General features: G+C 44.3%; 3 protein-coding genes and 1 long non-coding RNA gene across 6 annotated transcripts; 1 reads left to right on the top strand and 3 right to left on the bottom strand.

Annotated features, from left to right (window-relative positions):
• Positions 1-3,970: 3,970 nt before the first annotated feature.
• On the bottom strand, positions 3,971-7,705 carry LOC147982118 (disease resistance protein RGA5-like). Its single transcript, XM_087514238.1, has 3 exons — positions 6,868-7,705; positions 4,756-6,667; positions 3,971-4,369 (listed from the first exon to the last, which is right to left on the bottom strand). The coding sequence occupies exons 1-2, from the start codon at positions 7,653-7,655 to the stop codon at positions 4,789-4,791; spliced, it is 2,667 nt and encodes an 888-aa protein (XP_087370364.1). The 5' UTR covers positions 7,656-7,705; the 3' UTR covers positions 3,971-4,369; positions 4,756-4,788.
• A 10,948-nt stretch (positions 7,706-18,653) lies between these two features.
• Positions 18,654-21,996, top strand: LOC147982117 (uncharacterized). Of its 2 annotated transcripts, none has more exons than XR_015599115.1 (4): positions 18,654-19,365; positions 19,548-20,093; positions 20,752-20,882; positions 21,689-21,996. It is a non-coding gene; the product is annotated as an uncharacterized LOC147982117 (long non-coding RNA). The 2 variants fall into 2 exon arrangements; XR_015599114.1 differs by having other exon boundaries at positions 18,663-19,365; positions 19,678-20,093.
• A 34,413-nt stretch (positions 21,997-56,409) lies between these two features.
• Positions 56,410-60,971, bottom strand: LOC147982116 (uncharacterized). 2 transcript variants are annotated; one of them, XM_087514237.1, is made up of 2 exons: positions 60,510-60,971; positions 56,410-58,992 (listed from the first exon to the last, which is right to left on the bottom strand). In XM_087514237.1, the coding sequence occupies exon 1, from the start codon at positions 60,765-60,767 to the stop codon at positions 60,516-60,518; it is 252 nt and encodes an 83-aa protein (XP_087370363.1). In that variant the 5' UTR covers positions 60,768-60,971; the 3' UTR covers positions 56,410-58,992; positions 60,510-60,515. The 2 variants fall into 2 exon arrangements, with proteins under 2 accessions (XP_087370363.1, XP_087370362.1); XM_087514236.1 differs by lacking the exon at positions 56,410-58,992 and adding an exon at positions 59,014-60,297.
• Positions 60,972-66,177: 5,206 nt separating this feature from the next.
• On the bottom strand, positions 66,178-69,912 carry LOC147982115 (disease resistance protein RGA5-like). The gene is made up of 3 exons (XM_087514235.1): positions 69,075-69,912; positions 66,963-68,874; positions 66,178-66,576 (listed from the first exon to the last, which is right to left on the bottom strand). Exons 1-2 carry the CDS (start codon positions 69,860-69,862, stop codon positions 66,996-66,998), a joined length of 2,667 nt encoding a protein of 888 aa, XP_087370361.1. The 5' UTR covers positions 69,863-69,912; the 3' UTR covers positions 66,178-66,576; positions 66,963-66,995.
• Between the last annotated feature and the right edge of the window lie 2,177 nt (positions 69,913-72,089).

Genomic DNA, 72,089 nt, shown 5'->3' with positions numbered 1-72,089 from the left:
GAGTAGTGTGACATAATTAGTGGCAAAATGATAAAAAACGTGAAATTAAAAGTTCAATTATCGAATTCCAAGTGTTTTAGTCCTCCAAAATTCGCACAAATATCCTTTGAATTAAATATAATATAGCATCAAAAATGGAAAATCTTATATCTATTTTATCAAGGAATCCAATTTTTTTTATTAATTTCATTACTACCTCCCAGGTTCTTAACATCTTGTCCTCAAAATTAATTTAAAAATTTATAAAAATATTAATTAAAAAGTCTTAATGAGGACGGCAAGGTCAGTCACTCACATGGGGCATAGCTTTTATCACCTTTGCCAACCTGCCGAGGTGACTGTAACACGATGTGCTCATTCCCATGTGCTTTGCACCGTCTTTGACACTTGATGTTCTCAATCAATCATGTTCAATGACCATGCATGACAAAAGTTTATGGCTTTCTTATTCAAATGACTTTTATAGAATTTAGAGCGTATGAATTCTTAGTAATTCTCCATGTGTAGGTCATTTTAATCGCTTATAATTTTTTCTAAGGATTTATTTGACACTATTTCAGAAAATTTCCATTCACTCAAACATTTTGCAAATATAGTATCTTTGTTTCCTTGTGGTGTGTCAAATACTCTGTATACTAATTCCTGTAACTTGCAGATCATATTTTTTATGTAACCTGCAGAAATTAGCATAAAAGAGTATTTGTCATACCATAGTCCTGGACTTTTTCTTGCCATTGTGTTTAACAAATCATGTGAATCAAAAGAGGATCTTAATAGGCTGGTGAATAATTTTTTCGCTTCGACACAGCCATACTAATTCTAGAGTAACACAAAATGCTTGTACATGTTTAAGGTGAAATTAAGCATAAGGGTTGGATGGGGTATTGCAAGCCTATATATGTCGTTGAAAATAAATACATTTTTAATAATTAAATAAATAAATAAATGTGTGTGAATATTTCTATAGTTGGACCACCCTGATCCATCGAGCTGGATACGCCATTGTATAGCCATGCTAGTATACAATATTGTGGGAATGGGTTTATATATACAAGAAAAGAGAGAAGCGGTCTATACGTGGGTGAAGTCAAAGAAACGGTAAGAAGCCCATTGTTGGACAGCGAACTCATCGTGTTCTCTGAACGTTTTAGTTGTGTAAAATTAAGTACAGTACCAGTCTGTTTAGAAATTGTTTGACCAGCCCCTTATGTAATACTTCTATTACTAGGAGTACATGGTACTGAACGGACGGTTGGCTGTGTGTGTGTGGAGGGCCCGGATGAGGACATGATGTGGTCATCGGCCGGTGGCACACATACCAAGGGTGGGTGTCGACATCTTGTCTTGGGTTAATTTGGCGTTTGCTTGATGGCCGTTGTCCCTGAGTCATCTCCATGCTGATTGATGCAAGGATACAATGCTTGTTTAATTTTGTTCTCCGTGAGTTGGTATGTGTGGGTGCATCCCACCTGGCATACATACATACTGTTCAAGCATAGGACCCAGCATAGTTTCGCGTCGGCCGGCAACGTGCGAGCAAGATTTTGGTCCCCTGAAAAAATGTCTTATGGGGCATCGAGATTTTAGTTATCATGGTAGCGAAAAATACCGAACAATTTTTCTTTTGAATGAATTTTGAATCTGATTAAAATTCATCTAAAATTCAGTCTGAATTCTTTCAAATTCAAAACTTTTGGAATTTTTTTCTATGTAAGGTGATTTCTTGTGGGGTACTGGGATTTGTGGTTGCCGCCCGTTAACTAATTTTTTTTTCCACCAGAACCCAAAACCTTGTGTGCGGGTACGGAGGTACACGCTGCAACTACTACCTCTGTTCGGGTTTGTTAGTCCCTCTCGTATTTTAGGTTTGTGCACTGGTTTCTTTATCCGGTGGACCCAAAGAATGAGGTTGTCGATGATTCGCTTAAGGGTGAAGATGTTGTGATGGTTCTGTTGCTTGAAAGTCGTAGCGTTTCTGGAGTCCTATATCTTCCACAAGATGATGAGGAGGATGGAGTGCCAGATTAGCGCATCCACCCGGCTAGGGAGACGACAGTCCCAAAGGTCATCGATGGAGCTGGGGGGTGAGAGTCCGATCCGTTGCCCTATCCGCTGTGCATGCGGGCAGTCAATGAAGATGTGCGAACTGGTTTTGCCGTCAAACCCACATCGTGGGCTGAGTGAGTCCGAGATGATGCGCTTGCGGAATTGCTTTTGGAGTTGAGACGTCCATGAAACACGAGCCATGCAAAGATCTTCACGTGGTTTGGAACGCATGCAAACTAGATGGCAATAACATGCACGTCATATCGTTGTCGCCAGGACCGGACGAGCGCTACCTCTATAGTGGACTAGCAAAATGTTAATACTCCCTCCGGTCCTTATTACTCCATGTATTATATATTTTTCTCTAGTCAAACATTGTATAGTATGACCAAATTTATATTAAAAAATATCAACATCTACAATACCAAATATGTATACTATGAAACTACAGTTCATAACGAATCTAACAATATTGATTTGGCATTGTGATTTTTTATTATTTTTTCTATATGTTTGTTCAAAGTAGAGATAATTTGATTTTGGACAAAAAAAGGACCGGACGGAGTACATGTTATCCAAAATTATATTGTTGGGTTCCTATTTGAATGTAGTTTGCAGTGATATTATTTTTGCTACATATAATTTATAATTTATTAGTTAATGTTATGGTCAAAATATGATGCAAAATACAAGGAGGATTAGTAAACCTGGGCTGGGAGGTGGTATGTTCCGACTTCCGAGGTGAAAACTTTCTCCTTTCGTAGTGTTACCATTTTATACTTGGCTTTTCCTTTTGCAAGTGAAAAGAAAAATCTCACCCACATCTCCAATGAAAATCTCTCACCCAACCTCCATTTGTCAGGGTGGGATTAAATTACAAGTAAATTGGTTTTGTACCTCTAAAGTTGTCGGTGGAGAATAATACTGATATTTCATCTTAGCTTGTCTACTTGGCATGATCCAAATGAAGGCCATGCGTTTGGCAGCTCTGATCCCGGCGTTTACAGTATCAGTAGGGACTTGGGTTTCTGTAATGTAATATATGGATGTCACCCTTTTTAGGGTCTGTATGAACTTTTCTTTCTATCATCACATTGAAATGCAAGGCTTTTTACCTGTTGTTTTAAAAAAAATGGCTTTTCCGTTCTGACAGGATTGGTCCACCTATCAGTCTTACATGCCCCGAGACGTATATGAATTTGTTTGGACATCTCCTCCGTGGCTACTTCACCCTTTGCTCGCGGGCCACCACTCACCACAAAGCATGGCAAGAAAGATGGTATACAAAATTTATTTTTTGAGGGCAGAAAAATGATACAAATTGAGAGGGGAAATCAACACAAAATGGATCTGGCTGGAAGAACTCCATCTAGCGGCGAAATGACTATTGGGGCGATGGTGCGCCGGAGTTTCAACAGCTGACAGCCGAGCGCGCGGAGTCCGCTACGGCGGCGATGTCAGGAAGGTCCATCTTCATCGCCGTAGCGACGATGCCATGCCATGATGGACCGTCCCAACACCGTCTCCATTCCCATTGTTCGATCCATTTTGCTGCTCATCAACCGACAGCGGAGGTGGATGGCCCATACTGACACTGAGAAGCTCCGGCGAAGGTCATCGTAGGCGGCGGCCGCCGCGCGTGGAACCGGCTTCCGGCACCGCAGGCGGCAGCCGTCCATTTATCTCATTAAGCCATCATACAATCCGCTACTGCATCCATTATTCAGGTTGGTTGCGTCCGTCGACACAACATATTCAGAAACTTTCCCCTGCATGCTCTGCTACTGCTCCCTGTAGGAAACATCCGTGCTCTGTCTAGTGTCTACACAGCATCCATGTCCATGTCCAAACGAAATTGTTGAAATTATTTAGTATGCCTTCCGTATATAGAAACCAATCAGTGATCCAACACGATATTCCATAAGAATCATTGCCACGAAATACAACATATAAACTGTCCTTTTCAGAAATGCAAACAGTGCAAGGAATAAATGTTCAGTTGAATACGTTTGATGCAAGAAGCAAACTTACACATACAACAATAACAAGAACATATGATCGAGATAATATTGCATAATTAGAGGAGAACCCAAGCAAAGTGTAATCGTGCATAATCTTGGAGACGAAGGAGAAACAGTTTGTCGAGATATCTAGCAGAACAAAGCAAAGTGATAGCTCGATATTCCCGACTGGGAGAAAATGCAGTAATCCATCTCCGTCCGCTGCAATACGACATAAATGTTGGAGACACCTCAATGTTCCTTGCCGTGCCTCATCTTGTTGCTCCATAGAAAAGAATCGACTTCCCTGAAAATCGGTGTCTCTACGAGAATGGTTGAACTCTCAAAATTACTCATGTGTTGCCGAGTTAATCAAACAGTGCTAACATATAGGACTGCTTTACTTCAAGCTATATGCAACTCAAATTTTATTGTGCACACTCAGACTTAGACATTTGCAAAGACTTGCCTACCGCTCGTTAATAAGAGAAACTATAACTAATCAAATGTTGGAAAAAATGTTGGTAGAGATGTGCATTGTCGATTTAAATGAAGCATCTCCAATTTTTGAATCTGCATAGATCTACGGAAGTCTTGCTACAACAAAAAGAAAGGTGCAGTATTATGGTGAGCTACAGACCAAACTAGAAGTTTGGAAACTAACAGACAGACTAGAGACAGGAGATTTGAGGTGGAAATTTGAACGTACCATGAATTACCACCAAAACCTCCATGCTGTTTGTTAGTAACATTGGATATCGATTTTAATGTGAGCATGGCCAGGATGCATGTTGATAGCGCTCCTAATGGCTGACTCTGCGCTTCTCTGTTCAGATTCAGTCTCACTCCCAATCCCCACAGAGATTCTTTCAAGTGCTAACAAGTGCTCGATGCCTGTAGGTGTGGTGCTCTCGTCCTGCTTCCACCCCCTGGCGTTCAAAGGTAGAGAGAGGCTCTGGAGCTTAGGCATTGCTCCGGCTTGGAAGGTCAGTTGTGGCATGACAGTCCAGTAGACAACAAACCGCTTCAGGATTGCGAATGATGTCCCATAGATGACAATTATTTCTTCCAGGGCTCTATTGAACGTTAATTCTAGGTCCATGAGGGCGGGTAACTCCGCGAGAATACCAACATCATCCTTGTCTAGCTTATCAACAGTGATATGCAAGCTCTGGAGGTTATGGAGTTCCCCAATCCAGTTTGGGACCCGGGATATTCGCATCATGGAGAGTCCCATGAGGTTGGGGGGAGGAGGCGACAAGGTTAGTGCCTCAGGTATCCAAGAATCAGGTGAAAATACATTCAGGGAGTCGAGGTTACAAAGTTTCCCCAAAGAAGAGTTTAGAACATCCATGTCCACATCTTCAGAAAAACCGGTTCTGAGGTACAGAAGTCTCAGATTGGTGAGCTCTCCTAGGCCCTTGATACTGTCGATTGAGGTGTGCAGCGTGTCAAACCATCTCAGACGCTGTAGATATTTCATTTTACCGATGCCCTCAGGCAACAAACACGGCAGGTGAAAAATATCCATTGGGATACAGGACCCATCTATATCAAATGTTTCCAACTTTTGTAGCCCTCTAATCTGCGTTGGTAGCTGGCAGTTATCACAGCCTTCAATCTGTATATGTCGCAGCTGATATAACTTACACAATCCTGTCAGGTCGATTTTCCGGTTGTCATCAACAGAACTAGAACTGAAGTCAGCTATAAACACTCGAAGATACTTGAATTCTGCCAATGAAGGTATATTCGTGGAGCCTCTCCAGTTTGCAAATGATCGCACTTGTGACATATTAACGTCCCTTGGCAATGTTGCACCATCCAAGTTGAAGAGCATCCGACGGGGCTTTTGAAGCTGTCCTGTAATGGCCTCTGGGTTGTCTACTACAGTGATAAAATTCTCTTCCGCAGATTTGTACAGGATAAGATCCAACAACATATCGTGTACTTTGCAAGTTAACACTGACCCATGCATGTCAATCTGTACAGGTTGAATAAGACTCATGTTGACAAGCTCATTAAAATAACTTATCGCAATCTGTTTTGGATTTTGTCCATGTGCTTTACTAACAAAGCCTTCAGAAACCCATAGGCTTACCAACTCGTGCCTATATATTTCAGAGTCCTCCAGAAACATACCAAGATACAAGAAGTATGTCTTGAGGTGGTGAGGAAGATTTTTGTAGCTAAGGTTCAAGATCTGTCTCATTGCTTCCAAGGTAAGATTTGTGCCTGACACTGACCCCAACGAATTCAGTACATGTTTCCACCTCTCCTTTTGGTTGGAACGATCACTTGCCAATAGGCTGGATATGCTAATGATTGCAAGTGGCAAACCACCACACTTCTTGAGAATCTCAACTGAAACATCTCTGAGTTGACCTGGACAAGCTTTTTCAGAGCAAAATGTCCTACCAAAAAACAATTTCCTTGAGTCTTCTTCGCTAAGAGGTTTCATTTCAAGAATGTGCTCATGGTGACCGAAACAACATGCCCCAGCCACAGTCTTGATTCTTGTAGTTACTATTAATCTACTACCAAGATTATTTTCTGGGAAAGCACATTTAATAATATTCCATGCTGATACATCCCATAGATCATCGATAATAACCAAGTACCTGCAAGAATATCAGTACAACGGTAAGTAAATTAACACAAGATATCAAATATTTCAACAGGTTAAAGGTAGACGAAAAATATTTGTTATCAAGTTAACATTGATTCTCGTATAGAAGAACATAATATTAAATCATTTAAGGAAATCCAACTATCAGAGGCACATGTAAACAACAACAATATACAAAGTAAAAATAAGTACCTCTTGTTTTTTAGATTTTCTCTGACTTGGTCGAGAAGAACATTTAACTCACAGTCATGACAATATTGTCCACACCCAAGTTGGGTTAATAAACTATGCAGAAGTTTTGGCATATTTGACTTTTGAGACACCGGCAAAAATGCACCACACTGAAATTTCCCCTCCAGCTTATGGTATACCTGATTGGCATGTGTTGTTTTTCCCAAACCTCCAAAACCAATAACTGATACAATCTTCAACTTCTTCTCCTCATCTTTTAGCCAATTGACAAGCATATTGGTTGGGCCATCCATACCAACAACTTTAGATGATTCTTCATAGAGTGCCACAACGCGTTGGTCAACTGCCACATTGCCCGATTTGGGGATATCAATCTTATATCTTTCACGCCGCTCACTTGTTTCACGCACAAGTTTCTTGATGTCCCCAATCTGCCCAGCGATCTGATGGCGGCCCCTTGAAGTTTTGAGGCGTTGAATGGTGTCTTGGATAAAACCAGTTTTTTTGCTTTTCTCCCCAATTTTGCACATGAAGTCATCGATAACATCCTCGATGTCATACGACATCTCCCTGACCGTGTCCCTCCAGCTAGCGGTGTGTTTATCCAGCGTATCCACATCCGCAAGGCTCTCTAGAGCATCCTTCATGCTGCTCAGTTCATCGCTGATGTGCTTCACCTCCTTCCTCAGGTTCTTTAGCTTGGCAAACTCCTCTCCCATCAAAGTGGCCAGCTTACCCAGGAGAGAGTTCATCACCCCGGTTGAAGCGCTCACCATTATTCCATTCATCTCTGGCTGGACAACTATTTATCTTTGCTCTTTAGTTATACATGTGATGTACCTGAAAATTTGAAACAGCCTGCTGAATGAAGGAAATTTCTAGCAAAAAGGCCAAGAAACAAATGGGGCAGAGACTTCAACAGTCCATCCATATATAACATCAGGTTTTATTTCTTATGATTTCAGAGCATTGACCAGGAGGCAGGAGGACCATGTTTTTTGGATGGTTGGATAGGGCATCATTCTCTTTGCCAGGTTTCCCCCAGACTTTGTAACTGAACCTTCAGCCAAAATATTACAGTATACGCAGTCTTTACAAGAGGCGAAGATAGACAGAGTTTTAGACGTTTTTCTTCGATAGGAGACCTTGACTATATGGCAGAACCCGGAAGCAATTACGCAGCCAGGTGAGCCTGTTAAGTGAACCTGATAGGTCAGGTGCTTTTAACAAAATCGGGAGAACTCTCTTTTTTGAAATAAAGAAGGGTTCCCCCTTCCGATTTCCAACAGCGAGCTACATAGGTTCAGTACTACTAATCTAAAAGGACCAACATCACCATAAAACTACTGCCAGCAGGGGAAATAAAAGGAGGTGCACTCCAGACATATCCAGGAAATGTCACCAGACATCCGAACAAAAACGAAACCAAACTGGCTTAAACAGCCCACGACATCTCAGTCTGGCCACTTACAGGAACAGCAAAATATAAACCCAACCACACGCCCAGCTTGCAGGAACAGAAATACTGCAGAAGACTACTATAGGGTCACTCCTAACAGCAAAAGCCAAAGTCTTCAGAGCTTCAGGGAGACGCCCAGCTCGGGGCTGTCAGGTCCTTGAATCATTCTTTGATTACGACTCAGCTGGATTTTCGTTACAAGTTGATTTCACTTGAGGATCAAACTGTTTTGTTGGTTGGTGGTCGGAATACGAATTTTGGCAAGGGATTAGCACTAAGCCTTCTTGCATGTCTGATTTATATGATAACCTGTTTCCTTCTTATACGGGTAAAAAGATAGAATGTTCGTTATGATTGGAGTCTATGGATGAGACGAAATAATTGGTACTAATTCCAAGGGATTAGACCTTCAGAGTACAGATCCTACCAATGAATAGTAGCTTTTTTTTCCTCTGTCACATCTTAAACACATGGGCAAAACTTCAGAAAGGCGCACGACGAACGCTGATGCAACAGGGGGGCTGCAAAATGGCTAAGATGACACATGAATTTATGGGTGGCGACACGGCTAGGACACGAAGAGACTGGCAACGTAATCTCGTACGGCATGATCAGCAGCAGTTTTCCGATGGAGAGGTACAAGAACAGACGACGTAGAGAGGGGGGGGGGACTGCTAACCTCAGTCAGGTATCCTCCTCGTCTAGTTGCATTTTCTCTCGTCTGTTTACCTCCTCCCATTCTTTCATATTTCTGAACTAAACCTGTTTTCGCTAATCTCTTCAACCTAGCCGTGGGATATTTTTTCTGTTTTCTCATGTTAAGGTCTTACAAGCATCTACGGCCGGACTCCCTATCTCATTGGGCAGATGGACCGGTCAATGACCGGTCACTTTTCCCCGACCCAATCAGACTCCTCAAACAGCACGACCGGCACCGCTCATATTCAGCCCATATATGAGCACTAGTAGAAAAAGGGCCATTTGTCCCGGTTCATAAGGCCCATTTGTCCCGGTTGGGGTACCGGGACTAAAGGGTCGGTACTAAAGCCCTACACCTTTAGTCCCGGTTCTTATACCAACCGGGACAGATGGCGCTCCACGTGGCCGCTGCGGCTTGCCCTGGCAAGGGGGCCTTTTGTCCCGGTTGGTAGCAGCAACCGGGACCAATAGGCGTCCACGCGTCAGCATTTTAGAGGCTGGAGTTTTTTTTTGAAAGGGGGGAGGGGGGGTTAGGGGGTTTTGAGGGGTTAATTTAGGTGTTTCATATATTGTGTTAGCTAGCTAATTAAAAGTAATTATCAACCCAACAAATTAAATTAGAGTGATGGGATACATATGATAATTCAAATACACGATACTCAAGATGTCCATAACCGGGGATACGGCTAACCATGGTTAGATTGTACACTCTGCAGAGGTTTGCGCACTTTTCCCCACAAGACTCGATCTCCTCTGTTGGATTTCTCGCACTACATGGTGTTTGAGAAAGGAATGACCGAGACACAGTCTTTCAGAAGCATTAACTCTAACCCCGGGTAGACAGTACCAACCTACATCCCCTACATCTGGTAGCCTACCACTGGAAGAGGTCATGCAACATACTCAACTATGCTAGAGCCCATAATAGCTTGTGGCTGCACACGGAAGTTTCTAGCATGAAAAATCTCACGATCCCTTTAAGCCTGGGTGGCGGACCATAGGATGATCACACGGGTACTCCGGGATATCCTAGGACAACACTGGTTTCTCCAGGTGCCCAAAACAAACAATCCACCCAGATGTATATTAAAGTTGTCACCTTAAGTTGAACCATTAAATAAACATCTCACATCTGTCATGGATTCACTCACCCAAACCACGTCTACGAGCATAGCATGTCAAAATAGCATAACATAGAAGTAACTCCCAAGGGTTTGATATAAAAAGGACAATAGGTTCTACCTCATCAACTACTTCCCATTACCCACAAGTTAATCACATCCTAATCATGCAGTGTTTGAGGATTGAAACTAATGCATAAAAATTGGATAATGAAGGGGTATGATCAATGTGTTACTTGCCTTGCTAACGATCCGCAAAACCTAGAGACTCGTAATAGCACTCTTCGCACTCCGGGAACACTATCATAAACAAACAATAGCATACATAAGCACTCAAGAAAAGATGCACAGATAGATGCGCCTGAACAACTCGGTGCTCATCCTAAACCGGCGACGAAAATACGACTCGGGGTATGTGGGATTCTCCGCAAAATAATGCCTGATCAATCTGTTGTGGGCATCGATCCTATCCCTCCAAATTTTTTGCCAACCCATAACCGAACCACCGTGCTTCGGTTTTTTATTAATATGCATAGCTAGGATCATTGCAAGATCATCCTCCTCTTCCATATCAAATTTTTCTTCGAAAGAATCATACGACGAACTCATCTACAATGTTGAATACTATGCTATAAATAAAAAACTACAATCAACATGCACGAAATTCATGGCTTTTGAGCAATACATACCTTCTAAGCGTTTTGTCGAACACCTTGCGGGCGTTGAGCGGCAGCGAGCGCGTGGGCGCTGTTCGTCGGCGGACCAGCATGCGCACGGGGCGGCGGGCCTAGAGGGGGCCGGAGAAAGCGCGCGCGGGGCGGGGATAGGCCGGGGAAGCGCCGGAACGGTCGCCGGGTGGCACAGTCGGCGGCGGCGGCGCGGCTGGAGGGGGGGTGGGAGGTGCGAGCGAGCGCGCGAGAGTCCAGCGCGCGGGAGTGGGCGCAGCAAATAAGCGGCGCGCGATTGCGTTTCGGCCTGCGCGCTGGACTACGTATGCCGCGCGCGCGGTTTTCGCGCGCCCGCTAGAGCAGCTATTCCGGTTGCGCGTGCGCAAAAAGGGGGGATTTTGCGGCGCAGCGCTAGTTTGGCGCGCTTGTTGGAGATGCTCTGACGCGGCAGCACGACGTCCGAGGCTGTGGTGTCCTGTGCGCGGCCACGACATGTCGGCTCTATTGTGCAGATTGTGTCTTTGAATTCGCAATCTGAGCACGACTACATGTCTGTGGCGCGGCGAGGACATGTCAGTTTTTGTTTGTTTGTTTGTTTAGGTTTTGGTTTTTTTAACACATTACAGACGCAAACGCTCATATACACGCGCATATACTCACCTCTATGAACGCACATACGCACACCCTATCCATATGAGCACCTTCGAAAGACTGAGCCGGCATATCATCTTGAAATTTACGAAGTCGCCATAGGCATCTCGTCGTCGACGGAAACGTCTCCTCCCACTGAATGCGCATCGTTGGAAATCCTGAAATAAATCCAGGAATAAATGCGAGCTTCAGGACTTGAACCCTGGTGGGCTGGGATACCACGGTCCCTCTAACCATCCAATCACAGGTTGGTTCGCGGTTTTGTTTTTTTTTTCTATTATTTCTTCCTCCGTGTCGAAATATCATAACTTTTTTTAGATTCGCATAGTTTTAAAAAGAATCAATTACACTGGTGGTGCTACAACTTGGCATAAATGGTCACTTTGGTGCTAGAAATTATGGTGTACATTGGAGTGGTGCAAAAACTTGACATTAACGTACAAATACGGTGTTTATCTTGTTTATGTATGGAGTAGGTGCTGACTAGGCGCATGGAGCCCACTCTCAGCCACTCGACCAAAGAGATGGAGCATGTGACCTGATTTTTTCAAAAACACCCTCGATGTTGACTGGGAAGATTTTGTCATCACCTCTATGAGAAGTGGGTCCCGCATGTCACCTGAGACAGAAAACTGAATAACAGATGTGGCCGGTGGGGATCGAACACACAACATCATCAAGGCAAACGAGCACACAAACCACTGCACCCATTAAGTTTTCTTCGGCCAGTACAGGAAAAAATGTAATATGTATTTTTAATCACAGCGCGGGCGGATGTTAAATGGGCTGCAGATCTTGCGGCTTCTTCTGCACCTGTTAGTTTTTATGTTTTTCCTGTAGAAAGTATCAAAATTATAAGTGTTTTGAAAAATCTAAATTATAATCTCAGTAATAAACATAACAAACAAATATTTGTGTTTATAAATATTGTACATGCAAACAGAATAAATTATTTTATAAATTTGTTCACATATTATTTAAAAAATATGAATTATAACAGTATTTACATAATTAGGAATTAGAAAAAGTTAAATTACAATTCATAAAATTATTTTAGGTATACAGCATTTCAATAATTATATGCACGTTTGTATAGTTCAATGTTTTGATAAGTAAAAGTAATCATAATTTATAATTTAAACTGGTCATATGAATATTCATTTTCTATAATTTAAATATAATCCGTGACTGTATAATATTTATGTATTCATTAAATATTTTAATTTTATTAAATGTCCGTATTAACTAAATATTTTTTATATCATGCACAGATGTATATTTAAATGCTGTTATATTTACTAATAATCATTTTCATGTATAATATTTGTATCACACAAATATTTGAACATATTTCTATTAATTATGTTTTACAAATAGATTTTAAAAAGGAACAGGTGTACAATGGGCCGCACTATCTGCAGCCCATAAAAGCTCCTCATGCTTCCAGTTTAGTACATATAGCTTTCTTATCCGAATTAAACAATATATATCTTGTTGGCGTACTGGTTATCCGTGTTGTGGCTTGTTGTCGGACATGGCTTCGAGTCCAGGAGGACTCAGTTTTGATTTAATTTTCACTCTTGTCTGACAGGTGGGACCCGCTCCTCATAGTGGTGAAAAAATGCCACTCTCTCACGTCAACAGGGGCTTTTTGTGAAAATATATATTTTGAGGATGTTTTTGAAAAAAATCAGGTCACATGCCCCATCTCTCTGGTCGAGTGGCTGACAGCGGGCTCCATACGCCTAGTCAGCATATACTCCGTACATAAACGAGATAAGCACCGTATTTGCACGTTAATGCCAAGTTTTTGCACCACTTCAATATACACCACAATTTTTAGCACCAAAGTGACCGTTTACGCCAAGTTATAGCACCACCAGTTTAATTTCTTTTAAAAAATGTCTTATATTTTGATATAGAGGGAATACTTTTGATGCTCTTTGTTCTGCTATGAAGGGGAAGGAGACGTACCAACTGCCTACAGAGCAATACCGAGCAACAAGAGCAATCAGAAAGCCCATATTGGCCCAATTAACCATATATGGCAGAATTTGTCACGGGAGTAGCTGCCCTAGAGACATCCATCCAGGAGTCAGATTGGACGGCCAGAAAATGTTCATCCGCCAGATTCGATGGCCAAAAACCTTGATAGCCTGAGAGGGCGGGAAAAGTGCTCGGTTATAATGTCTTTAAATGACATATTCGAAGTTTTCACAGAAAAAAACAAATATGTAGGCTTTGAACCGAGCTCCAATGTATTTTAATAACAAAAGTAATAATTAGATAATAATGAACTATTTTAACTGAATACTTCATGTCTTAGTTAGATGGCTAATTGTTTTCACACAAACATACTCTTTTTATAAAAAAATCCTGATGTGGAGTCATGAATATAGTAATGTTTTATAAATTACACAAGTGAGAAGACTTTTCCTAATTTGTGACATGTATATATATGTCAATTATTTTCTGACTCATGTCACTGATTTGTTAATTTGTTTCAGATTAAACACTAGATAAAATAGTGGTGGTGAAGGAAAGGAGTAGTGGAGAAAAAATATTATAAAAAAGACTCGTGCCATTTCTGTTTTGCCTGTGTAAGCTAGAGTTCGAGTGAAGAATAAGGTAACGGCTGAGGCAAAGAACCGAGTTGAAAATCTACCCCTTATCTAACAATTTCAATGATCTCCTCACGGCAGGCAAGATGGAGGTGGTTGTGGATGCCACAAAAGATTTAAGGTATATACAATGTGCAAGACCATGTACCGGCCCCGACGTCCACCCACCTCGGTGGCGGTCGCTCCGGCCCCATCGACCACCCCATGGCCACCCCTCCTCCTGCGGCGGCTGGCTACTCGCGCGCTCGAATCCAGCCCCTCGTCGGGCAGCTCTGCCGGCTCCCCACCCGCCTCCTACAGGCAGATCCTTTGCAGGCCCACGACCCCCGCATCCCCCGTCGCCTCGTCGCCTGCTGCCTCCTCGTCGCCGTCGTCTGCACGTCCCCGTGTCCGCTCCGAGATCTGCCGGCCTCCGCCCGAGGACCATCCGCGGGATGGCTGGCAGGTGGCCAGGAGCCGGAAGCGGCCACGCCAGGCGCTGGCACGTCTCCAACGTATCTATAATTTTTGATTGCCCCATGCTATATTATCTACTGTTTTGGACATTACTGGGCTTTATTATCCACCTTTATATTATTTTTGGGACTAACCTATTAATCGGAGGCCCAGCCCAGAATTGCTGTCTTTTACCTGTTATAGGGTTTTGAAGAAAAGGAATATCAAACGGAGTCCAAACGGAATGAAACCTTCGGGAACGTGATTTTCTCAACAAACAAGACCCGGGAGACTTAGACCCTACGTCAAGAAAGAAAAGAGGAGGCCACGAGGTAGGGGGCGCGCCTACCCCCCCCCCCCAGGCGCGCCCTCCACCCTCGTGGGCCCCCTGTTGCTCCACCGACATACTCCTTCCTCCTATATATACCTACGTACCCCCAAACGATCAGATACGGAGCCAAAAACCTAATTCCACCGCCGCAACTTTCTGTATCCACGAGATCCCATCTTGGGGCCTGTTTTGGAGCTTCGCCGGAGGGGGCATCAATCACGGAGGGCTTCTACATCAACACCATAGCCCCTCCGATGAAGTGTGAGTAGTTTACCTCAGACCTACGGGTCCATAGTTAGTAGCTAGATGGCTTCTTCCACTACAAGAAATATGTCAACTTATGACCTTCTATCAGTGACCCTCGAAGAATTGGTCATAAATTTATGACCATTTTAGACCAATTGGTCAAAAGCTGTTCAGGGGGCTCCAAACCCTAAATCATTGCGACCATTTTGGTCAGAAAGGTCGTAATTTCCTTACACGAAATGGTCACAAAGCAAACAGTGCTAGTCCGCTGCCTTATTTATAGTTGTTAATGACCAATATAGATGGTCATAGCCTTGTAGATTGTGGTGGGTTGTGATGACTAGGCGCCATCTCATCAGTTTTGCCTATGTGTCATGTCCATGTGGCAGTTTTTGCCCTAGGTTGTGAAGCAACCTATATTTCTATCATTCCCAAAATTCCCAAAAAAATCTCATAAATTCTTTGGGGCATATCTTCATCAAATATGTAAAAATCCTTCCTTTCCTAGTTCAAAACTAATTCAACAATATTCATTTTCCTATTCTGTTCACAACAACACTTTATGAAGGAAGTGCTATTTATATATTCTTGATTGCCCTCGGAATTTTTGGGCACTCTTTCCTATCCAAATTATTACCGCATGACAAAATTCAGCTCCATTTGCCTAGCAAATCTTCCTCGGCAAATTTCCAAAGTTTTTGTCCACCTAGAAGCATTGTGAAGGAAGTACCTTTTTTATATCTCTAAATGACATGAAATTTATACAGTTCCTTCATGTGCCCAAATTATCACCCTCCTCCAAATTGCAGCTCAGTCAAATCATTTATGTGAGCCCAGGTTCAATTTATATTTTATGGCCAAATTGGCACATTGCAAAGCAAGTGTTATATAGACCCCTCCTATTACCCTCAAACTTTTCGGGCACTCTTCCATACCCAAATCATTGCCACATGCTAATATGCAGCTCAATTTTCCTAGTAAATCTTTCTCGGGAAATTTCCAAAGTTTCTACCTCGAGAGAAGCTTTGTGAAGTAAGTACTAGCTAGGCTTACCCAAATGATCTGAAAATTTACCAGCGCATGACCATACCTAAGTAACTTACCTACACCAATTTTGAGCTCATTTCATTCATCCAATCTCTCTCACTAGTTTTCCCAAGTTTCTGTCCATAGAAGAGCATTGTGAAGGAAGTACTACTTTGGCATGTCCAAATGGTATCAATTTTCTACAATGCTTTCCTATGTCCAAATAACCATCCTCCACAAAATTTCAGCTCACTCCATTCATTATTTTGAGCCCAGCTTCAACATTCATATTTTTGTCCAGCGTGGTACTTTGCAAAGCAAGTACCACCTAGGATCCTCCTTTTGAGCTAAAAATTTGTGAAGACATTCTTCTTAGTAGATGATCATCGTCATCCAAAACTCACGCCCATTGGCCATGTGCATTTCCCGTACCGCTAATCAAACACTTGGCTGCTAATTCATGTTTGAGCATCGATCGGTCTCCTCGTGAGAATCTTATGTTGTAATTTTCTTTCTAGCACCAACCTGGGGAGTGCCCAACCCACTAGACATGCCTAGGCTGCCCAGAACACATGGCAACATTACGGTCACCCGGTGACCACGCGACGGGCATGCGAGTTTACGCGCTCTAGAGTTGGGGCCCTCGGTCACCGCCCAAACCTCGACGTATCGCCACCAAACCATGTATTTATGATTAAATAGGTCCTTATGTACCTATAAATGATTTTTGGAAAAAATAAATAGCAAACTATGAGGCAGCTGCAGTTCAAATTTGACCCGCTTCCAACTGAATCGGCGGAAATTTGTCTTTTTCACGAGAGGTGGATCAAAAACTTTTACACCCAACCATTTTGTCAATTGTGCATTAAATATGGCCTAGTATTTTATAAAAATGATTTAGTCCAATTTTGCAACAATTATTTGGTAGTTCCTTCACAAAAAAACCTCCTTTCGGGCACTCGAAAAATGGAAAATGGTTTTTTCATCCAACGAAAATGAAAACTTCCTTAGAAAACATTGTTTTCCATTCCAATATGCACTCTTGTGCACAATATGAGATCATTTGAACAAACTATGCCATGAATGTGGCCATAAGATTGATCATTTGGCTTGAAAGCCATGAATCTTCACGCATGATAGCTCATTTCTGAGAACACTTTTTTAAAATAATTACCGTATTACAAGTTTATTATTTTTCCTGGAAACTTGGTCACATATAATTACACAATGCGAAGGTTTTCCAATTTTTTGATTTTTTTTGAATTTTTTATGCCCGTTTCAAAATATAGTCAAAACGGCGGGCTTGACCATTCCTAGCTAGTGGTTGAATCTTGGAATTTTTTTGGTGTTTCTATGATTAAATAGATACTTATTTACCTATAAATGATTTTTGGAAAAAATAAAGAGCAAACTATGAGGCAACTGCAGTTCAAATTTGACCCGTTTCCAACTGAATCGACGGCAATTTGTCTTTTTCACCAGAGGTGGATCAAAACCTTTTTCACCCAAACATTTTGTCAATTGTGCATTATATATGGCCTATTATTTTATAAAATTGATTTGGTCCATTTTTGCAACAATTATTTGGTAGTTCCTTCACAAAAAACCTCCTTTTGGGCACTCGGAAAATGAAAAATGAAATTTCCATGCAAAGAAAATGAAAACTTCCTTAGGAAACATTGTTTGGATTTCCAAGATGTACCCTTGTGCACAATATGAGATCATTTGAACAAACTATGCCATGAATGTGGCCATAAGATTGATCATTTGGCTTGAAAGCCATGAATTTTCATGCATGATAGCTCATTTCTAAGAACACTTTTTCAAAATAATTACCGTATTACAAGTTTATTATTTTTCCTGGAAACTTGGTCACATATAATGACACAATGCAAAGGTTTTCCAATTTTTTGATTTTTTTTGAATTTTTTATGCCCGTTTCAAAATGCGGTCAAAACGGCGGGCTTGACCGTTCCTAGCTAGTGGTTGAATCTTGGAATTTTTTTGGTGTTTCTATGATTAAATAGATACTTATTTACCTAGAAATGATTTTTGGAAAACATAAAGAGCAAACTATGAGGCAGGTTTAGTTCAAATTTGACCTGCTTCCTACTGAATCGACGAAAATTTGTCTTTTTTACCAGAGGTGGATCAAAACTTTCGACACCCAACCATTTGGTCAATTGTATATTAAATATGGACTAGTATTTTATAAAATTGATGTAATCCAATTTTGTAACAAATATTTGGTAGGTTCTTCACAAAAAAATGATTTAAAATATCTAGAAAGATCAGAAATGCATACAAATTGGTCCTTATCCATAAAATGTGGTCTAAGTCTAGTGAAAATTTGTGTTGTGCCCTTTTGCAAAATATTTTTGATAGCTGCTTCACAAAATCCCTCTATTTTTAATACTTGAAGACTATTTTAAAACACTGATTTTTCGAACCAATGAGAACTCTTCCCACGGATCGATGACATGGTGCCCATCCATCCACCCATCCATCTCTCCACCCCACATCCATCCATCCATCTATCTACAGAAAAAATAAAAGAAAAAGATCCCCACCCGCAGCCCAAACCCTAGCTCAGATCCCCCATCGCACCCCTCCTCCCTCGTCCCCATCTCCTCGCCGCCGCCACTCCTCCCTGTCCCCTGCACCACTCCTCGTCGCCAACCTCGGCGCCGCCACCTCCTCCCCGTCCCCTGCACCACTTCCTGATCCCTCCTCCGGCCCCATCCCCGGCCATCCCCACTTCCACCACCCCTCCGTCCCAGTCGCTGCTCTCTCTCGGTTCAGTGAGATGGGATCCACTCCCGCAGTCGCCGCTCCACCCACACCGTCGATGACCCATGCCGCTGCCGCACACCACCACGCCCTCCCCTCACCTTGGCCCCAAGTCGGGCAGTGCGAGGTAGCGCTTCCAGACCGCGACGGCCGCAGCCTTGCCCACTCCGATCTGGATCCATGGTGTTCTCCTTCCTCCCTCTGGATCGATGGCTGCAGCCTCGCCAATGGATCCAGCACGTGTCGGCGACGAGGGCTGCCAGATCCGCGACCTGGGAGGCTCCTCCTATAGGATACGGGAGCAGCGCGCCACACCCTGCAATCGTCGGTCTGGGACGAGTGCAGCGGCTCGAGGACGCCGTTCGAGTCCGTGTGGGAGGCTGTCGACCGCTTCCGCGGCAGCGCCGCCTGGAGCTCCCACCTCGTCAACCGCATCTTCGCGCACCACAAGGTCAGTCCGACCTCCTCCTCCTCCCGTCTCCCTTCTCGTCGCGACTCGTCTTGGCCTGATTTACATTCTTGCTGGAGAAACGGTGCCATTTCCTATTCCGCGGAGTACTTTTTGTTCTTGCATAGTACTACATGGCCGTACCCCTGTACTACTTTGGGTCACATAGTTCTTCATTCAATTAGGAGAAGAGCGGAGTGGTTCTTGTCCGTGATTCGGAGGCAAATGTGGCCAGTAAAATCAGCCAGCACTGATGTTTCTCTTCGTTCTCTCGATTAATTTTGTTCTTGCCACATTTTCCGCCTGCAGAAACAGAACCAGACTGTGTGTGGGGGGACTGAAGATGAACAACACGTCAATCTAGCGGAGCAGACCACGCAGATAGAGAAGGAGCTCGGCGCCAAAGAAAGAGAGACGCTCGGTGTGCTCAAGCAACTCGAGTTCGCCAAGAAGATCATCACAGATTTAAAGCTCAAGATTCATAAGAAAACAGCTGAAGATACATTGCACCCTAAAGAAGAGAAGCAGCAGCAACAGCAAGAGTGCAACTGCTCTCTCACTAAAGTGTCCACAGCAGAACCTGAAGTGAAGAAACAGCAAGAGGGCACGCCATGGAGAAGAGGACGCGATGGAGGGGATGACGCCATGCACGTGAGGACGCCATGGAGGACACAGCTCCACCACCACCGTGACGCCATCTCCAAGCCCCCTCCCGATACATCTCCTGCGAGGTATGACCTCATCACGAGCCCATGGAAGTGAAACTTGATTGTGCAGTCATCAGTTGCTATCATTGATTATGTGATTGACTGATTCTATAATAAGCCTTCTTGTCGTAGTCTTGCGGTTGATGTTGATAATTCAAAGGCCAATTTCTGCTTACGCTGCCACTTGCTTATGTTGTTGGCCTGATCAGTCACTTAGTCATATCTGAATATTTGGCTACTGCAAATGGAGTAGTCTAACCATGAAATGGTTGCTGCTGTAGTACTCCAACCAGCCTGAAGCTATATGAAGTCTAACCAACAACTGTAGTGCTCCAGCCTGAAGCTATAAGATTTTGTTTCCTTGGCAAAAAATTCAGTTTACAGATTTTTGCAAATTCTGTATTTTGTAGTACTATTTTGGTTCCAGTAGTTTTTCAGTAGCTTGTTAACTTGCTGATGCTTTCTTAATTATGTGCAGCTGCTCCACTGAAAATTCTTAGTCTATCTTATGCTTAGTGTTAATTCTTTGCAGCTACTCCACTGAACTACAGTACTGATAAACTTGCACAGGCTCTGCGTTTTGCTTATTCTGTTTTTATAAATCCAGTTTATAGTGCTTACCTCTTTGTCACATTGGGTTTGGCAGCAGTTGCTAATCTCTAGCATTTACCTCTTGTTGCAGACTAGGAAATGAAAGATCGCTCGACAAATGGCCGCTTCTAGTCGGTTGGGTCTGATCTTATACCCGCACACGAGAGCTACTGGAGCAGCAGCAGATTAGCAAGGACCCAAGCTGGACTCCCAAGTTCTTCGGTGAGCTGGCTCCATCTCCTACCCCTAGCTCCCTCTTTTATGCTCCTATAGCATGTTTTGTTGGACTCATGCTCTGCTCCTGCACCAGCAGCTTGATTGGTTCTATATACACTAGCAGTAGTACCTCATGTACCTTAGGGTTTTGTTATTCTCCTGCGGGAAAAGCTTGTGTACATAGCTGTCTCCGGCTTGTATGGGTGCTCTCCCATGTTTTGATGCTCAGTTAGCTCGATGAGCTTCGTATGCTAGTAGTGACTGAATGCTGAAATTGTTTGTGATAGCTGTGCGGGCAGTTGTGGTGGGCAAGCTTTGTCTTGAGCACAAGAGGAAATAGTTACATTTAGTTATTTTGTTGTTTGCTCTCTTGACATTCTGTAAAAGGAAGTGTTGAAGGCAAGTTTTTGAGTCGTGTCTCTCATCTGTAATGGATCTATTGCATATGAATTCTTGTCTGGGTGGTATAAGTTTGCAATGCATTCAATGGTATTAACTAGGTTTTGTGTAGACTTGTCCATACACAGAATGTAGTGTCAGATGTTTTTGTTTCTCTTGACCATCTTGTTGATGTTATCTTCATCACTATAATGTACTTTCTGGTTAACTAAGCTTCATCTCATGTTTTTGTTTCCAGAGATTGTTGTATTATTTATGTTCTTTTTACTCCCAGAATTATTGTGCGCTCATACTGCCATCACATTGCCTGTTTTTCTTGCTGCATACATGTATCTCAAGCATTGTACTTCTGTGTTTGCTTAGGCGGATTCACTTGATTATGTTTCTAACTTTTCATAATTTATTATTTGTAGATGCTGGCCTTTATTCTTCAAAAATTGGGTGTACAGGAGCTACAGCAAGAAGAATCCTGAAGAAAAACCACACCCAGAATGCCATTTCGCTCACTGGAGCTAGTTATGTGTATATTTAGTTGCATTTTATAGCTAAATACAAGATTTGTACTAGGTACTTTGCTTGGCTGTTGTAATGTACTATCTTAGTTTTGGTACTTTGTTTGGCCGTTGTAATGTACTATCTCAGTTTTGGGTGTACATGATTGTAATGTACTGCTTGGTTGTTGTATGAAATATTATGCCTTATTGGCCCTTTTTGAATCAAATTTTCTAATTGCAAAAATATAGAACTGGCCTGTGGTAATTGGTTCCCATATGACTAGTGGGACCTACTTTAAAATGGAAAAGAAACAAAAGAAAACTGACAAATGGGCTGGAAAAAGGTTGAGGCCCCAAAAAATGTGGACTGTAGAAGAAAAAATAAAAGTCTGTTCGGCTTGGCCCATGTAGCTAACCAAACTTGAAAGAAAAAACAATAAATGGGCTGAATTAATGGGCTAGGCCCATGTAGAAAACCGAATTGGACCGGGCTGGTTCTGGTGCCACATCAGCTTGCCACGCTGGATGCCTACGTGGCCTGGGGAGGTTGCTAGTGACCAAAACGCCACAGTAGATGTATTTTGGTCATAAACATCTACGACCATTCCAGAAGAAAGGTCGCTATAGTCGGTTTACGACGGCCAGCTTTTGACCTTATGTTTTTGGTCACAAAAAGGTCACAAATGGAAATTTGTGACCATTCAGTGACCAATAGTGGTGGTCACAAGTTGACATATTTCTTGTAGTGTTCTCTCTTTTTGGATCTCAATACAATGTTCTTCCCCTCTCTTGTGGAGATCTATTCGATGTAATCTTCTTTTTGCGGTGTGTTTGTTGAGACCGATGAATTGTGGGTTTATGATCAAGTCTATCTATGAACAATATTTGAATCTTCTCTGAATTCTTTTATGTATGATTGGTTATCTTTGCAAGTCTCTTTGAATTATCAGTTTGGTTTGGCCTACTAGATTGATCTTTCTTGCAATGGGAGAAGTGCTTAACTTTGGGTTCAATCTTGTGGTGTCCTTTCCCAGTGACAGTAGGGGCAGTAAGGCACGTATTGTGTTGTTGCAATTGAGGATAACAAGATGGGGTTTTCTTCATATTGCATGAGTCTATCCCTCTACATCATGTCATGTTGCTTAAGGTGTTACTCTGTTTTTAACTTAATACTCTAGATGCATGCTGGATAGCGGTCGATGAGTGGAGTAATAGTAGTAGATGCAGGCAGGAGTCGGTCTACTTGTCTCGGACGTGATGCCTATATACATGATCATAACTAGATATTCTCATAACTATGCTCAATTCTGTCAATTGCTCAACAGTAATTTGTTCACCCACCGTAGAATACTTATGCTCTCGAGAGAAGCCACTAGTGAAACCTATGGTCCCCGGGTCTATCTTCATCATATTAATCTCCTACTACTTAGTTATTTCCTTTGCCTTTATTTTACTTTGCATCTTTATCATAAAAATACCAAAAATATTATCTTATCATATCTATCAGATCTCACTCTCGTAAGTGGCATTATAGGGATTGACAACCCCTATCTGCGTTGGTTGCGAGGATTTATTTGTTTTGTGCAGGTACGAGGGACTCCCTCATAGCCTCCTGCTGGATTGATACCTTGGTTCTCAAAACTGAGGGAAATACTTACGCTACTTTGCTGCATCATCCCTTCCTCTTCGGGGAAAACCAACGCAGTGCTCAAGAGGTAGCAAGAAGGATTTCTGGCGCCGTTGCCGGGGAGGTCTACGCAAAAGTCAACATACCAAGTACCCATCACATACCCTTATCTCCCGCATTACATTGTTTGCCATTTGCCTCTCGTTTTCCTCTCCCCCACTTCACCCTTGCCGTTTTATTTGCCCTCACTCTCTCTATCCTCCCTCTCTTTCTCTATTTATCTCTTTTTGCCCGCTTGCTTTTTGTTTGCTTGTGTGTTAGTTTGCTTGCTTGTCACGATGGTTCAAGATAATACTAAATTTGGTGACCTTCACCTTAAAAAGATTAGAAGAGATCGAAAGCAATGTCAGGAGTTTCATGGTCTTGCAATTTGAACATAATAGTTTCTTCAGAAACGAACTTAAAGAACAGAAAAGTTTTATGAGTTTTATGAATAAAGAGCTTGATGATATGTCTAAAGAATTCGATGGTTTAAGATCCCAAATTGCTCATCTTGAGAAATTAACTACTGAAATTTCGGATAGGCATGCTACCTTAGTTAATAAGATGGCCGCTAAACCGGATTGCTATGAAAATAAAGATGAAGATCTAAAAGTTATTGATGTGTCCCCTATTAAATCTTTGTTTTGCAATATGAATCTTGATAATGATGGGACTGAATATGATCCACCTTTACCTAGAAGGAGTTCCAAGAATTCGGAATTTGTTGATCTTGATGCTAAAATTGATAAAAGTGGGATTGAAGAAATTAAAACCCTAGAGGTTGCTAAACCCACTATTATGGATTTCAAGGAATTTAACTATGAAAATTGCTCTTTGATTGATTGTATTTCCTTGTTGCAATCCGTGCTAAATTCTCCTCATGCTTATAGTCAAAATAAAGCGTTTAGTAAACATATCGTTGATGCCTTGATGCAATCTTATGAAGAAAAACTTGAATTGGAAGTTTCTATCCCTAGAAAACTTTGTGATGGGTGGGAACCAACTATTAAAATTAAAATTAAAGATCACGAATGTTATGCTTTATGTGATTTGGGTGCTAGTGTTTCCACGATTCCAAAGACTTTGTGTGATTTATTAGGTTTCCGTGATTTTGATGATTGCTCTCTAAACTTGCACCTTGCGGATTCCACTATTAAGAAGCCTATGGGAAGAATTAATGATGTTCTTATTGTTGAAAATAGGAATTATGTTCATGTAGATTTTATTGTTCTTGACATAGATTGCAATCCTTCATGTCCTATTATTCTTGGTAGACCTTTCCTTAGAACGATTGGTGCAATTATTGATATGAAGAAGGAAATATTAGATTCCAATTTCCGTTAAGGGAAGGCATGGAACACTTTCCTAGAAAGAAAATTAAATTACCTTATGAATCTATTATAAGATCCACTTATGGATTGCCTACCAAAGATGGAAATACCTAGATCTATTTTTGCTTGTTATGCCTAGCTAGGGGCGTTAAACGATAGCGCTTGTTGGGAGGCAACCCAATTTTATTTTTATTCCTTACTTTTTGCTCCTGTTTAGTAATAAATAATTTATCTAGCCTCTGTTTTGGTTGTGTTTTTTGTGTTTAATTAGTGTTTGTGCCAAGTAGAACCGTTGGGAAGACTTGGGGAAAGTCTTGTTGAACTTGCTGTAAAAAACAGAAACTTTAGTGCTCACGAGAACTGCTGTAATTTTTATTTGGAAAGTTCTATTTAGTTAATTCTTTTTGCAGATGATTAATAGATAAATTTCTCACGTCCAGCAATTTATTTTAGAATTTTTGGGGTTCCAGATATTGCACTAGCTACAGATTACTACATACCGTTCTGTTTTTGACAGATTCTGTTTTTCGTGTGTTGTTTGCTTATTTTGATGAATCTATGGCTAGTAAAATAGTTTATAAACCATAGAGAATTTGGAATACAGTAGGTATAACACCAATATAAATAAATAATGAGTTCATTACAGTACCTTGAAGTGGTCTTTTGTTTTCTTTCGCTAACGGAGCTCACGAGATTTTCTATTTTAAGTTTTGTGTTGTGAAGTTTTCAAGTTTTGGGTAAAGATTTGATGGATTATGGAACAAGGAGTGGCAAGAGCCTAAGCTCGGGGATTCCCATGGCACCCCCAAGATAATCTAAGGACACCTAAAAGCCAAAGCTTGGGGATGCCCCGGAAGGCATCCCCTCTTTCGTCTACTTCTATCGGTAACTTTACTTGGAGCTATATTTTTATTCGCCACATGATATGTGTTTTGCTTGGAGCGCCTTGTATTATTTGAGTCTTTTCTTGTTAGTTTACCACAATCATCCTTGCTGTACACACCTTTTGAGAGAGCCATACATGATTTAGAATTTGTTAGAATACTCTATGTGCTTCGCTTATATCTTTTGAGTTATATAATTTTGCTCTAGCACTTCACTTATATCTTTTAGAGCACGGTGGTGGATTTGTTTTATAGAAACTATTGATCTCTCATGCTTCACTTAGATTATTTTGAGAGTCTTAATAGCATGGTAATTTGCTTAAAATCCTAATATGCTCGGTATTAAAAAAATCTCTTATGAGTGTGTTGAATACTATGATAAGTTTGATACTTGATAATTGTTTTGAGATATGGAGATGGTGATATTAAAGTCATGCTAGTTGAGTAGTTGTGAATTTGAGAAATACTTGTGTTAAAGCTTGTGATTCCCATAGCATGCACGTATGGTGAACCGTTATGTGATGAAGTCAGAGCATGATTTATTTATTGATTGTCTTCCTTATAAGTGGCGGTCGGGGACGAGTGATGGTCCTTTCCTACCAATCTATCCCCCTAGGAGCATGCACGTAATACTTTGCTTTGATAACTTGTAGATTTTTGCAATAAGTATATGAGTTCTTTATGACTAATGTTGAGTCCATGGATTATACGCACTACTCTCACCCTTCCACCATTGCTAGCCACTCTAATACCGCGCACCTTTCGCCGGTATCATACACCCACCATATACCTTCTTCAAAACAGCCACCATACCTACCTATTGTGGCATTTTCATAGCCATTCCGAGATATATTGCCATGCAACTTTCCACCATTCCCTTTATTATGACACACTCCATCATTGTCATATTGCTTAGCATGATCATGTAGTTGACATCGTATTTCTGGCAAAGCCACCATTCATAATTCTTTCATACGTGTCACTCTTGATTCATTGCATATCCCGGTACACCGCCAGAGGCATTCATATAGAGTCATATTTTGTTCTAAGTATCGAGTTGTAATTCTTGAGTTGTAAGAAAAATAAAAGTGTGATGATCATCATTATTAGAGCATTGTCCCAGTGAGGAAAGGATGATGGAGACTATGATTCCCCCACAAGTCGGGATGAGACTCCGGACGAAAAAAAAGAAAGAAAAGAGGCCATAAAAAAGAGAAAAGGCCTAAATAAAAAAGAAAAGAAAAAAAGGAGAGAAAAAGAGAGAAGGGACAATGTTACTATCCTTTTACCACACTTGTGCTTCAAAGTAGCACCATGATCTTCATAGTAGAGAGTCTCTCATGTTATCACTTTCATATATTAGTGGGAATCTTTCATTATAGAACTTGGCTTGTATGTTCCAATGATGGGCTTCCTTAAAATGCTCTAGGTCTTCATGAGCAAGCAAGTTGGATGCACACCCACTTAGTTTCCTTTTGAGCTTTCATATACTTATAGCTCTAGTGCATCCGTTGCATGGCAATCCCTACTCACTCACATTGATATCTATTGATGGGCATCTCCATAGCCCGTTGATACGCCTAGTTGATGTGAGACTATCTTCTCCCTTTTTGTCTTCTCCAGAACCACCACTCTATTCCACCTATAGTGCAATATCCATGGCTCATGCTCATGTATTGTGTGAAGATTGAATTTTTTTTGAGAATGTCAAAAGTATGAAACAATTGCTTGGCTTGTCATCGAGTTGTGCATGATTTAAATATTTTGTGTGGTGAAGATGGAGCATAGCCATACTATATGATTTTGCAGGGATAATTTTCTTTGGCCATGTTATTTTGAGAAGACATAATTGCTTTGTTAGTATGCTTGAAATATTATTATTTTTATGTCAATATTAAACTCTTGTATTGAATCTTTCGTATCCGAATATTCATACCACAATTAAGAAGAATTACATTAAAATTATGCCAAGTAGCACTCCGCATCAAAAATTCTATTTTTATCATTTACCTACTCGAGGACGAGCATGAATTAAGCTTGGGGATGCTTGATAAGTCTCCAACGTATCTATAATTTTTGATTGCTCCATGCTATATTATCTACTGTTTTGAACATTATTGGGATTTATTATCCACTTTTACATTATTTTTGGGACTAACCTATTAACCGGAGGCCCAGCCCAGAATTGCTGTTTTTTTGCCTATTTTAGGGTTTCGAAGAAAAGGAATATCAAACGGAGTCCAAATGGAATGAAACCTTCGGGAACGTGATTTTCTCAACAAACAAGACCCGGGAGACTTGGACCCTACATCAAGAAAGAAAAGAGGAGGTCACGAGGTACGGGGCGTGCCTACCCCCCAGGCGCGCCCTCCACCCTCGTGGGCCCCCTGTTGCTCCACCGACATACTCCTTCCTCCTATATATACCTACGTACCCCCAAACGATCAGATACGGAGCCAAAAACCTAATTCCACCGCCGCAACTTTCTGTATCCACGATATCCCATCTTGGGGCCCGTTCCGGAGCTCCGCCGGAGGGGGCATCGATCATGGAGGGCTTCTACATCAACACCATAGCACCTCCGATGAAGTGTGAGTAGTTTACCTTAGACCTACGGGTCCATAGTTTGTAGCTAGATGGCTTCTTCTCTCTTTTTGGATCTCAATACAATGTTCTCCCCCTCTCTTGTGGAGATCTATTCGATGTAATCTTCTTTTTGCGGTGTGTTTGTTGAGACCGATGAATTGTGGGTTTATGATCAAGTCTATCTATGAAAAATATTTGAATCTTCTCTGAATTCTTTTATGTATGATTGGTTATCTTTGCAAGTCTCTTCGAATTATCAGTTTGGTTTGGCCTACTAGATTGATCTTTCTTGCAATGGAATAAGTGCTTAGCTTTGGGTTCAATCTTGCGGTGTCCTTTCCCAGTGACAGTAGGGGCAGCAAGGCACGTATTGTATTGTTGCCATCGAGGATAACAAGATGGGGTTTTTATCATATTGCATGACTTTATCCCTCTACATCATGTCATCTTGCTTAAGGCGTTACTCTGTTTTCATGAACTTAATACTCTAGATGCATGCTGGATAGCGGTCGATGAGTGGAGTAATCGTAGTAGATGCAGGCAGGAGTCGGTCTACTTGTCTCGGACGTGATGCCTATATACATGATCATACCTAGATATTCTCATAACTATGCTCAATTCTGTCAATTGCTGAACAGTAATTTGTTCACCCACCATAGAATACTTATGCTCTCAAGAGAAGCCACTAGTGAAACCTATGCCCCCGGGTCTATCTTCATCATATTAATCTCCTACTACTTAGTTATTTCCTTTGCCTTTATTTTACTTTGCATATTTATCATAAAAATACCAAAAATACTATCTTATCATATCTATCAGATCTCACTCTCGTAAGTGGCCTTATAAGGGTTGACAACCCCTATTTGCGTTGGTTGCGAGGATTTATTTGTTTTGTGCAGGTACGAGGGACTCGCGCGTAGCCTCCTACTGGATTGATACCTTGGTTCTCAAAACTGAGGGAAATACTGACGCTACTTTGCTGCATCATCCCTTCCTCTTCAGGGAAAACCAACGCAGTGCTCAAGAGGTAGCAGGCGCGTCCCCGTCGGCCGCGCCGCGGCCCCGGTGAACTCCCCCGCCAACGACCGTCCTGGCTCCGCGAGGGCGAGTGCCCGCGATGCTTCAGCACTGCCCATCTCCGCTCCGAGTGTCGCCGTGACATATGCTGTGCGCGGTGCCGTTTCTTCGGGCAAAAGGCCAAGAACTGCACCGCCCTGCTCCCCGGCGCCTCTTCTTCTGACGGCTCCCTCCCGCCGCCTCTCCGCCGCCGCACCTCCTCCCCAGCTGGCTCCCCTTGTTGGGGAACGTAGTAATTTCAAAAAATTTCCTACATACACGCAAGATCATGGTGATGCATAGCAACGAGAGGGGAGAGTGTGATCTACGTACCCTTGTAGACTGACAGCGGAAGCATTATGACAACGCGGTTGATGTAGTCGTACGTCTTCACGGCCCGACCGATCAAGCACCGAAACTACGGCACCTCCGAGTTTTAGCACACGTTCAGCTCGATGACGATCCCCGGACTCCGATCCAGCAAAGTGTCGGGGAAGAGTTCCGTCAGCACGACGGCGTGGTGACGATCTTGATGTTCTACCGTCGCAGGGCTTCGCCTAAGCACCGCTACAATATTATCGAGGATTATGGTGGAAGGGGGCACCGCACACGGCTAAGAAAACGATCACGTGGATCAACTTGTGTCTAGGGGTTCCCCCTGCCCCCGTATATAAAGGAGCAAGGGCAGGAGGCCGGCCGGCCCTATAGGCGCGCCAAGGAGGAGTCCTCCTCCTTGTAGGAGTAGGATTCCTACTAGGAGGGGGAACGAAGTGGGGAGGGAGAAGGAAAGGGGGGCGCCGCCCCCCCTCTCCTAGTCCAATTCGGACCAGGGGGGAGGAGGCGCGCGGCCCACCGTGGCTGCCCATTACTTCTCCCCGGGGGGGGGGGGGGGTTCCGGTAACCCTCCGGTACTCCGGTTTTCTCCGAAATCACCCGGAACACTTCTGGTGTCCGAATATAGCCATCCAATATATCAATCTTTATGTCTCGACCATTTCGAGACTCCTCGTTATGTCCGTGATCACATCCGGGACTCCGAACTAACTTCGGTACATCAAAACTCATAATATAACTGTCATCGAAACCTTAAGCGTGCGGACCCTACGGGTTCCAGAACAATGTAGACATGACCGAGACATGTCTCCGGTCAATAACCAATAGCGGAACCTGGATGCTCATATTGGCTCCTACACATTCTACGAAGATCTTTATCGGTCAGACCGCATAATAACATACGTTGTTCCCTTTGTCATCGGTATGTTACTTGTCCGAGATTCGATCGTCGGTATCTAAATACCTAGTTCAATCTCATTGCCGGCAAGTCTCTTTACTCGTTTCGTAATACATCATCTCGCAACTAACTCATTAGTTGCAATGCTTGCAAGGCTTATGTGATGTGCATTACCGAGAGGGCCCAGAGCTACCTCTCCGACAATCGGAGTGACAAATCCTAATCTCGAAATACGCCAACCCAACATTTACCTTTGGAGACACCTGTAGAGCTCCTTTATAATCACCCAGTTACGTTGTGACGTTTGGTAGCACACAAAGTGTTCCTCCGGCAAACGGGAGTTGCATAGCAACATACTAAACGATCGGGTGCTAAGCTAATGGAATGGGTCATGTCAATCACATCATTCTCCTAATAATGTGATCTCGTTAATCAAATGACAACACATGTCTATGGTTAGGAAAAATAACCATCTTTGATTAATGAGCTAGTCAAGTAGAGGCATACTAGTGACGTTTAGTTTGTCTATGTATTCACACAAGTATTATGTTTCCGGATAATACAATTCTAGCATGAATAATAAACATTTATCATGATATAAGGAAATAAAATAATAACATTATTATTGCCTCTAGGGGTTCCCCTGCCCCCGTATATAAAGGAGCAAGGGGAGGAGGCCGGCCGGCCCTATAGGCGAGCCAAGGAGGAGTCCTCCTCCTAGTAGGAGTAGGACTCCTACTAGGAGGGGGAAGGAAGTGGGGAAGGAGAAGGAAAGTGGGGCGCCGCCCCCCTCTCCTAGTCCAATTCAGACCAGGGGGAGGAGGTGCGCGGCCCACCCTGGCTGCCCTTCTCTTTCTCCACTAAGGCCCATATGGCCCATTACTTCTCCCGGGGGGGGGGGGGTGTTCTGGTAACCCTCCGGTACTCCGGTTTTCTTCGAAATCACCCGGAACACTTCTGGTGTCTGAATATAGCCGTCCAATATATCAATATTTATGTCTCAACCATTTCGAGACTCCTCGTTATGTCCGTGATCACATCCGGGACTCCGAACTAACTTCGGTACATCAAAACTCATAAACTCATAATATAACTGTCATCGAAACCTTAAGCGTGCGGACCCTACGGGTTTGAGAACAATGTAGACATGACCGAGACATATCTCCGGTCAATAACCAATAGCGGAACCTGGATGCTCATATTGGCTCCTACATATTCTACGAAGATCTTTATCGGTCAGACCGCATAACAACATACGTTGTTCCGTTTGTCATCGGTATGTTACTTGCCCGAGATTCGATCATCGGTATCTCAATACCTAGTTCAATCTCATTATCGACAAGTCTCTTTACTCGTTTCGTAATACATCATCTCGCAACTAACTCATTAGTTGCAATGCTTGCAAGGCTTATGTGATGTGCATTACCGAGAGGGCCCAGAGCTACCTCTCCGACAATTGGAGTGACAAATCCTAATCTCGAAATACGCCAACCCAACATTTACCTTTGGAGACACCTGTAGAGCTCCTTTATAATCACCCAGTTATGTTGTGACATTTGGTAGAACACAAAGTGTTCCTCCGGCAAACGGGAGTTGCATAATCTCATAGTCATAGGAACATGTATAAGTCATGAAGAAAGCAATAGCAACATACTATACGATCGGGTGCTAAGCTAATGGAATGGGTCATGTCAATCACATCATTCTCCTAATAATGTGATCTCGTTAATCAAATGACAACACATGTCTATGGTTAGGAAACATAACCATCTTTGATTAATGAGCTAGTCAAGTAGAGGCATACTAGTGACGTTTAGTTTGTCTATGTATTCACACAAGTATTATGTTTCTGGATAATACAATTCTAGCATGAATAATAAACATTTATCATGATATAAGGAAATAAAATAATAACATTATTATTGCCTCTAGGGCATATTTCCTTCAGTCTCCCACTTGCACTAGAGTCAATAATCTAGATTACACAGTAATGATTCTAACACCCATGGAGCTTTGGTGTTGATCATGTTTTGCTCGTGGAAGAGGCTTAGTCAACGGGTCTGCAACATTCAGATCCGTATGTATCTTGCAAATCTCTATATCTCCCACCTGGACTAGATCCCGGATGGAATTGAAGCGTCTCTTGATGTGCTTGGTTCTCTTGTGAAATCTGGATTCCTTTGCCAAGGCAATTGCACCAGTATTGTCACAAAAGATTTTCGTTGGACCCGATGCACTAGGTATGACACCTAGATCGGATATGAACTCCTTCATCCAGACTCCTTCATTTGCTGCTTCCGAAGCAGCTATGTACTCTGCTTCACTTGTAGATCCCGCCACAACGCTTTGTTTAGAACTGCACCAACTGACAGCTCCACCATTTAATGTAAACACGTATCCGGTTTGCGATTTAGAATCGTCCGGATCAGTGTCAGAGCTTGCATCAACGTAACCATTTACTATGAGCTCTTTGTCACCTCCATATATGAGAAACATATCCTTAGTTCTTTTCAGGTATTTCAGGATGTTCTTGACCGCTGTCCAGTGATCCACTCCTGGATTACTTTGGTACCTCCCTGCTAGACTTATAGCAAGACACACATCAGGTCTGGTACATAGCATTGCATACATGATAGAGCCTATGGCTGAAGCATAGGGAACATCTTTCATTTTTCTCTCTATCTTCTGCATTGGTCGGGCATTGAGACTTACTCAATTTCACAACTTGTAACACAGGCAAGAATCCTTTCTTTGCTTGATCCATTTTGAACTTCTTTAAAATTTTGTCAAGGTATGTGCTTTGTGAAAGTCCAATTAAGCGTCTTGATCTATCTCTATAGATCTTAATGCCCAATATGTAAGCAGCTTCACTGAGGTCTTTCATTGAAAAACTCTTATTCAAGTATCCCTTTATGCTATTCAGAAATTCTATATCATTTCCGATTAGTAATATGTCATCTACATATAATATCAGAAATGCTACAGAGCTCCCACTCACTTTCTTGTAAATACAGGCTTCTCCAAAAGTCTGTACAAAACCAAATGCTTTGATCACACTATCAAAGCGTTTATTCCAACTCCGAGAAGCTTGCACCAGTCTATAAATGGATCGCTGGAGCTTGCATACTTTGTTAGCTCCCTTTGGATCGACAAAACCTTCCGGTTGCATCATATACAACTCTTCTTCCAGAAATCCATTCAGGAATGCAGTTTTGACATCCATCTGCCAAATTTCATAATTATAAAATGCGGCAATTGCTAACATGATTCGGACAGACTTAAGCATCGCTACGAGTCAGAAGGTCTCATCGTAGTCAATCCCTTGAACTTGTCGAAAACCTTTTGCGACAAGTCGAGCTTTGTAGACAGTAATATTACCGTCAGCGTCAGTCTTCTTCTTGAAGATCCATTTATTCTCAATTGCTTGCCGATCATTGGGCAAGTCAACCAAAGTCCATACTTTGTTCTCATACATGGATCCCATCTCAGATTTCATGGCTTCAAGCCATTTTGCGGAATCTGGGCTCACCATCGCTTCTTCATAGTTCGTAGGTTCATCATGATCTAGTATCATGACTTCCAGAATAGGATTACTGTACCACTCTGGTGCGGATATTACTCTGGTTGATCTACGAGGTTCAGTAGTATCTTGTTCTGAAGTTTCATGATCATCATCATTAGCTTCCTCACTAATTGGTGTAGGTGTCATAGAAACTGGTTTCTGTGATGTACTACTTTCCAATAAGGGAGCAGGTACAGTTACCTCGTCAGGTTCTACTATCCTCCCACTCATTTCTTTCGAGAGAAACTCCTTCTCTATAAAGTTTCCGAATTTAGCAACAAAAGTCTTGCCTTCGGATCTGTGATAGAAGGTGTATCCAATAGTTTCCTTTGGATATCCTATGAAGACACATTTCTCCGATTTGGGTTCGAGCTTATCAGGTTGAAGCTTTTTCACATAAGCATCGCAGCCCCAAACGTTCAGAAACGACAACTTTGGTTTCTTGCTAAACCACAGTTCATAAGGCGTCGTCTCAACGGATTTTGATGGTGCCCTATTTAACGTGAATGCGGCCGTCTCTATAGCATATCCCCAAAACGATAGCGGTAATCAGTAAGAGACATCATAGATCACACCATATCTAGTAAAGTATGATTACGACGTTCGGACACACGATTACGCTGTGGTGTTCCGGGTGGCGTGAGTTGCGAAACTATTCCGCATTGTTTCAAATGTACACCAAACTCGTAACTCAAATATTCTCCTCCACGATCAGATCGTAGTAATTTTATTTTCTTGTTACGATGATTTTCAACTTCACTCTGAAATTCTTTGAACTTTTCAAATGTTTCAGACTTATGTTTCATTAAGTAGATATACCCATATCTGCTTAAGTCATCTGTGAAGGTGAGAAAATAACGATATCCGCCACGAGCCTCAACATTCATCGGACCACATACATCTGTATGTATGATTTCCAACAAATCTGTTGCTCTCTCCATAGTACCGGAGAACGGTGTTTTTGTCATCTTACCCATAAGGCACGGTTCGCAAGTACCAAGTGATTCATAATCAAGTGGTTCCAAAAGTCCATCAGTATGGAGTTTCTTCATGCGCTTTACACCGATATGACCCAAACGACAGTGCCACAAATAAGTTGCACTATCATATCAACTCTGCATCTTTTGGCTTCAACATTATGAATATGTGTGTCACTACTATCGAGATTTAATAAGAATAGACCACTCTTTAAGGGTGCATGACCATAAAAGATATTACTCATATAAATAGAACAACCATTATTCTCTGATTTAAATGAATAACCGTCTCGCATCAAACAAGATCCAGATATAATGTTCATGCTTAACGCTGGCACCAAATAACAATTATTTAGGTCTAATACTAATCCCGAAGGTAGATGTAGAGGTAGCGTGCTGACTGCGATCACATCGACTTCGGAATTATTTCCCACGCGCATCGTCACCTCGTCCTTAGCCAATCTTCGCTTAATCCGTAGTCCCTGTTTCGAGTTGCAAATGTTAGCAACAGATCCAGTATCCAATACCCAGGTGCTACTACGAGCATTAGTAAGGTACGCATCAATAACATGTATATCACATATACCTTTGTTCACCTTGCCATCCTTCTTATCCGCCAAATACTTGGGGCAGTTCCGCTTCCAGTGACCAGCCTACTTGCAGTAGAAGCACTCAGTTTCAGGCTTAGGTCCAGGTTTGGGTTTCTTCTCTTGAGTAGCAACTTGCTTGCGGTTCTTTTTGAAGTTCCCGTTCTTCTTTCCTTTGCCCTTTTTCTTGAAACTAGTGGTCTTGTTGACCATCAACACTTGATGCTCCTTCTTGATTTCTACCTCCGCAGCTTTCAGCATTGCGAAGACCTCGGGAATAGTCTTATTCATCCCTTGCATATTATAGTTCATCACGAAGCTCTTGTAGCTTGGTGGCAGTGATTGGAGAATTCTGTCAATGACGCAATCATTTGGAAGATTAACTCCCAATTGAATCAAGTGATTATTATACCCAGACATTTTGAGTATATGCTCACTGACAGAACTGTTCTCCTCCATCTTGCAGCTATAGAACTTACTGGAGACTTCATATCTCTCAATCTAGGCATTTGCTTGAAATATTAACTTCAACTCCTGGAACATCTCATATGCTCCATAACGTTCAAAACATCGTTGAAGTCCCGATTCTAAGCCGTAAAGCATGGCACACTGAACTATCGAGTAGTCATCAGCTTTGCTCTGCCAGACGTTCATAACATCTTGTGTTGCTCCAGCAGCAGGCCTGGCACCCAGCGGTGCTTCAACTTTGCTTTCTCAAGGAACGCATTAAAATCAACGGAACAACAGCACGGGCCATCTATCTACAATCAAACATAAACAAGCAAGATACTATCAGGTACTAAGTTCATGATAAATTTGGTTCAATTAATCAGATTACTAAAGAACTCCCGCTTAGATAGACATCCCTCTAATCCTCTAAGTGATTACGTGATCCAAATCAACTAAACCATGTCCGATCATCACGTGAGATGGAGTAGTTTTCATTGGTGAACATCACTATGTTGATCATATCTACTATATGATTCACGCTCGACCTTTCGGTCTCCGTGTTCTGAGGCCATATCTGTATATGCTTGGCTCGTCAAGTATAACCTGAGTATTCCGCGTGTGCAACTGTTTTGCACCCGTTGTATTTGAACGTAGAGCCTATCACACCCGATCATCACGTGGTGTCTCAGCACGAAGAACTTTCGCAACGGTGCATACTCAGGGAGAACACTTCTTGATAATTAGTGAGAGATCATCTTAAAATGCTACTGTCAATCAAAGCAAGATAAGATGCATAAAAGATAAACATCACATGCAATCAATATAAGTGATATGATATGGCCATCATCATCTTGTGCTTGTGATCTTCATCTTCGAAGCACCGTCGTGATCACCATCGTCACCGGCGTGACACCTTGATCACCATCGTAGCATCGTTGTCGTCTCGCCAATCTTATGCTTCCACGACTATCGCTACCCCTTAGTGATAAAGTAAAGCATTACAGCGCAATTGCATTGCATACAATAAAGCGACAACCATATGGCTCCTGCCAGTTGCCGATAACTTGGTTACAAAACATGATCATCTCATACAATAAAATTTAGCATCATGTCTTGACCATATCACATCACAACATGCCCTGCAAAAACAAGTTAGACGTCCTCTACTTTGTTGTTGCAAGTTTTACGTGGCTGCTACAGGCTTAAGCAAGAACCAATCTTACCTACGCATCAAAACCACAACGATAGTTTGTCAAGTTGGTGCTGTTTTAACCTTCGCAAGGACCGGGCGTAGCCACACTTGGTTCAACTAAAGTTGGAGAAACTGACACCCGCTAGCCACCTTTGTGCAAAGCACGTCGGGAGAACCGGTCTCGCGTAAGCGTACGCGTAATGTCGGTCTGGGCCGCTTCGTCCAACAATACCGCCGAACCAAAGTATGACATGCTGGTAAGCAGTACGACTTATATCGCCCACAACTCACTTGTGTTCTACTCATGCATATAACATCAACACATAAAACCTAGGCTCGGATGCCACTGTTGGGGAACGTAGTAATTTCAAAAAAATTCCTATGCACACGCAAGATCATGGTGATGCATAGCAACGAGAGGGGAGAGTGTGATCTATGTACCCTTGTAGACCGACAGCGGAAGCGTTAGCACAACGCGGTTGATGTAGTCGTACGTCTTCACGGCCCGACCGATCAAGCACCGAAACTACGGCACCTCCGAGTTTTAGCACACGTTCAGCTCGATGACGATCCCCGGACTCCGATCCAGCAAAGTGTCGGGGAAGAGTTCCGTCAGCACGACTGCGTGGTGACGATCTTGATGTTCTACCATCACAGGGCTTCGCCTAAGCACTGCTACAATATTATTGAGGATTATGGTGGAAGGGGGCACCGCACACGGCTAAGAAAACGATCACGTGTATCAACTTGTGTCTAGGGGTGCCCCCTGTCCCCGTATATAAAGGAGCAAGGGGAGGAGGCCGGCCGGCCCTATAGGCGCGCCAAGGAGGAGTCCTCCTCCTAGTAGGAGTAGGACTCCTACTAGGAGGGGGAAGGAAGTGGGGAGGGAGAAGGAAAGGGGGGCGTCGCCCCCCTCTCCTAGTCCAATTCGGACCAGGGGGGAGGAGGCGCGTGGCCCACCCTGGCTGCCCTTCTCTTTCTCCACTAAGGCCCATATGGCCCGTTACTTCTCCTGGGGGGGGGGGTTCCGGTAACTCTCCGGTACTCCAGTTTTCTCTGAAATCACCCGGAACACTTCCGGTGTCCGAATATAGCCGTCCAATATATCAATCTTTATGTCTCGACCATTTCGAGACTCCTCGTTATGTCCGTGATCACATCCGGGACTCCGAACTAACTTCGGTACATCAAAACTCATAAACTCATAATATAACTGTCATCGAAACCTTAAGCGTGCGGACCCTACGGGTTCGAGAACAATGTAGACATGACCGAGACATGTCTCCGGTCAATAACCAATAGCGGAACCTGGATGCTCATATTGGCTCCTACACATTCTACGAAGATCTTTATCAGTCAGACCGCATAACAACATACGTTGTTCCCTTTGTCATCGGTATGTTACTTGCCTGAGATTCGATCGTCGGTATCTCAATACCTAGTTCAATCTCGTTACCGGCAAGTCTCTGTACTCGTTTCGTAATACATCATCTTGCAACTAACTCATTAGTTGCAATGCTTGCAAGGCTTATGTGAACATGTATAAGTCATGAAGAAAGCAATACCAACATACTAAACGATCGGGTGCTAAGCTAATGGAATGGGTCATGTCAATCACATCATTCTCCTAATAATATGATCTCGTTAATCAAATGACAACACATGTCTATGGTTAGGAAACATAACCATCTTTGATTAATGAGCTAGTCAAGTAGAGGCATACTAGTGACGTTTAGTTTGTTTATGTATTCACACAAGTATTATGTTTCTGGATAATACAATTCTAGCATGAATAATAAACATTTATCATGATATAAGGAAATAAAATAATAACATTATTATTGCCTCTAGGGCATATTTCCTTCACCCCTGCCCCTCCTGGTGACCACGACGTGCTCTCCGGCTCACCGACCACCACGCGTTCCTCGCTTGGGTTGTTGACGCCTGAGTCTGGTGACCGCACCGTGCTCTCCGGCTCTGCGACCACCACGCGTTCCACGTCCAGTCTGCCGACACCCGCGACCTCCGGGTCGACGCAGGCCCCGTCCCGCGCAAGCTCCAGCCTTGGCTTACCTGTGTCTTCCAGGTTGCCTTCAGGCTCGGCTTCGCGCTCGGGCTCCCCGGCTGCTTCGGCATCATCACGCGCCACCCCCCTGTCCGGCCATCCCACGCGCCGGCCCGCGGCTTCCGTCTGCTATCTCCCGCGCTCCACAGAGATTGTCGTCGCCGAGCAGTCCCTTGCGCGTGCTCTGCTTGCCATGGTCGCCGGCAACCTAACCGGTGTCTCCTGCAGCGAGGTTGCCGCCCTGCTATGCGCCAAGTTCGAGCTCAACGGCCGCGACTTCTCAGTTCATCCCCACGCTCCAGAAGACTTTCTCATCCGTTTCTCCGACCCCGTGCTCCTGGCTCGCGTGGCCATCGCTGGCAAGGCTCGTTGCCCACAGTTCCGGCTGTTGTTCCACCCCTAGAGCAACTCGGCGCGCTCCGAGCCGGTCACCGCCCTCTTCCTCGTTAACCTCGAGCTTTACGGCATACCGGATCACGCATGGCACCGCTCCTCTGCGGAGATCCTGCTCTCCCCCTTCTGCAAGGTTGAACACCTAGACCAGGAGACGCGTAGTGGGGCTAACATGGCCGTCTTCAAGCTCTCGGCCTAGACCACCAATCCGGACGGATCCCGCTCACCGTCGAGCTGCTGCTCCCCGTAGACGATGGGATTGGGGTTGATGCTGCTCCTGAGAGCGCGGAGCGGCTCGCGCTCCGCCTGGACCGCTTCCCAGTCCGCATCTACCTGGCCGAGTGTGTCGACTACCGCCGGCTAGTGCCGCCACCGCCCCCTCCGGCGGCTGACGACTCCGGTGATTCCAACCATAGCTCCCCGCCCGTCCCTCCATGCTGGCCGCAACACCACCAATTTCCGCCCGATAATCCTGATCCCCGGCAGCCTCCGGCGAATGGTGGTCACCGGCGCTACCGCCGCCGTGCGTTGTGCCGCCCGCTTGGCGTGGCTGGGAAGGCATCCTCGGGGCCCACCCTGGTGCCGTCGCTTTAGCCAACCGAGTCTCCGCCCTGCTTCGTCTGGGCTCCTCTACTTTGGATAAGGGCCACACCCTGTCCCCGCCTCAGCGCGTGATCCCGTGACCATGCAGATTGCTTTGGCGCCGTGCGATTCAAATAGGCTGGCTCTTGTCGTTAGCCCAACAACCGCGCCCTCGGCCCCACCACCTGCCTCGGAGCCGGTGATTCCAGAGCCTTCCAGCCCGATCGCGCAGCGCCAAGTGGCCGATGTGGATGCGCCAACCTTGACCGCGGTTGACCAAAACGAGACCCCGGGCGTGGGCCGCCCGACAGTTGTGGACCATGCGCCCGACTCCCCGCCAATCGCCGCCCCCTGCCCCGAATCTCCCTCGGGTGCCGCATCGCAGGACCTTCCCCCACCAGCACACGAACCGGTGGGCCCGCAAAGCGCTTTTGGCGCCAATCCCACCGAGTGGCCGAGAGCCCCATGCAACCCCAGCATGCATGTGGACGCCCCTCTGCCCAATCTTGGCCCCTCTTGATGCGTGGACTGTAACGCCGCCATGCAACCTTCACGCGCCTCTCCGGATGGCAGCTCGCTATCCTACCCAACTCTGCCTCCCCTGGCCTGCGTCGCGTTCAAACACGACCCTTGACCAGTCCGCATCGCCAGCTGTCGAGCCTGCCCGGTCGCCGGACAGTCTGGAAGCTGCAGATTCGATGGACCCCGCCCCCCCTCATTGCCTCCCCGGCCATTGGCCGTGCGTCGCTTGCCCACCCGCTCTCGACCCCACGGGGTGTTTTGTCGGGCTGCTCGGGCTATCCCTCCCAGGAAGATTTCCGGCACCCCCCCCCCACGCCTCCCCGATGGCTCGCCCCTCCCTGCATCGGATCCCTGCATGATCCTGTTCCCTCCTGCGGTTGGCCGCGTCCTGCCCGCCTCGGATTCCCATGTGATCATGTCCTCCCCTGCGTCGACTGATGCGTTGGTCCCTTCCCCCGGCCGGCCCCGCTCCCCGCCTGTGGTGGACCCTACCGTGCATGTCGTTGATCCCGAGGCCATGCAGCGGCCCACGGCCATGTTTCTCTCCCTGCTTGATTCGGCTCAACAGGTGACCGATCAGGTTTTGCCTCAACCCATACCCGCTCCACGGCGCCGTCGCAATGCCGTCCCGCCCAACTTTACCCCGTGCAGAAGCAGCCGCATTGCCAAGACTGACTGTGGGCTGGATTCCGAGCTGAAAGCTAAGCGCGTTCTTCTCCAGCACCTTGGGCTCCTTGAGGATGATGGCCGGGTGGACGACGCCATGCTTGCGAAGTATGCCCAGCTATTCGCGCGTCCGCTCACGGAGGACGTCATTCAGGCCTTCGCGGATTACTATGGCTGGCAAATCCCTCGTGGCGTAACACAGCTCCTCGATCGTGCGCCGGTTCAACCGTTCCTAGTCCCTTCCTAGGGCTCTCCTCTCGTTCTTTGCCCCCCCTCTTCTCCATGGATTGTAATCTCAAGTTGGTTTTTTGGAACGTGCGCGGCCTCAACTCCTGCGCAAGACGTACGGCTGTTCGGTCTCTGGTCTCATGTGTCTCCCCCTCGATCGCTGCCTTAGCGAAACGAAGCTTGTTGTGTTCACCGCCGCTCTTGTTACTGAGAACCTGGGTCCCTTGTATGGGGGCGACTTCTTCTTCCTCCCAGCGTCCGGGACCCGCGGTGGCATTCTGATTGCATGGCGCGACTCCGAGATATCCCTGTCCCGACCGGAGATTGGTGATTTCCATGTCTCTGCCCTCGTCACTTCCCTCACCGGTGGGCGGCACTGGTGGCTCTCCGCTGTCTATGGCCCCCAAGATGACGCGGCTAAGGTGGAGTTTCTTGCGAAGCTGCACAACTTTTGCCTCACCTGGGCGGGCCATTGGCTCATAGGGGGCGACTTCAACATGATCCTCTCCTTCGCGGATAAGAATAATAATCGCCTGCACCATCGCTCCATGAGCTGTTTTCACCGCTTCGTTGCCGACATGGAGCTCCGTGACATGTACCTCCACGGCTGGAGGTACACTTGGTCGAATGAGCAGGACTCCCCCACTCTCGTGCGCAATGATCGAGTTCTCTGCACTCCTAGCTGGGATGCCTGCCAACCTACCTGCTCGCTTCACTGTCATGCCTCGACGACCTCTGACCACGCCCCGCTCTTGCTGGATTGCTCCCAGCAGCCCGGAATGCGCATGTGCTTTCACTTTGAACGCTTATGGTTTAAGCTCGATGGTTTCCAGGAAGTGGTGGCGGAGGCATGGAACGCCGAGCCTCCGGCCGCCGACCCCTTCCGCCGGCTGTACCAACGCCTAAAATTCACTACCCGTCGCCTCCAAAGTTAGAGTGCATGACGTGTTGGCTCGGTCTCCCTCCAGCTCTAGGTTGCGCACGAGCTCATTGCCCGGCTAGATGCAGCTATGGATCAGTGGCCTCTCTCCCTGCTCGAGACTTGGTTGCACAGGAACCTCAAGCTCAAATACCTCGGCCTCGCGTCCCTTGAGCGCACGATCGACCGGCAACGTGTGCGCCTATCTTGGCTTCGCGAGGGGGACGCCAACTCGACCTTCATCAAGATTCGCGCCTCTCACGTCTCCACAAGAAGAGGATCCGGCACCTGAGCGTGGGCGACGTGCTTGTTTCTGACGACGCCGGTATGGCAGAAGCTGCCTTCAACAACTTCGCTGGCATCCTAGGTGCAACTGACTCGCGTGTTTCCACCCTCAACCTTGAGGCTTTTGATGGCCGTTCCTTCGACCTTTCGTCCCTCGAGGTTCCTTTCTCCGAGGCTGAAATATGGGCGGCGGTTAAGCAGCTCCCGTCTGGCAAGGCGCCGGGCCCCGGCGGCTTCACGTTCAAATTTCTTCGCGCTTGCTGGGATGTCATTAAGAAGGATATTTGCGACGCTTTTGATAAGCTTTTTCACATGAACGGCATGGGCTTCCAGAAGCTTAATGAGGCCTTCATCACCCTTCTCCCGAAAAAGTCCGACGCTACCTCTCTTTCGGATTATCGACCGATCAGCCTCATTCAGCTCTTCGCCAAGCTCTTCGCCAAGGTTTTGTCGCTTCGGCTTGCTCCTCATCTTGGCGCCATGGTTTCCTCTAATCAGAGCGCCTTCATCTCGGGCCGCAGCATCCACGACAATTTCATCCTTGTCCAGCAGACAGCCCGTCAGCTCCACAACATGCGTGCCTCGTGTGTGCTCCTCAAGCTTGACATTGCGCACGCCTTCGACTCCGACTCCTGGCCGTTTCATCTTCAGGTCCTTCGCCACCTTGGCTTTGGTCCTCGTTGGTGAGAGTGGATATCCATCCTTCTCTCCACTGCCAAGACCCGTGTATTGATCAATGGCAACCCGGGCCCGCCAATCTTTCATGAGAAGGGCTTGCGTCAGGGACGATCCTGTCTCCCCGATGCTATTCGTGCTGGTCATCGACATCCTCAACTATCTACTTTAATTCGCCACCAGTTCTGGCGTGCTGCGTCGCCTCACCGAGCGCCGGATGACCTCGAGCATTTCCTTCTATGCGGACGACGTGGTCATCTTCTGTCACCCTGACCCGCAGGAGCTTTTTGTCATTCGTGAGCTGCTTCACATTTTTGGTGCTGCCTCCGGCCTTCACACTAACTTCCAGAAGTGTTCAGCCACACCCATCCAATGCTCAGACGCGCAGCTGGTGCATACCGCCGGCATGCTCGCCTGCCCAATCGTGCACTTCCCGATCACCTACTTGGGCATTCCTCTCTCGGTTCGAAAAGTCTCTGCGGCTGCTCTTATGCCTCTGGTGGAGCGCCTGGCCCGCAAGCTTCCTACTTGGTGCGCTTCTCTTCTCTCCTGCGGCGAGAGGTTGGCCTTCGTTCGTCATGTCCTTGCTGCTATGCCCACCCACCTCCTCTTGGCCATGGCTCTGCGGCCTTCCATCCTCAAGAAGATCAACCGTATCATGCGCGAGTTCCTTTGGCACGGTGGCAGCGATTCCTCGGGTGGTGGTAATATCGTCAGCTGGCGCAAGGTGTGTTGTCCGCTGGAGTTCGGGGGCCTGGGCATTCGGGACCTACAGCTCACGGGCATTGCTCTTCGTGCCCGCTGGCTTTGGCTCAAGGCCACTGACCCCTCTAGGCCGTGGAGACATCTTCATTTCCCGTCTGGCGCTGATGTCCAGGAGATCTTCAATGCTTCCACGAGGTGGATCTTGGGGGACGGAAATTCTTGCCTCTTCTGGACGGACAGGCGGATCAAGGGGCAATCCGTCAACAATCTTGCCCCGGCCATTCTCGACTTGGTCCCCAAGAGGCTCCGTCGGACGCGTTCCGTCGCGCAAGGTCTGCTGGGCAGGGCTTGGATCTCCGACATCTGTGGCGCCTTGGGGCCCGAGGCCATGGTGTAGTACGTGGAACTCTGGAGACGTCTACAACATTTACCCCTTTCTACCGCCTAGACGAGCTGCGTTGGCGTTGGACGAGCAGCGGCTCCTACTCCGCTAAGTCCTGCTATCTGGCGATGTTCTCCGGTTCCACCATTGCCCCGCACTGGAAGCTTATTTGGCTTTCTTGGGCCCCTCTTCGCATCCAGTTCTTCGCCTGGTTGGCTGTCTTGGATCGCTGCTGGACTACTGCCAAGCTTGCTCAACATGGGCTCCCGCATGATGATCTCTGCCCGCTTTGTGCCCAGGAGCTCGAGACGATCGACCACCTGCTTCTCCGCTGCTTTTCTCTAGGACCGTCTGGCACGAGATCTTTGCTTGGTGCCGCGCCCCGATCCCCCTACCCCATGACTACCAGGCCTCCTTCCTGGACTGGTGGTCGGCCTCGGTCGCGGTTGCGCCTACCGCCATGCGCAAGGGGCTCTCCTCCCTGGTGCTTCTTTCCGCATGGTCCATCCTGCGTCACCGCAACGCATGCCTCTTCGACAATGCAAGCCCCTCCACCGTGCTGCTCCTCCAAGCCATCAAGGACGATGCTAGGGTTTGGGCCTCAGCCGGCACCAAAGACATAGCTAATCTCATGCCACCTTGAGCCTCTTCAGGCTGAGCATCCCGTGTTCTGCTCGTGTAACCTCTCCCTATGCTTCTCTGCGTACGTAGTGAGCGGTTACCCCCCCTCCTCCTGTGAAACTCTTGTTCTCTTCTACCTATCAATGGAATGATACGCAATCGTTGCGTATTCGCGAAAAAAAATCATGCAACGGCGTTGATGAGGGTGTGTGCCCTCTCCTTGGAGAGAACATCGTGACGAGATTATCTTTGTAGACAAAGATATCATCAGTAAGATAAGGGTTTTATGTCACTCGGCATGAGACACCCTCGAGGACAATTCCGTCACTTGGCTCACATTGTGAAAAATATATCTTTCATTCGGATGAACCTCACTCGGTTTATTAGGAGACCAGCGGTATGCAGCATTGATGAAGACGTTACCAAGATTTGAAGCTTGACATTTCTACTAACAATTAGAACGTCCATAACCTCCAGTAGCGGACATGTATTATTACTCTTTAACACACCTGTAACGTAGCAGCAGTCGAGGGGTAGCAAACCCTATATAAGCATACCACTGGCGTCCAATTACGGGTTCAAAACCTCTGTAACAACAAATCCATACGCAAGAAACACCTCTCCAAAGAGGGGTCTGAACCTGTATAATCACCCACCAACGCGTCGTTAGATCATGCCTTGTTCTCCTACCTCTCTCATTATCAGATTTACCCAACGACATATTCCCTCTAGCGACCCCAGCAAGCGAATGAAACAAAAATAGACCATAAGAATCACAACTTAAGAACCTTGATTAAACCAAAATTCAACAACATCGAATTTGTTAGCTATCTTACAATATCCATGCAGAGAAGAATAGAAACCACATAAATATTCTAAAATCGAGTGTCGCACCCTGCTCATCAAAGAACTAACAATCTCGAATGGTGAAAATGCTAATAATGAACTCTGGCCACCATGCAACAAAACCATGAACTAAAAAAACCAACCGCAATGGCAGGAGTAGGATAGTTCATGTGCTCTAGTAGTCATAGGTTCCTCACAACCATGGAACTGTTGATAAAGAACAATGGATGCAATGCATGTTGGAAATATGCCCTAGAGGCAATAATAAAAGCATTATTATTATATTTCCTTATTCATGATAATTGTCTTTATTCATGCTACAATTGTGTTATCTGGAAATCGTAATACATGTGTGAATAACAGACACCAACATGTCCCTAGTAAGCCTCTAGTTGACTAGCTCGTTGATCAACAGATAGTCATGGTTTCCTGACTATGGACATTGGATTTCATTGATAACGAGATCACATCATTAGGAGAATGATGTGATGGACAAGACCCAATCCTAAACATAGCACAAGATCGTATAGTTCATTTGCTAGAGTTTTTCCAATATCAAGTATCTTTTCCTTAGACCATGAGATCGTGTAACTCCCGGATACCGTAGGAGTGCTTTGGGTATACCAAACGTCACAACGTAACTGGGTGACTATAAAGGTAGACTACGGGCATCTCCGAAAGTGTCTGTTGGGTTGACATGGATCAAGACTGGGATTTGTCACTCCGTATGACGGAGAGGTATCACTGGGCCCACTCGGTAATGCATCATCATAATGAGCTCAAAGTGACCAAGTGTCTGGTCACGGGATCATGCATTACGGTACGAGTAAAGTGACTTGCCGGTAACGAGATTGAATGAGGTATTGGGATACCGACGATCGAATCTCAGGCAAGTAACATATCGATTGACAAAGGGAATTGCATACGGGGTTGATTGAATCCTCGACATCGTGGTTCATCCGATGAGATCATCGTGGAGCATGTGGGAGCCAACATGGGTATCCAGATCCCGCTGTTGGTTATTGACCGGAGAGTCGTCTCGGTCATGTCTGCTTGTCTCCCGAACCCGTAGGGTCTACACACTTAAGGTTCGGTGACGCTAGGGTTGTGAAGATATGTATATGCAGTAACCCGAATGTTGTTCGGAGTCCCGGATGAGATCCCGGACGTCACGAGGAGTTCCGGAATGGTCCAGAGGTAAAGAATTATATATAGGAAGTGCTGTTTCGGCCATCGGGACAAGTTTCGGGGTTATCGGTATTGTACCGGGACCACCGGAGGGGTCCCGGGGGCCCACCGGGTGGGGCCACCTGTCCCGGGGGGCCACATGGGCTGTAGGGGGTGCGCCTTGGCCTAGATGGGCCAAGGGCACCAGCCCCAAAAGCCCATGCGCCTAGGGTTCCACTTAAGGGAAGAGTCCAAATGGTGGAAGGCACCTCTAGGTGCCTTGGGGGGGAGGGAAACCTCCCCTTGGCTGCCGCACCTAGGAGATTGGATCTCCTAGGCTGGCGCACCACCCCCCTTGGCCCTCCTATATATAGTGGGGGAGAGGAGGGACTTCATACACCAGCCCCTGGCGCCTCCCTCTCTCCCCGTTACGTCTCTCTCTCGTAGTATAGGCGAAGCCCTGCTACTGTGACGCCCTACATCCACCACCACGCCGTCGTGCTGCTGGATCTTCATCAACCTCTCCTTCCCCCTTGCTGGATCAAGAAGGAGGAGACGTCTCCCGTCCCGTACGTGTGTTGAACGCGGAGGTGCCGTCCGTTCGGCGCTTGGTCATCGGTGATTTGGATCACGTCGTGTTCGACTACATCATCACCGTTCTTTGAACGCTTCCGCACACGATCTACAAAGGTATGTAGATGCATCCGATGACTCGTTGCTAGATGAACTCCTAGATGGATCTTGGTGTAACGAGTAGGAAATTTTTTGTTTTCTGCAGCGTTCCCCAACAGTGGCATCATGAGCTAGGTCTATGCGTAGTTCTTCTTGCGCGAGTAGAACACAATTTGTTGTGGGCGTAGATTTTTCAACTTTCTTGCCGCTACTAGTCTTTTCTTGCTTCAGCGGCATTGTGGGATGAAGCGGCCCGGACCAACCTTACACGTACGCTTACGTGAGACCGGTTCCACCGACTAACATGCACTAGTTGCATAAGGTGGCTGGCGGGTGTCTGTCTCTCCCACTTTAGTTGGAGCGGATTCGATGAACAGGGTCCTTATGATGGGTAAATAGAAGTTGACAAATCACGTTGTGGCTTTAACGTAGGTAAGAAGTCGTTCTTGCGAGAACCCTAAATTCAGCCACGTAAAACTTGCAACATCAATTAGAGGACGTCTAACTTGTTTTTTGCAGCAAGTGGTTTGTGATATGATATGGCCAAAGTTGTGATGAATGATGAATGATCTATATGTGATGTATGAGATGTTCATGCTATTGTAATAGAAATCACGACTTGCATGTCAATGAGTATGACAACCGGCAGGAGCCATAGGAGTTGTCTTTATTCTTTTATATGACCTGCGTGTCATTGAGAAACGCCATGTAAATTACTTTACTTCATTGCTAAACGCGTTAGCCATAGTAGTAGAAGTAATAGTTGGCAAGCAACTTCATGGAGACACGATGATGGAGATCATGGTGTCAAGCCGGTGACAAGATGATCATGGAGCCCCAAGATGGAGATCAAAGGAGCTATGTGATATTGGCCATATCATGTCACGTTTATTATTTGATTGCATGTGATGTTTATCATGTTTTGCATCTTGTTTACTTAGAACGACGGTACTAAATAAGATGATCCCTCATAATAATTTCAAGAAGTGTTCCCCCTAACTGTGCACCGTTGCGACAGTTCGCTGTTTCAAAACACCACGTGATGATCGGGTGTTTTATTCAGACGTTCACATACAACGGGTGTAAGACAGATTTACACATGCAAACACTTAGGTTGACTTGACGAGCCTAGCATGTACAAACATGGCCTCGGAACACAGAAGACCGAAAGGTCAAGCATGAGTCGTATAGAAGATACGATCAACATGAAGATGTTCACCGATGTTGACTAGTCCGTCTCACGTGATGATCGGACACGGCCTAGTTAACTCGGATCATGTAATACTTAGATGACTAGAGGGATGTCTAATCTAAGTGGGAGTTCATTAATAATTTGATTAGATGAACTTAATTATCATGAACTTAGTCTAAAATATTTTACAATATGTCTTATAGATCAAATGGCCCACGTAGTCCTCAACTTCAACGCGTTCCTAGAGAAAACCAAGCTGAAAGACGATGGCAGCAACTATACGGACTGGGTCCGGAACCTGAGGATCATCCTCATAGCTGCCAAGAAAGATTATGTCCTACAAGCACCGCTAGGTGAAGCTCCCGTCCCACAGAACCAAGACGTTATGAACGCTTGGCAGACACGTGTTGACGACTACTCCCTCGTTCAGTGCGGCATGCTTTACAGCTTAGAGCCGGGGCTCCAAAAGAGTTTTGAGAGACATGGAGCATATGAGATGTTCAAAGAGCTGAAAATGGTCTTTCAAGCTCATGCCCGGATCGAGAGATATGAAGTCTCCGATAAGTTCTTCAGCTGTAAGATGGAGGAAAATAGTTCTGTCAGTGAGCACATACTCACTATGTCTGGGTTACATAACCGCTTGTCTCAGCTGGGAGTTAATCTCCCGGATGATGCGGTCATTGACAGAATCCTCCAGTCGCTTCCACCAAGCTACAAGAGCTTTGTGATGAACTTCAACATGCAGGGGATGCAAAAGACCATTCCTGAGTTGTTCTCAATGCTGAAATCAGCGGAGGTAGAAGTCAAGAAGGAACATCAAGTGTTGATGGTCAATAAAGCCACTAAGTTCAAGAAAGGCAAGGGTAAAAAGAACTTCAAGAAGGACGGCAAGGAGGTTGCCGCGCCCGGCAAGCAAGCTGCCGGGAAGAAGCCAAAGAATGGACCCAAGCCCGAGACTGAGTGCTTTTATTGCAAGGGAAGCGGTCACTGGAAGCGGAACTGCCCTAAATACTTAGCAGACAAGAAGGCCGGCAAAACAAAAGGTATATATGATATACATGTAATTGATGTGTACCTTACTAGTGTCCGTAGTAGCTCCTGGGTATTTGATACCGGTGCAGTTGCTCACATTTGTAACTCAAAGCAGGGGCTGCGGAATAAGCGGAAACTGGCAAAGGACGAGGTGACGATGCGCGTCGGGAATGGTTCCAAGGTCAATGTGATCGCCGTCGGCACGCTACCTCTATATCTACCTTCAGGATTAGTTTTAAACCTTAATAATTGTTATTTAGTGCCAGCTTTGAGCATGAACATTGTATCGGGATCTCGTTTAATTCGAGATGGCTACTCATTTAAATTCGAGAATAATGGTTGTTCTATTTATATGAGAGATATGTTTTATGGTCATGCTCCTATGGTGAATGGTTTATTCTTTATGAATCTCGAACGTAATACTACACATGTTCATAATGTGAGTACCAAAAGATGTAAGGTTGATAATGATAGTCCCACATACTTGTGGCACTGCCGCCTTGGTCACATAGGTGTCAAATGCATGAAGAAGCTCCATGAAGATGGACTTTTAGAGTCTCTTGATTATGAATCATTTGACACGTGCGAACCATGCCTCATGGGTAAGATGACCAAGACTCCGTTCTCAGGAACAATGGAGCGAGCAACCAACTTACTGGAAATCATACATACTGATGTGTGCGGTCCAATGAGTGTTGAGGCTCGCGGTGGCTATCGTTATGTTCTCACGCTCACTGATGATTTAAGTAGATATGGGTATATCTACTTAATGAAACACAAGTCTGAAACCTTTGAAAAGTTCAACGAATTTCAGAGTGAGGTTGAAAATCAACGTGACAGGAAAATCAAGTTTCTACGATCAGATCGTGGAGGAGAATACTTGAGTCACAAATTTGGCACACACTTAAAAAAATGTGGAATAGTTTCACAACTCACGCCGCCTGGAACACCTCAGCGTAATGGTGTGTCCGAACGTCGTAACCGCACTCTATTAGATATGGTGCGATCTATGATGTCTCTTACCGATTTACCGCTATCTTTTTGGGGCTATGCTTTAGAGACTGCCGCATTCACTTTAAATAGGGCTCCGTCGAAATCCGTTGAGACGACACCGTATGAATTATGGTTTGGGAAGAAACCTAAGCTGTCGTTTCTAAAAGTTTGGGGATGCGATGCTTATGTCAAGAAACTTCAACCTGAAAAGCTCGAACCCAAGTCGGAAAAATGCGTCTTCATAGGATACCCAAAAGAAACTATTGGGTACACCTTCTACCTCAGATCCGAAGGCAAGATCTTTGTTGCCAAGAATGGGTCCTTTCTAGAAAAAGAGTTTCTCTCGAAAGAAGTAAGTGGGACGAAAGTAGAGCTTGATGAAGTATTACCTCTTGAACCGGAAAATGGCGCAACTCAAGAAAATGTTCCTGAGGTGCCTGCACCGACTAGAGAGGAAGTTAATGATAATGATTAAGATACTTCTGATCAAGCTCCTACTGAAATTCGAAGGTCCACAAGGACACATTCCGCACCAGAGTGGTACGGCAACCCTGTCTTGGAAATCATGTTGTTAGACAACGGTGAACCTTCGAACTATGAAGAAGCGATGGCGGGCCCGGATTCCGACAAATGGCTAGAAGCCATGAAATCCGAGATAGGATCCATGTATGAAAATGAAGTATGGACTTTGACTGACTTGCCCGTTGAACGGCGAGCCATAGAAAATAAATGGATCTTTAAGAAGAAGACAGACGCGGATGGTAATGTGACCATCTATAAAGCTCGACTTGTCGCTAAGGGTTATCGACAAGTTCAAGGGGTTGACTACGATGAGACTTTCTCACCGGTAGCGAAGCTAAAGTCCGTCCGAATCATGTTAGCAATTGCCGCATTCTACGATTATGAGATATGGCAAATGGGCGTCAAAACGGCATTCCTTAATGGTTTCCTTAAGGAAGAATTGTATATGATGCGGCTGGAAGGTTTTGTCGATCCTAAGAATGCTGACAAGGTGTGCAAGCTCCAACGCTCGATTTATGGGCTGGTGCAAGCATCTCGGAGTTGGAACATTCGCTTTGATGAGATGATCAAAGCGTTTGGGTTTACGTAGACTTATGGAGAAGCCTGCGTTTACAAGAAAGTGAGTGGGAGCTCTGTAGCATTTCTCATATTATATGTAGATGACATACTATTGATGGGAAATGATATAGAACTCTTGGACAGCATCAAGGCCTACTTGAATAAGAGTTTTTCAATGAAGGACCTTGGAGAAGCTGCTTATATATTAGGCATCAAAATCTATAGAGATAGATCGAGACGCCTCATAGGTCTTTCACAAAGCACATACCTTGATAAGATATTGAAGAAGTTCAATATGGATCAATCTAAGAAGGGGTTCTTGCCTGTGTTATAAGGTATGAAATTGAGCTCAGCTCAATGTCCGACCACGGCAGAAGATATAGAAGAGATGAGCGTCATCCCCTATGCATCAGCCATAGGTTCTATTATGTATGCCATGCTGTGTACCAGACCTGATGTAAACCTTGCCGTAAGTTTGGTAGGAAGGTACCAAAGTAATCCTGGCAAGGAACACTGGACAACGGTCAAGAATATCCTGAAGTGCCTGAAAAGGACTAAGGAAATGTTTCTCGTTTATGGAGGTGACGAAGAGCTCGTCGTAAAGGGTTACGTCGACGCTAGCTTCGACACAGATCTGGATGACTCTAAGTCACAAACCGGATACGTGTATATTTTGAATGGTGGGGCAGTAAGCTGGTGCAGTTGCAAGCAAAGCGTCGTGGCGGGATCTACATGTGAAGCGGAGTACATGGCAGCCTCGGAGGCAGCACATGAAGCAATATGGGTGAAGGAGTTCATCACCGACCTAGGAGTCATACCCAATGCGTCGGGGCCAATCAAACTTTTCTGTGACAACACTGGAGCTATTGCACTTGCCAAGGAGCCCAGGTTTCACAAGAAGACAAGGCACATCAAGCGTCGCTTCAACTCTATTCGTGAAAATGTTCAAGATGGAGACATAGATATTTGTAAAGTACATACGGACCTGAATGTAGCAGATCCGTTGACTAAACCTCTCCCTAGAGCAAAACATGATCAACACCAGAATTCCATGGGTGTTCGATTCATGACAATGTAACTAGATTATTGACTCTAGTGCAAGTGGGAGACTGTTGGAAATATGCCGTAGAGGCAATAATAAAAGCATTATTATTATATTTCCTTATTCATGATAATTGTCTTTATTCATGCTATAATTGTGTTATCCGGAAATCGTGATACATGTGTGAATAACAGACACCAACATGTCCCTAGTAAGCCTCTAGTTGACTAGCTCATTGATCAACAGATAGTCATGGTTTCCTGACTATGGACATTGGATGTCATTGATAACGAGATCACATCATTAGGAGAATGATGTGATGGACAAGACCCAATCCTAAACATAGCACAAGATCGTATAGTTCGTTTGCTAGAGTTTTTCCAATGTCAAGTATCTTTTCCTTAGACCATGAGATCGTGTAACTCCCAGATACCGTAGGAGTGCTTTGGGTATACCAAACGTCACAACGTAACTGGGTGACTATAAAGGTAGACTACGGGCATCTCCGAAAGTGTCTGTTGGGTTGACATGGATCAAGACTGGGATTTGTCACTCCGTATGACGGAGAGGTATCACTGGGCCCACTCGGTAATGCATCATCATAATGAGCTCAAAGTGACCAAGTGTCTGGTCACGGGATCATGCATTACGATATGAGTAAAGTGACTTGCCGGTAACGAGATTGAACGAGGTATTGGGATACCGACGATCGAATCTCGGGCAAGTAACATATCGATTGACAAAGGGAATTGCATACGGGGTTGATTGAATCCTCGACATCGTGGTTCATCCGATGAGATCATCGTGGAGCATGTGGGAGCCAACATGGGTATCCAGATCCCGCTGTTGGTTATTGACCGGAGAGTCGTCTCGGTCATGTCTGCTTGTCTCCCGAACCCGTAGGGTCTACACACTTAAGGTTCGGTGACGCTAGGGTTGTGAAGATATGTATATGCAGTAACCCGAATGTTGTTCGGAGTCCCGGATGAGATCCCGGACGTCACGAGGAGTTCCGGAATGGTCCGGAGGTAAAGAATTATATATAGGAAGTGCTGTTTCGGCCATCGGGACAAGTTTCGGGGTTATCGGTATTGTACCGGGACCACCGAAGGGGTCCCGGGGGCCCACCGGGTGGGACCACCTGTCCCGGGGGGGCACATGGGCTGTAGGGGGTGCGCCTTGGCCTAGATGGGCCAAGGGCACCAGCCCCAAAAGCCCATGTGCCTAGGGTTCCACTTAAGGGAAGAGTCCAAATGGTGGAAGGCACCTCTAGGTGCCTTGGGGGGGAAGGAAACCTTCCCTTGGCTGCCGCACCTAGGAGATTGGATCTCCTAGGCTGGCGCACCACCCCCCTTGGCCCTCCTATATATAGTGGGGGAGAGGAGGGACTTCATACACCAGCCCCTGGCGCCTCCCTCTCTCCCCGTTACGTCTCTCTTTCGTAGTATAGGCGAAGCCCTGCTACTGTGACGCCCTGCATCCACCACCACGCCGTCGTGCTGCTGGATCTTCATCAACCTCTCCTTCCCCCTTGCTGGATCAAGAAGGAGGAGACGTCTCCCGTCCCGTACGTGTGTTGAACGCGGAGGTGCCGTCCGTTCGGCGCTTGGTCATCGGTGATTTGGATCACGTCGTGTTCGACTACATCATCACCGTTCTTTGAACGCTTCCGCACGCGATCTACAAAGGTATGTAGATGCATCCGATGACTCGTTTCTAGATGAACTCCTAGATGGATCTTGGTGTAACGAGTAGGAATTTTTTTTTTCTGCAACGTTCCCCAACAATGCAGTACTTTTAACAAGATATATAGCCAATCACGTACCTGGCAATCGCAAGTGTGGAAGTTTCATGTGCTCTTATTGTCATATGATCTGGCATTGGTGGAAATGGAGAGGTGTAGTAGGGAGCTCACTCATAGCTCGTCGGTGTAGATGAACATATACATCAAATTAAGCTCCCTAGGGGACCTCTCATGTTATCAGCCTTCAGAGTTGTCCGAATTTTTACTTAGGACGGGTCTAGCCGTCCAATCAGAGTTAACATTCCCGCCTAGGCCATTATAATTGCATTCAATGTTGACATATTATACAAGGCATGAATTTTGTGGTAATAATTACAAATCTCTCATCCTCTCTAACTAGATTTATTTCATAAGCTTTGGAACTGGTCGGTTAAAATATCGATCTCTCCCTCAAGCATGGGTCCCATGTGCACTTCCTTTAGCCCAATACAAGAAACTTGCTCCCAGACATAGATTTTCTTGTAAGTTTTGTAACTTGCCTCTCCCCCAATATGTCGGTCCCATATATATGCACGTGCTTGCCAGAAGTCATGTTTTATATCTAGCTGTTAGAAGGGAGCATTTTTTAAGTACATTCAAGTAGCCCGATATCCCACCAATGACACAAGTTTTTTTTCCATTTTCAATCTAAAGCTCCCTTATGTTGTAGTTGCTATCTCTTGATCTAAATGTGCTCATGATGAGTATACTAAACATAATGGCTGCCTAGTCTAGTGTACACAAGCCCCGCCCACTGGGTTATACAGGCGATTATGTCCTAATCCTATATCATGACCATCATGTTGTACTCAATTTTCACTTCATGTTGAAAGCATATTTGCAACATGATTGCCCAACTCCTTTTTTAGGGCTAAACTCATTTTGTTAACATGGTCACATATTGTATAGTTGCAGATGTGACCTAATGGAGTAGCCCACTGGATCGTGCCAACCTTATACATGGGGCCCGCCATGGGTCTCCTAGTTGTGTTCTTTGTGCACTACTCCTCTAGAACAATCTTGGATACATTTGTTTTTTCTTATTGTCATGTTGTTTATGTTTAAGAATAAACGATACATTAGATAGGAAATAATATAAGTAATACTTGTAAGAAGTCTGAATTAATTAGCGCACATGTAATACTTGTAAGAAGTCTTAATTAAACTACAGAGAGAATGATAAATTTTTGGATGAGTAACCCAATCACTTGATCACACACACACCCGTGCAACTCAAATGTGCCTTTGCATATGGCCAACCCGGCCCAGTTAGTTCTTTTGCTTTTGGCAACCAAATATGATCTCCAGCACCTGCCAGGATTATTCCGTGCAAGTAGCCAAATAAGGGAAAGACAGTAAAACGGCTAAATTCTTCTAGTATATAGCACTCACCTGTCAATACCAAGTATAAAATTGGTGTCACAAAACTATTTTGTTGAATCATAGCCGGCACCAAAGACATAGCTAATCTCATGCCACCTTGAGCCTCTTCAGGCTGAGCATCCCGTGTTCTGCTCGTGTAACCTCTCCCTATGCCTCTCTGCGTACGTAGTGAGCGGTTACCCCCCCTCCTCCTGTGAAACTCTTGTTCTCTTCTACCTATCAATGGAATGATACGCAATCGTTGCATATTTGTGAAAAAAAATCATGCAACGGCGTTGATGAGGGTGTGTGCCCTCTCCTTGGAGAGAACATCGTGACGAGATTATCTTTGTAGACAAAGATATCATCAGTAACATAAGGGTTTTATGTCACTTGGCATGAGACACCCTCGAGGACAATTCCATCACTTGGCTCACATTGTGAAAAATATATCTTTCATTCGGATGAACCTCACTCGGCTTATTAGGAGACCAGCGGTATGCAGCATTGATGAAGACGTTACCAAGATTTGAAGCTTGACATTTCTACTAACAATTAGAACGTCCATAACCTCCAGTAGCGGACATGTATTATTACTCTTTAACACACCTGTAACGTAGCAGCAGTCGAGGGGTAGCAAACCCTATATAAGCATACCACTGGCGTCCAATTACGGGTTCAAAACCTCTGTAACAACAAATCCATACGCAAGAAACACCTCTCCAAAGAGGGGTCTGAACCTGTATAATCACCCACCAACGCGTCGTTAGATCATGCCTTTTTCTCCTACCTCTCTCATTATCAGATTTACCCAACGACATATTCCCTCTAGCGACCCCAGCAAGCGAATGAAACAAAAATAGACCGTAAGAATCACAACTTAAGAACCTTGATTAAACCAAAATTCAACAACATCGAATTTGTTAGCTATCTTACAATATCCATGCAGAGAAGAATAGAAACCTCATAAATATTCTAAAATCGAGTGTCGCACCCTGCTCATCAAAGAACTAACAATCTGAATGGTGGAAATGCTAATAATGAACTCTGGCCACCATGCAACAAAACCATGAACTAAAAAAACCAACCGCAATGGCAGGAGCAGGATAGTTCATGTGCTCTAGTAGTCATAGGTTCCTCACAACCATGGAACTGTTGATAAAGAACAATGGACGCAATGCAGTACTTTTAACAAGATATATAGCCAATCACGTACCTGGCAATCGCAAGTGTGGAAGTTTCATGTGCTCTTATTGTCATATGATCTGGCATTGGTGGAAATGGAGAGGTGTAGTAGGGAGCTCACTCATAGCTCGTCGGTGTAGATGAACATATACATCAAATTAAGCTCCCTAGGGGACCTCTCATGTTATCAGCCTTCAGAGTTGTCCGAATTTTTACTTAGGACGGGTCTAGCCGTCCAATCAGAGTTAACATTCCCGCCTAGGCCATTATAATTGCATTCAATGTTGACATATTATACAAAGCATGAATTTTGTGGTAATAATTACAAATCTCTCATCCTCTCTAACTAGATTTATTTCGTAAGCTTTGGAACTGGTCGGTTAAATTATCGATCTCTCCCTCAAGCATGGGTCCCATGTGCACTTCCTTCAGCCCAATACAAGAAACTTGCTCCCAGACATAGATTTTCTTGTAACTTTTGTAACTTGCCTCTCCCCCAATATGTCGGTCCCATATATATGCACGTGCTTGCCAGAAGTCATGTTTTATATCTAGCTGTTAGAAGGGAGCATTTTTTAAGTACATTCAAGTAGCCCGATATCCCACCGATGACACAAGTTTTTTTTTCCATTTTCAATCTAAAGCTCCCTTATGTTGTAGTTGCTATCTCTTGATCTAAATGTGCTCATGATGAGTATACTAAACATAATGGCTGCCTACTCTAGTGTACACAAGCCCCGCCCACCGGGTTATACAGGCGATTATGTCCTAATCCTATATCATGACCATCATGTTGTACTCAATTTTCACTTCATGTTGAAAGCATATTTGCAACATGATTGCCCAACTCCTTTTTTAGGGCTAAACTCATTTTGTTAACATGGTCACATATTGTATAGTTGCAGATGTGACCTAATGGAGTAGCCCACTGGATCGTGCCAACCTTATACATGGGGCCCGCCATGGGTCTCCTAGTTGTGTTCTTTGTGCGCTACTCCTCTAGAACAATCTTGGATACATTTGGTTTTTCTTATTGTCATGTTGTTTATGTTTAAGAATAAACGATACATTAGATAGGAAATAATATAAGTAATACTTGTAAGAAGTCTGAATTAATTAGCGCACATGTAATACTTGTAAGAAGTCTTAATTAAACTACAGAGAGAATGATAAAATTTTGGATGAGTAACCCAATCACTTGATCACACACACACCTGTGCAACTCAAATGTGCCTTTGCATATGGCCAACCCGGCCCAGTTAGTTCTTTTGCTTTTGGCAACCAAATATGATCTCCAGCACCTGCCAGGATTATTCCGTGCAAGCAGCCAAATAAGGGAAAGACAGTAAAACGGCTAAATTCTTCTAGTATATAGCACTCACCTGTCAATACCAAGTATAAAATTGGTGTCACAAAACTATTTTGTTGAATCATCCCCCCCCCCCCCTGCGCACGGTCTAAAATGGCTTATTAGACTAAGAAATGAGTAGCCTCAGTGAAGGATAAGAGCAAGAGGGTTAGAGGAGAAATCATATTCTTATTGTCACCTTATATATAACGTACAAAAATAAACATAGCTATCCAACAATATATAGTCAAGTTGTAAGGCAGCAAGTGTGTATCTGTCACGCCACCCTGATCAAATTGATGGAGGAGCACATTGAATATTCTGGTCAGCGCAATTACCATATATGCATAGACCAAAAGATATAAGTTGAGTGTGCTTTTCTGAACACTCAATATAGCGATGACGAGAAAGCCCCCCTCCCCCTCCCCGCGCTTTAGATTATAAACCAACGGCCAACAACAAAGTTCATCCAACAAGATAGTTCAAGGTGCAAAAAAAAATAAAGTCGAACAGTTTGTTATTTCACAACCAACGCACCACGAGCTGTTCCGAATAGATTACATGGCACATCAGGTAATTAATGAAACAAATCTAAAAAAACAAGGTACTTTGATACAACTTAGAGAAACCAATTAAATGACCTAGTTTTGGAAGCCTCGCCTTAGAGAGATGTAGTATAAGAAATTCATGAATTTTTACAATCCTAAGTGGTATGATTACTGAATCAAGTAACAAAAATTGTGACGCTTTATGTACAATTTTCTTACAACAAACTAGTGCATTATTATCTTTGATTACAAGCTAGTAGATCAAACATTTCAGAAATCACACGTACCGTGAACAATATACAGAAACAACACACAAAGAATCCGGTAATTAATTCTCAGTGAACAAAATTAGTTGGACTACGAGCAATATCCGCAAATTGATAATACATCACATGCATAACCAGCGATTAATAAAAACCCGAACGATAAAACATGGACATTAGCAAGGAAGAAGATCCACCTATATTGGATGCACTCTATTGCTGTATCCAGATTTCAGAGTAACTAATTCTTGTCTGTTCTCTCTCGATTCTGCTTCTGATATCTCATATCTGCTATATGTATTCTATAAACTACTGGAGGATTATAGGCTTAGTTACCATTTACACTTAATTACATAATAGTGAATCATGAATCCTCAAAACAAAAATGAGCTAGCAAGCAAAGAAAGAAACACAAATGGACCCCTGAGTCATCACAAAAGTGGGCACCTGACAAAGATCCAATTAATCACCACCATATTGCTCTCAAATGCATGCGAGAGTGATCAATTACTATGTCGATATCATGATGAACACATATATTGCTTAATATACAGTGCACGTGTGTGTATGTAGCTAATCAAGCACTGAATTTCATTATTACTCACAAAATAAAGAAAACACGATTGATTAGACATCGAATCCAGAGGGGTGTAGCTCACCGGTGACTAGTGCCTGTCGAGCCTGGACATGCCAACCATGGAGGCCGCCACGGGGGCGTAGTAGTAATAGTGAGTCGACCCCGAGACCACCTGAGTCGGGGCTCTCGTGCGGCGGAAGGCCATGCCGGAGAACCGCACGGCCACGAGCAGCGCCGTGCCGAGCTCCACGGCCATGGCGACGACTTCGTGCAGCCGGCAGATGCTCCTCCGCATGACCACCCCCAGCACCACATGGATCGCGCAGTCCATGGACGACATCGGTCGGCCGGCCAGCCAGCCGGCGTCAAATGTGAGATCGACCCTCGCCGGTGCCGACGACCTAGCTTCTCTCTAGCTAGTTAGTTTTCTTTGGAAGCCTGGCGTTGTGTGTTCGATCGAACTAGCTAGCTTGCGGCGTGTGTTTTAGACGGCAGGTAGAGGTTGCTTTTGTCATCTACCTTCCAATAAAGATTTGGTAGCTAGCGTATGTGATGCCGATGGCCGTCTGATGGATCGATGCAGGTTATGTAGATCCATGAATTTTTACCAACTTACTATTTGTAAACCTTAAACAATGAAATTAGTTAATGTTTTCATTGTCCAAAAAATAGTTAATCACACAGTAAGCGTGTTGGGGCAAGGAGAGGAATGCATGAAAACAGGACAAAGTTTTGTTTTCAATTTCTCTCTTTCTTTCCAGAACATTTAGGTAGTACGACTTGTAGTTGTGGCTACTCCGTCATCTAAAAATGCAAGGCGTACACGGCAACAGAAAATTATGTTTTACCAACAATTTAACTAGAAAAGTAGTCAAGTGACACAAAAATGATATGATCTTTGGATTAATATTCATAAGTATTTTTCACTGATGCCATTTGTGTTTCACATATATTTTTCACATTTGCATGTCTAATTGTTAGGTAAATTTAGATATTGGAATATGTGCATGTCTTGGAAAAGGAGGGAGTAGTTTCGATTACAGAGAAAGGACTGGCTGATTATTAATTTTTGACAGAATGGATTTCTTTATTATTTTTTGGCTGAATTGCTTAATTAATTAACACCAATTTGTGGCATCTCATCAAATGTGGACATCCGTAAGCTTGCGCAGTTGCACTCGATTATTATAACTAGGCATAGTACCATGATCTATTGACAAAAGAGCTAGGTACTGTATATCAGATCCTACCATGTGTGCATGTCGTCATTTCAGTTACTCAATGGCCACATCATGGTTGTATGTTTAGAGAATCTCTATATGCACGCCGTGGTGCATCCATGGCCTACTTGCACATTACTATTCCTCTCTCAACAAATGGGCACATTTGTTGTCATTTTTTTTGCGAGAAGATCTTGTCATTGTTAGTATAGACAAAAAATACTATTCACAAAACAAATCATGACTGTGCATAGTATCGACTGAACGATTCAACTGTATGTAACACAACAAAAACTAAAAATTTAATCTCCAATGGAATGATTTGTAATGCATGTTTTTTCAGAAGACGGTGGCAGGAAGAACCATAGACTTCCTAAATTCATGTGCACTAGAAGCTTACTAGACTGAATTTGCACCCAATTATAAGGGTTTGTCGGTTTACATCATTTAACCTCGGTCAATGGCCTTTGACAAGACGGTATTTGTGCCAAGTGGCATTTTCTAGCACACACTTAACGGAAGGATGATTTTGAGTACTAGAAACTTCTAATGGAAAAACCGAGTAGTGTGACATAATTAGTGGCAAAATGATAAAAAACGTGAAATTAAAAGTTCAATTATCGAATTCCAAGTGTTTTAGTCCTCCAAAATTCGCACAAATATCCTTTGAATTAAATATAATATAGCATCAAAAATGGAAAATCTTATATCTATTTTATCAAGGAATCCAATTTTTTTTATTAATTTCATTACTACCTCCCAGGTTCTTAACATCTTGTCCTCAAAATTAATTTAAAAATTTATAAAAATATTAATTAAAAAGTCTTAATGAGGACGGCAAGGTCAGTCACTCACATGGGGCATAGCTTTTATCACCTTTGCCAACCTGCCGAGGTGACTGTAACACGATGTGCTCATTCCCATGTGCTTTGCACCGTCTTTGACACTTGATGTTCTCAATCAATCATGTTCAATGACCATGCATGACAAAAGTTTATGGCTTTCTTATTCAAATGACTTTTATAGAATTTAGAGCGTATGAATTCTTAGTAATTCTCCATGTGTAGGTCATTTTAATCGCTTATAATTTTTTCTAAGGATTTATTTGACACTATTTCAGAAAATTTCCATTCACTCAAACATTTTGCAAATATAGTATCTTTGTTTCCTTGTGGTGTGTCAAATACTCTGTATACTAATTCCTGTAACTTGCAGATCATATTTTTTATGTAACCTGCAGAAATTAGCATAAAAGAGTATTTGTCATACCATAGTCCTGGACTTTTTCTTGCCATTGTGTTTAACAAATCATGTGAATCAAAAGAGGATCTTAATAGGCTGGTGAATAATTTTTTCGCTTCGACACAGCCATACTAATTCTAGAGTAACACAAAATGCTTGTACATGTTTAAGGTGAAATTAAGCATAAGGGTTGGATGGGGTATTGCAAGCCTATATATGTCGTTGAAAATAAATACATTTTTAATAATTAAATAAATAAATAAATGTGTGTGAATATTTCTATAGTTGGACCACCCTGATCCATCGAGCTGGATACGCCATTGTATAGCCATGCTAGTATACAATATTGTGGGAATGGGTTTATATATACAAGAAAAGAGAGAAGCGGTCTATACGTGGGTGAAGTCAAAGAAACGGTAAGAAGCCCATTGTTGGACAGCGAACTCATCGTGTTCTCTGAACGTTTTAGTTGTGTAAAATTAAGTACAGTACCAGTCTGTTTAGAAATTGTTTGACCAGCCCCTTATGTAATACTTCTATTACTAGGAGTACATGGTACTGAACGGACGGTTGGCTGTGTGTGTGTGGAGGGCCCGGATGAGGACATGATGTGGTCATCGGCCGGTGGCACACATACCAAGGGTGGGTGTCGACATCTTGTCTTGGGTTAATTTGGCGTTTGCTTGATGGCCGTTGTCCCTGAGTCATCTCCATGCTGATTGATGCAAGGATACAATGCTTGTTTAATTTTGTTCTCCGTGAGTTGGTATGTGTGGGTGCATCCCACCTGGCATACATACATACTGTTCAAGCATAGGACCCAGCATAGTTTCGCGTCGGCCGGCAACGTGCGAGCAAGATTTTGGTCCCCTGAAAAAATGTCTTATGGGGCATCGAGATTTTAGTTATCATGGTAGCGAAAAATACCGAACAATTTTTCTTTTGAATGAATTTTGAATCTGATTAAAATTCATCTAAAATTCAGTCTGAATTCTTTCAAATTCAAAACTTTTGGAATTTTTTTCTATGTAAGGTGATTTCTTGTGGGGTACTGGGATTTGTGGTTGCCGCCCGTTAACTAATTTTTTTTTCCACCAGAACCCAAAACCTTGTGTGCGGGTACGGAGGTACACGCTGCAACTACTACCTCTGTTCGGGTTTGTTAGTCCCTCTCGTATTTTAGGTTTGTGCACTGGTTTCTTTATCCGGTGGACCCAAAGAATGAGGTTGTCGATGATTCGCTTAAGGGTGAAGATGTTGTGATGGTTCTGTTGCTTGAAAGTCGTAGCGTTTCTGGAGTCCTATATCTTCCACAAGATGATGAGGAGGATGGAGTGCCAGATTAGCGCATCCACCCGGCTAGGGAGACGACAGTCCCAAAGGTCATCGATGGAGCTGGGGGGTGAGAGTCCGATCCGTTGCCCTATCCGCTGTGCATGCGGGCAGTCAATGAAGATGTGCGAACTGGTTTTGCCGTCAAACCCACATCGTGGGCTGAGTGAGTCCGAGATGATGCGCTTGCGGAATTGCTTTTGGAGTTGAGACGTCCATGAAACACGAGCCATGCAAAGATCTTCACGTGGTTTGGAACGCATGCAAACTAGATGGCAATAACATGCACGTCATATCGTTGTCGCCAGGACCGGACGAGCGCTACCTCTATAGTGGACTAGCAAAATGTTAATACTCCCTCCGGTCCTTATTACTCCATGTATTATATATTTTTCTCTAGTCAAACATTGTATAGTATGACCAAATTTATATTAAAAAATATCAACATCTACAATACCAAATATGTATACTATGAAACTACAGTTCATAACGAATCTAACAATATTGATTTGGCATTGTGATTTTTTATTATTTTTTCTATATGTTTGTTCAAAGTAGAGATAATTTGATTTTGGACAAAAAAAGGACCGGACGGAGTACATGTTATCCAAAATTATATTGTTGGGTTCCTATTTGAATGTAGTTTGCAGTGATATTATTTTTGCTACATATAATTTATAATTTATTAGTTAATGTTATGGTCAAAATATGATGCAAAATACAAGGAGGATTAGTAAACCTGGGCTGGGAGGTGGTATGTTCCGACTTCCGAGGTGAAAACTTTCTCCTTTCGTAGTGTTACCATTTTATACTTGGCTTTTCCTTTTGCAAGTGAAAAGAAAAATCTCACCCACATCTCCAATGAAAATCTCTCACCCAACCTCCATTTGTCAGGGTGGGATTAAATTACAAGTAAATTGGTTTTGTACCTCTAAAGTTGTCGGTGGAGAATAATACTGATATTTCATCTTAGCTTGTCTACTTGGCATGATCCAAATGAAGGCCATGCGTTTGGCAGCTCTGATCCCGGCGTTTACAGTATCAGTAGGGACTTGGGTTTCTGTAATGTAATATATGGATGTCACCCTTTTTAGGGTCTGTATGAACTTTTCTTTCTATCATCACATTGAAATGCAAGGCTTTTTACCTGTTGTTTTAAAAAAAATGGCTTTTCCGTTCTGACAGGATTGGTCCACCTATCAGTCTTACATGCCCCGAGACGTATATGAATTTGTTTGGACATCTCCTCCGTGGCTACTTCACCCTTTGCTCGCGGGCCACCACTCACCACAAAGCATGGCAAGAAAGATGGTATACAAAATTTATTTTTTGAGGGCAGAAAAATGATACAAATTGAGAGGGGAAATCAACACAAAATGGATCTGGCTGGAAGAACTCCATCTAGCGGCGAAATGACTATTGGGGCGATGGTGCGCCGGAGTTTCAACAGCTGACAGCCGAGCGCGCGGAGTCCGCTACGGCGGCGATGTCAGGAAGGTCCATCTTCATCGCCGTAGCGACGATGCCATGCCATGATGGACCGTCCCAACACCGTCTCCATTCCCATTGTTCGATCCATTTTGCTGCTCATCAACCGACAGCGGAGGTGGATGGCCCATACTGACACTGAGAAGCTCCGGCGAAGGTCATCGTAGGCGGCGGCCGCCGCGCGTGGAACCGGCTTCCGGCACCGCAGGCGGCAGCCGTCCATTTATCTCATTAAGCCATCATACAATCCGCTACTGCATCCATTATTCAGGTTGGTTGCGTCCGTCGACACAACATATTCAGAAACTTTCCCCTGCATGCTCTGCTACTGCTCCCTGTAGGAAACATCCGTGCTCTGTCTAGTGTCTACACAGCATCCATGTCCATGTCCAAACGAAATTGTTGAAATTATTTAGTATGCCTTCCGTATATAGAAACCAATCAGTGATCCAACACGATATTCCATAAGAATCATTGCCACGAAATACAACATATAAACTGTCCTTTTCAGAAATGCAAACAGTGCAAGGAATAAATGTTCAGTTGAATACGTTTGATGCAAGAAGCAAACTTACACATACAACAATAACAAGAACATATGATCGAGATAATATTGCATAATTAGAGGAGAACCCAAGCAAAGTGTAATCGTGCATAATCTTGGAGACGAAGGAGAAACAGTTTGTCGAGATATCTAGCAGAACAAAGCAAAGTGATAGCTCGATATTCCCGACTGGGAGAAAATGCAGTAATCCATCTCCGTCCGCTGCAATACGACATAAATGTTGGAGACACCTCAATGTTCCTTGCCGTGCCTCATCTTGTTGCTCCATAGAAAAGAATCGACTTCCCTGAAAATCGGTGTCTCTACGAGAATGGTTGAACTCTCAAAATTACTCATGTGTTGCCGAGTTAATCAAACAGTGCTAACATATAGGACTGCTTTACTTCAAGCTATATGCAACTCAAATTTTATTGTGCACACTCAGACCTAGACATTTGCAAAGACTTGCCTACCGCTCGTTAATAAGAGAAACTATAACTAATCAAATGTTGGAAAAAATGTTGGTAGAGATGTGCATTGTCGATTTAAATGAAGCATCTCCAATTTTTGAATCTGCATAGATCTACGGAAGTCTTGCTACAACAAAAAGAAAGGTGCAGTATTATGGTGAGCTACAGACCAAACTAGAAGTTTGGAAACTAACAGACAGACTAGAGACAGGAGATTTGAGGTGGAAATTTGAACGTACCATGAATTACCACCAAAACCTCCATGCTGTTTGTTAGTAACATTGGATATCGATTTTAATGTGAGCATGGCCAGGATGCATGTTGATAGCGCTCCTAATGGCTGACTCTGCGCTTCTCTGTTCAGATTCAGTCTCACTCCCAATCCCCACAGAGATTCTTTCAAGTGCTAACAAGTGCTCGATGCCTGTAGGTGTGGTGCTCTCGTCCTGCTTCCACCCCCTGGCGTTCAAAGGTAGAGAGAGGCTCTGGAGCTTAGGCATTGCTCCGGCTTGGAAGGTCAGTTGTGGCATGACAGTCCAGTAGACAACAAACCGCTTCAGGATTGCGAATGATGTCCCATAGATGACAATTATTTCTTCCAGGGCTCTATTGAACGTTAATTCTAGGTCCATGAGGGCGGGTAACTCCGCGAGAATACCAACATCATCCTTGTCTAGCTTATCAACAGTGATATGCAAGCTCTGGAGGTTATGGAGTTCCCCAATCCAGTTTGGGACCCGGGATATTCGCATCATGGAGAGTCCCATGAGGTTGGGGGGAGGAGGCGACAAGGTTAGTGCCTCAGGTATCCAAGAATCAGGTGAAAATACATTCAGGGAGTCGAGGTTACAAAGTTTCCCCAAAGAAGAGTTTAGAACATCCATGTCCACATCTTCAGAAAAACCGGTTCTGAGGTACAGAAGTCTCAGATTGGTGAGCTCTCCTAGGCCCTTGATACTGTCGATTGAGGTGTGCAGCGTGTCAAACCATCTCAGACGCTGTAGATATTTCATTTTACCGATGCCCTCAGGCAACAAACACGGCAGGTGAAAAATATCCATTGGGATACAGGACCCATCTATATCAAATGTTTCCAACTTTTGTAGCCCTCTAATCTGCGTTGGTAGCTGGCAGTTATCACAGCCTTCAATCTGTATATGTCGCAGCTGATATAACTTACACAATCCTGTCAGGTCGATTTTCCGGTTGTCATCAACAGAACTAGAACTGAAGTCAGCTATAAACACTCGAAGATACTTGAATTCTGCCAATGAAGGTATATTCGTGGAGCCTCTCCAGTTTGCAAATGATCGCACTTGTGACATATTAATGTCCCTTGGCAATGTTGCACCATCCAAGTTGAAGAGCATCCGACGGGGCTTTTGAAGCTGTCCTGTAATGGCCTCTGGGTTGTCTACTACAGTGATAAAATTCTCTTCCGCAGATTTGTACAGGATAAGATCCAACAACATATCGTGTACTTTGCAAGTTAACACTGACCCATGCATGTCAATCTGTACAGGTTGAATAAGACTCATGTTGACAAGCTCATTAAAATAACTTATCGCAATCTGTTTTGGATTTTGTCCATGTGCTTTACTAACAAAGCCTTCAGAAACCCATAGGCTTACCAACTCGTGCCTATATATTTCAGAGTCCTCCAGAAACATACCAAGATACAAGAAGTATGTCTTGAGGTGGTGAGGAAGATTTTTGTAGCTAAGGTTCAAGATCTGTCTCATTGCTTCCAAGGTAAGATTTGTGCCTGACACTGACCCCAACGAATTCAGTACATGTTTCCACCTCTCCTTTTGGTTGGAACGATCACTTGCCAATAGGCTGGATATGCTAATGATTGCAAGTGGCAAACCACCACACTTCTTGAGAATCTCAACTGAAACATCTCTGAGTTGACCTGGACAAGCTTTTTCAGAGCAAAATGTCCTACCAAAAAACAATTTCCTTGAGTCTTCTTCGCTAAGAGGTTTCATTTCAAGAATGTGCTCATGGTGACCGAAACAACATGCCCCAGCCACAGTCTTGATTCTTGTAGTTACTATTAATCTACTACCAAGATTATTTTCTGGGAAAGCACATTTAATAATATTCCATGCTGATACATCCCATAGATCATCGATAATAACCAAGTACCTGCAAGAATATCAGTACAACGGTAAGTAAATTAACACAAGATATCAAATATTTCAACAGGTTAAAGGTAGACGAAAAATATTTGTTATCAAGTTAACATTGATTCTCGTATAGAAGAACATAATATTAAATCATTTAAGGAAATCCAACTATCAGAGGCACATGTAAACAACAACAATATACAAAGTAAAAATAAGTACCTCTTGTTTTTTAGATTTTCTCTGACTTGGTCGAGAAGAACATTTAACTCACAGTCATGACAATATTGTCCACACCCAAGTTGGGTTAATAAACTATGCAGAAGTTTTGGCATATTTGACTTTTGAGACACCGGCAAAAATGCACCACACTGAAATTTCCCCTCCAGCTTATGGTATACCTGATTGGCATGTGTTGTTTTTCCCAAACCTCCAAAACCAATAACTGATACAATCTTCAACTTCTTCTCCTCATCTTTTAGCCAATTGACAAGCATATTGGTTGGGCCATCCATACCAACAACTTTAGATGATTCTTCATAGAGTGCCACAACGCGTTGGTCAACTGCCACATTGCCCGATTTGGGGATATCAATCTTATATCTTTCACGCCGCTCACTTGTTTCACGCACAAGTTTCTTGATGTCCCCAATCTGCCCAGCGATCTGATGGCGGCCCCTTGAAGTTTTGAGGCGTTGAATGGTGTCTTGGATAAAACCAGTTTTTTTGCTTTTCTCCCCAATTTTGCACATGAAGTCATCGATAACATCCTCGATGTCATACGACATCTCCCTGACCGTGTCCCTCCAGCTAGCGGTGTGTTTATCCAGCGTATCCACATCCGCAAGGCTCTCTAGAGCATCCTTCATGCTGCTCAGTTCATCGCTGATGTGCTTCACCTCCTTCCTCAGGTTCTTTAGCTTGGCAAACTCCTCTCCCATCAAAGTGGCCAGCTTACCCAGGAGAGAGTTCATCACCCCGGTTGAAGCGCTCACCATTATTCCATTCATCTCTGGCTGGACAACTATTTATCTTTGCTCTTTAGTTATACATGTGATGTACCTGAAAATTTGAAACAGCCTGCTGAATGAAGGAAATTTCTAGCAAAAAGGCCAAGAAACAAATGGGGCAGAGACTTCAACAGTCCATCCATATATAACATCAGGTTTTATTTCTTATGATTTCAGAGCATTGACCAGGAGGCAGGAGGACCATGTTTTTTGGATGGTTGGATAGGGCATCATTCTCTTTGCCAGGTTTCCCCCAGACTTTGTAACTGAACCTTCAGCCAAAATATTACAGTATACGCAGTCTTTACAAGAGGCGAAGATAGACAGAGTTTTAGACGTTTTTCTTCGATAGGAGACCTTGACTATATGGCAGAACCCGGAAGCAATTACGCAGCCAGGTGAGCCTGTTAAGTGAACCTGATAGGTCAGGTGCTTTTAACAAAATCGGGAGAACTCTCTTTTTTGAAATAAAGAAGGGTTCCCCCTTCCGATTTCCAACAGCGAGCTACATAGGTTCAGTACTACTAATCTAAAAGGACCAACATCACCATAAAACTACTGCCAGCAGGGGAAATAAAAGGAGGTGCACTCCAGACATATCCAGGAAATGTCACCAGACATCCGAACAAAAACGAAACCAAACTGGCTTAAACAGCCCACGACATCTCAGTCTGGCCACTTACAGGAACAGCAAAATATAAACCCAACCACACGCCCAGCTTGCAGGAACAGAAATACTGCAGAAGACTACTATAGGGTCACTCCTAACAGCAAAAGCCAAAGTCTTCAGAGCTTCAGGGAGACGCCCAGCTCGGGGCTGTCAGGTCCTTGAATCATTCTTTGATTACGACTCAGCTGGATTTTCGTTACAAGTTGATTTCACTTGAGGATCAAACTGTTTTGTTGGTTGGTGGTCGGAATACGAATTTTGGCAAGGGATTAGCACTAAGCCTTCTTGCATGTCTGATTTATATGATAACCTGTTTCCTTCTTATACGGGTAAAAAGATAGAATGTTCGTTATGATTGGAGTCTATGGATGAGACGAAATAATTGGTACTAATTCCAAGGGATTAGACCTTCAGAGTACAGATCCTACCAATGAATAGTAGCTTTTTTTTCCTCTGTCACATCTTAAACACATGGGCAAAACTTCAGAAAGGCGCACGACGAACGCTGATGCAACAGGGGGGCTGCAAAATGGCTAAGATGACACATGAATTTATGGGTGGCGACACGGCTAGGACACGAAGAGACTGGCAACGTAATCTCGTACGGCATGATCAGCAGCAGTTTTCCGATGGAGAGGTACAAGAACAGACGACGTAGAGAGGGGGGGGGACTGCTAACCTCAGTCAGGTATCCTCCTCGTCTAGTTGCATTTTCTCTCGTCTGTTTACCTCCTCCCATTCTTTCATATTTCTGAACTAAACCTGTTTTCGCTAATCTCTTCAACCTAGCCGTGGGATATTTTTTCTGTTTTCTCATGTTAAGGTCTTACAAGCATCTACGGCCGGACTCCCTATCTCATTGGGCAGATGGACCGGTCAATGACCGGTCACTTTTCCCCGACCCAATCAGACTCCTCAAACAGCACGACCGGCACCGCTCATATTCAGCCCATATATGAGCACTAGTAGAAAAAGGGCCATTTGTCCCGGTTCATAAGGCCCATTTGTCCCGGTTGGGGTACCGGGACTAAAGGGTCGGTACTAAAGCCCTACACCTTTAGTCCCGGTTCTTATACCAACCGGGACAGATGGCGCTCCACGTGGCCGCTGCGGCTTGCCCTGGCAAGGGGGCCTTTTGTCCCGGTTGGTAGCAGCAACCGGGACCAATAGGCGTCCACGCGTCAGCATTTTAGAGGCTGGAGTTTTTTTTTGAAAGGGGGGAGGGGGGGTTAGGGGGTTTTGAGGGGTTAATTTAGGTGTTTCATATATTGTGTTAGCTAGCTAATTAAAAGTAATTATCAACCCAACAAATTAAATTAGAGTGATGGGATACATATGATAATTCAAATACACGATACTCAAGATGTCCATAACCGGGGATACGGCTAACCATGGTTAGATTGTACACTCTGCAGAGGTTTGCGCACTTTTCCCCACAAGACTCGATCTCCTCTGTTGGATTTCTCGCACTACATGGTGTTTGAGAAAGGAATGACCGAGACACAGTCTTTCAGAAGCATTAACTCTAACCCCGGGTAGACAGTACCAACCTACATC

This window comes from Triticum urartu, chromosome 3A, assembly GCF_056163025.1.
Source record: "Triticum urartu cultivar PI428250 chromosome 3A, HENAU_Tu73, whole genome shotgun sequence".
In the NCBI taxonomy this organism is placed as follows: domain Eukaryota; kingdom Viridiplantae; phylum Streptophyta; class Magnoliopsida; order Poales; family Poaceae; genus Triticum; species Triticum urartu.
Note: the sequence above shows the minus strand (reverse complement) of the source record. Positions and strands in the feature narration are given on the sequence as shown.

Bases quoted from the DNA above. Each gene is read 5' to 3' on its own strand.
- LOC147982116 (XM_087514237.1), bottom strand. From the start codon at position 60,767: ATGTCGTCCATGGACTGCGCGATCCATGTGGTGCTGGGGGTGGTCATG.
- LOC147982115 (XM_087514235.1), bottom strand. From the start codon at position 69,862: ATGAATGGAATAATGGTGAGCGCTTCAACCGGGGTGATGAACTCTCTC. The intron at 68,875-69,074 runs GTACTTATTTTT...ATATTCTTGCAG, and splicing joins GAAAATCTAAAAAACAAGAG to GTACTTGGTTATTATCGATG.
- LOC147982118 (XM_087514238.1), bottom strand. From the start codon at position 7,655: ATGAATGGAATAATGGTGAGCGCTTCAACCGGGGTGATGAACTCTCTC. The intron at 6,668-6,867 runs GTACTTATTTTT...ATATTCTTGCAG, and splicing joins GAAAATCTAAAAAACAAGAG to GTACTTGGTTATTATCGATG.